This window comes from Pezoporus wallicus, unplaced genomic scaffold (assembly GCF_028554395.1).
Source record: "Pezoporus wallicus isolate ANWC-B61680 ecotype Strahan unplaced genomic scaffold, APGP_CSIRO_Pwel_v1 contig_2025, whole genome shotgun sequence".
Taxonomy (NCBI): Eukaryota; Metazoa; Chordata; class Aves; order Psittaciformes; family Psittacidae; genus Pezoporus; species Pezoporus wallicus.
Window position 1 is genome coordinate 2,845,168 of NW_026640253.1, and position 72,089 is coordinate 2,917,256.

Here is a 72,089-nt window from a genome sequence, read left to right on the forward strand (position 1 = left end):
ACCATTGGGATGGCGAAAAAGATCATAATCATTACACTAAAAAAATCAAGAATTTTAAGATAAAGTACCTGGAATTCAAGATCACCATCTACAATGAATATTTTTAAAAATTTTCTTGTAAAATATCAGCATTTTGTAAAATACTTCAAACTGCGTATTTCAGAGTGGAAGGAGTGAATGTTAATCCCTGCCGATAGCAGAACAGTAATTTTCACTGCGTGATATACTGGTAGCAAAAAGGGGTCCTAGAAGACAGACTTTCAATGTGCCTCCACATTTCACATATAAATAAACTTTTTTTTCTTTAAAATATTCAATAGAGCTAATTTCGATTTGTTGTGGAAATTCTGGGTTAGTTCCCAGTTCTTGAAAGCAACCTCAAATTACTCCTTGTTTTTAAACAAGAATTTAAGGATTCAGATTTAGGTATTTCTTATGTGAAACTAGATGATCATATGACTCCTGCTCAGTCGGATAAAAACAGAAGACTATCAAATACTGAAAAATACAAAAAATCATTAGTTTTCTATTTCATTATTCCCTCTGAAATCACTCGGGTCCCAATTCAACAAAACAGGTTCCACATCCTTATCTTTATTTATAAGGCTGTGTTTGCCTTATTGCTATTCAAAGTAGGTGTAAAATGCTACAAATTAGAACACTAATATTTTATAAGCACTTTGTAGTAGTATAAATAATGAGAAGTAGAAGAGAGCTTTTCTCTCCTTCAGAATTTTTTTTTTTTGAGCTTTTATACTTTTCCAGCTCCAAATTTGGATAAAAAGCACTTTCAAAATCTTGAAAATGTTTGGAACTGAAAATAAGAAGACTACTTGATTTGATAATTTTGATCAATTTTTTTTTTTTTTTTTCCACATTGGGACATTTCACTTCCATTTGACCATTTAATTTTAATTGTTTTTTTAATTTGTTTCTGAACCCAAAATCAGAAGATTTTGTGGCAAAATATGCAAATGTATGCACAAAATTTTCAATAGCTTGAAACAATTTAAGTAAAATAATTTGTAAAAATTATTCTACACACACCCCTTTCTCCCCCCGCACAGACAAAACACAAGCAACAGCCTGGACAAGCCACAAGAACTGGGAAAGCATACTAAGTCAGCTATAACAACAGGATATCATGAAAGGCAAATAATACTCAGGTTAGATTCCATGAAGCAATTTGGAAATAAATATCCAGGGTTTTTTTTAGTTTTGGGCCCCTCACCACAAGAGAGACATTGAGGGGCTGGAGCAGGTCCACAGAAAGGCAACGAAACTGATGAAGGGTCTGGAGAACAAGTCTGATGAGGAACAGCTGAGGGAACTGGGGTTATTTAGCCTGAAGAAGAGGAGGCTGGGGGGGAACGTTATCGTTCTCTACAACTACCTGAAAGGAGGTTGTAGTGAGTTGGGAGGCAGCCACTTCTCCCAGGTAGCAAATGATAGGACGAGGAAATGACCTCAAGTTGTACCAGGGGAGGTTTAGAAGGGATATCATGAAAAAAATTCTTTATCTGGGTTGTCAGGCACTGGAACAGGCTGCCCAGGGAAGTGGTTGAGTCAACATTCCTGGAGGTATTTAAAAGGTATGTTGACACCATACTTGAGACATGGTTTAGTGGTGGACTTGGCAGAGTTATGTTAACAGTTGGACTCAATGATCTTGAAGGTCTTTTCCAGCCCAAATTATGATATGATTCTATCCATGTGTTGAACTATGGGAAAAACTGGCAGGGCCACACCTTAAGCCATCCCACTGCCCGTGCTGCTTTGTCAAAAGGCAGAGACTTGCAGCTTTCTGCACCCTTGCCATTGCCTGCTGCTCTCTAGCTCTAACTGGGCTAGCCTGATTCTCTCTGGGCACCTCCATCCGGGGACTGTGAGTTCTCTGCCCTCTCTTAGTGTGCTTGTTCCAGCAATGTTGCACGAGGGAGCTACAACCAACAACTCCCGACTACTGGCACAAGAAGTCCTGAGAAGCTGGCTGGGAGTTGCCCATGCATCAGAGGGCTTCATGCAGTACTACGCTCTCTCCAGCACTCCCACACAAAGGATACCTGCTAGGGAAAGCAGGAGCTCCCAAATTGTACAGCAGGCTGTTGAGAACATCCTTCAAACCTACCTCTCCAAGACCCCTGAGGCCTACTGCACCAGTGCTGGGCAGCAGATAGACTCACTCCAGGTTCTCATCATCACTGGCAAGTCCATATATTAGTGAGAAGGACTAAGAAGTAAATACACATTTTCAATAATTCTCCAGTTATACAAAACCGCTATGTAAATCCATTTAAGGAGATGAGAAAGCCATGCTACAGCAACACCACAATCAGCTGGTAGACAGTCATGTAATAACCACAAAGAAATCCAACACAATATGATGCAGCTTCATCTTCCCCAAAGAGAAATAAATCCATCTTGGTGATGACCATGTTTAAACTCTGTTTGCAGCTAAGACAGCATCAAAACATTAACAATTTCTAAAATCTACAGGATTTGAAGCTCTGCTATATTGCTATGCTCAGTGCTTTCCCCCTTCTGATTATTAGCATCCCCATCATCACAATCTTTAAATGATTTGCTGACAGAAACATCCTTCTACTGAATCATAGAATAGTTAGGGTTGGAAAGGACCATCAAGTTCCACCCCCCTGCCGTGGGCAGGGACACCTCACACTAAACCATGTTACCCAAGGCTCTTTCCAACCCGGCCTGGAACACCTCCAGGGATGGAGCATTCACAGCTTCCTTAGGCAGCCTGTGCCTCATCACCCTCACAGTAAAGAACTTCTGCCTTGTATCCAATCTGAACTTCCCCTGTTTAAGTTTGAACAAAGAGATACTATTCTGCATAAATACAAATTGTGAGATGAAATAATGAGCCTCTTGCCATACAGGTCAGCTACATACAATTTATTAGAGACCTCAAAGTTTTTGCAGAACCAGAAAAAAGTTATATGAGAATTAAATCCTTAAGGTAAAAAGACTGTGTAAAATTGCAGCATGTACAATAAATGCACACATACACTTGTCCATACTGTGTGATTATGTTCATTCTTACACTTGATGGAAGATACTCAGAAGAAATGTTATACATATTCAACAGTATTTTCTACCACTTTGGACCACTTTTAATTGCATGTTCTTTATTGTAATGCAGAAATAGAAGCAAATATATGTTGACCCATGTAATCTTACATTGATATTTCTTCCCCTCTTCTCCCCTTTTTTTCTATATTAAAATTACATCCAGTTTTACCTCATAAAGTTCATTTCCTATTTGTATAGAGATAGTCCATCTCCCCCACGTATTTACGTTATGTAATCTGTGAACAAAGATTTAATTATCTGAGGGTTCTCAATAAAATCCATTACATGTCCCAAAAGTACATTAAAAAATTAGATTTGATTTTTTTAGCATCTACCTCTTCTTTCACATTTCTGTTTTAATTTCTGGCTGGCTATCTATTGAGAACCTGTTAAAACTAGTTGCCTACTACCTTTTAAGTAAGTGGCTTTCTGATTAATAAGGAGCTGTTCTCTAGTCTTGTCCATTACAACCAATGTTTTCCTTACTTACGCATATAATTTCTTATATTTACAATTCAAATGGTTTTGTCCTAAGAGACTAATGCAGTTTTAGCCTCAGCATCCTCTGACAAAGATGGCTGCTGTTTCCTATTGTGTCTAACTAAAATGGATTTCATTTAGATGAAAATGTAGAATATACTGTTGTCTCTTGTAGTATAATTTAAAAAAAAACTATTTGTTTAATCAGAAAATTTCTCAAGATGAGGGACATGTATTCTAGAAGAACTGGATTATGGGGCTTGTTATATACACGCTCAGCAACTCTTCCTTTTATCCTGGTAGGCATGGATGTGCAGTTAGTCACCACAGAGGTGCAGTTTTAGCTCAGCTGGGAGAAGTCAGAGCTGCAGTCCTGGCTGCGATCTTCTTTCGATGGCCCAAACAAGGGTCATTTCTCTTCCTGGTCATGGCTATACCTCATTCAATAAGGGCAAGTGCTTCTGAAAGAGATCTTATTTCTGAAGATGACAGCACCTAACCTAACAACGGAGAGAAAATCTAGAGATATAAAAAGTCAATGCCCCCCACTGCAGAGGCTACAGTAGGATAAAGAACAGCCTCTTAACCTACCCCTTCTACAGGTACCCAAGGTACTCTCATTTCAATTAGCCAAGTCCATGCACAACTGAGAAAGCTGGAGTGTTATTGCTATAATTACTTTATTCCTTTTCTTTCCATTTACCTGCCTTTCTCACCCCTGGACTCTTAAAAGAAAGACTTCCAGGAGATTCCATTCAAGTGGAGTGAAAACAGTGTCAGTGGGGGCTAACTTCTGCAGCACAGGTTGTTGTCACCGATGACCTATTCAACAGCAGCAGCACCAGCTTTGCTTTGTCTTCTGCTCCACTAAACAAACTGATGGCAGACTCAATCCTGCTGCAGAAATATTAAGAATTAAAGAAAACACAAAGGGAGCAGGCAGCAGGGTTGAAACATTTAGTGGGAATAAGGGAGCTGGTCAATAAAAGAGGATGGAGACTTGATCAAAAGGGGCTGACTTACAATGGGACTTAGGCTAAAAAGAGGTATGAACGATCCCACAGGTCAAAAATGGCACACATTGTGCTCCTGAAGCTGTCACCTTCTGCACAGTAGGGAGGGATCCAGGAACAAGAAGAAATGCAAAACTAGCAACTCAATGTATAAGCAATGTACAAAGGAAAAAAACTGAAAACAAAAAGGGTATAAGTCGGTGGTGTTTGCAAAGCAGATGAGACCACTGACCTCAACAAACTAAATGAAATAAATGTTTAGAGAAGGTATTGGAAACAAAAGAAACCTGAAGTGTGAAAAGGAAGAGTGAGATTTTGGTTAAGGCATTCATCTGGAGCTTGGGAGAGCTGGGTCCAGATCAAGACTCTGCCACACATTTCCTGTGGGACCAGAAGTGAGGCACTTAATCTCTCTGAAATTCAGTCCTCACCAGTGAATAAATTCTCACAAGGAGAGGATACTACACATATTTTATTTTTGGGGGGAAGGTGGAGGTGGTGTGGGGGTGTCCCTGCCCTCAGCTGTACTTCTCTCATGTCAAAGAGGAAGATGTGAAAAGTTCCAAATTTTGACTTTTTCTATTTTGTAGGCATTTAAATGGTCCATGTTTATTCTTAAATAAGTTTTCAAAGCATTACACTTCCAATCACACCTTTCTACCATTTTGTACTTTTGAGGCATTGAATACAAAAAAACAGCTGGTGCCCAGTGAATACAGATATCTGAATGCTAGCCAGAGATTTTTTCCCTTCTTTCTTTTTCTGTTTCCTATTTTACCTTTTGTGGTGTGTTCCAAAACACCTCTTCTGACAAGGTTAGAGGAGATGAGAAAGAGTCAAATCATAACACCTTGCACTATCCAAAACTGGAGGGAAAATAAGCTAAAATGTTAATGGTAGCTGAGAAAAGTAATTTCCTCACTTTAAACGGATTTGGCACATTTTCAGTTGAAAGGGAGATCTTTCTCATTCTTTCTTCTTTCATGTAATTTCATTTAATTTAACTATATTTCCCTCCTTAACTTTTTGCAGAAAGAAAGAAGCCCGGAAGAGTCAAACAGCTAGAGAAAACAGGATTTCTTCAGATACTAAAACATACTAAATCTGCATACATTTCAGTGACTTCTTTTTGATCCTTGAAAGTTTGAAATAAAACCCTGCCCGCATCCTGAGAAAATGTGTCTGACTAAACTCTGTTCTACACAACCATCCTTGGTAATAATAACAGAGGCTTCCAGATCTTGAAAAACAGGCCCCTACACCCATCATTAGGATGACTGCAGCTAGAGGAGAACACAGCTTGTCTACCTTGAGGTAATAAACCACTTTTCCCAGTCAAGGCAGAAATAAAGAAGGCAGGTTCTTATGCCCAGGCATGTAGCACCATTACATATCCTGGACAGTATGGAAGATCTGCCTGCATCCTTCAAACCTGCACACAGATGGTATGAACATCACTGTTGCAAGGATGAGCTGCTATTTGTCAGACAGAGCTGCCTAAGTGTGCCTAGCATATGCCTGAGCTGCCTAATCATCAGCTGCTCTTAACTATGGTAGTTCCACAGAAATCTATTCCCAGAGCTGTCCTCAGAGTTTAAATGCTGGCCACCTGGCTGATAGTATCGCAAGTAATAAAATAATTCAAAGAGGTCAAGTTACCAACTCAGAAACAGTGAGGGGTTTTTTTGCTTCCTGCCATGGAGAGGAAAATTTCCAGTCTCTGTTCAGAATTGGCCATCATTATTAAATGCACACATGGATGGGCTTTTTGGCTGTGAAATAAATGACTTAAAGCTGTGATTCAAATAGGTCTATAAAGTGCTTCTATGATGTTCCTCTCCCTTCTTTTTTCCTTCTTTTGAAACTGTCTGCTTCGCTGTTCTTTGTAGAGATAAGCCCTTGAAAATCACCCTTCTTAAGGTGTAAACTTGGTGACTATACATTATAGTTAAACATTTGATTTGTCACAGGCTAGAAAAATAGAGAACTTGAAATCTCTTCATGGTGTATTAAAGGTCACACAATTATAATAAAATCTTGCTCCAGCAGCTCCAGTCACAGACAAATCAGTCTCAAATTTCCAGCGAAAAATGACGGCCCCAACGAGTTTCAACTGCCCCAGGAAATCAGGGTATCTCAGGCAGTGTTGATTTTTAGGATGTCCTGAATGCCCATAGTAAAAAATGTGTTACTCAACGCAGTCACAGCTCTTGCAAGGTCCTTTGATTGAAAATAGGCTTTTTATTTTACAGCCATTTGGGGCATAACCTTTTTCTGGTTTCAGAAACTTAAAAAGCAGCCACCTCTACTCTGTTTGGTTGAGACATTACGAGTTTGATAGTCATTTTGTAGTATTCCACACATCAAAATAAAATAATAGTAATATAGAACATAAATCTACATCCTTACAATACAAACTAATCTTCTGGCTTCCCATCAAGCAAAACATATTGACAACTGACAATAGGCAATTAATAGATTAATGAGCATAGCCCTTATCTGTCTACATTATGAGTTTATCTGGTTGTAACAGGATGAACGCAACACGGGCCTGTGCTCACAGGAGTGCTGTCCCAATAGAAATGAGATCACTGCAGCAAGATATGAATGCGGTACTTTGATTACCAGGTATCACTCAATGGAACAGAGCAGCCCCCCCTTCCTGCCCTCCCCACACTTTATTCTATACATCTTTAAATTATTCAAGGGCAAAGAACAGAATATAATTTACTAGAGAGAGAATTAGAGGAAAAGGTTTTACGAAAGCAGAGAGATTAGGTTTTGATCCAGGGTTAAAAAGACTGCCTCTGGCATACACAGAATCTGTCAAGATAGGTGATGGAACGTAAAAAAACCTTTCCACTTAAAACTGAGCCTAAACATGGTGATGTTTGCAGTGCTAAATAATAAAATTAAAAATCCTTTGATAACCCAAATAAAAATATCAGACATACAAAGTAGCTTTTCAGTGGGTCTAACTCCGAAAAATGTATCTGACAGTGCTAAGCCCATTCACACCACAGATAAATTTGATCTGTGGAGGTACAGCAGTGCACTGGGGGATGCTGTGTTTCATATGAAATCTGCAGAAAGGCAGTCTTTCCAAATGACCAAAGCAGGAAGGCAAACAAGGCATGAATTTGGGGAGCCAGAGTACCATTATCTGGATAGTATCCTGATGTTTCTCCCCAGGCCCCTGGCGGTACACTTGTCAGTACATATCTCCCCAGCTCTGTGCTTATACGTTCCCTATTTCCACCACAGGAGGAAGTCAGCTTTGCTTTTCTTGTGCCCAGAGCCAAGTTCCGCTCGCATTTGCTCGCATGCGTAATCTAAGTTGCCTTGGTGCAGCTATTTGTACAGGTAAAATGAATTTGCCCTTGATAGCATTATAAAGTTTCAAAATAAATATTGTGATGTTTTGTGGGTTGGCAAACACAATCTGCAATTTGTTGTGTGGAGATTGTTGTTCTGCTCCAGAATTATGCAGGCTGTTATAATGACTAACGACATGAGACAAATGCAGCATGACAGTTGCATGTTGATCATTCTATACAATTTTGCTCATAGGATATTTATTGGCTTTTTTTTCAGATCCCAGTGTACCTAAAAGAAAACCACCAGTGGAATGAATTTGGATCAGGCTTGATGTTACTGTGTTGTAATATGCTACACAACAAGAACTGAGGGATTTATTCTGAGGTGGACTGAGCCTCTGTATGAAAACAGAGCCATAATCCTGCTGATGACAGTCTCCTGGGAATGTGGCAGTGGTGGTCCTGGGTACTGCTGTACCAGCTACTCACTACCAACCCTCACAGAGCACCATGTGCCTGTGCCTCCCCGGAGTCAGAAGTGCTGGGGGAGCGTTGCATGGATCACTCTCTGGCTGCTGGTAGTTAATTCCAGCAGTGAAGCAGGGGAACAGCTGTAGGCAGAAGCATTTAAACCATGGAAGCTAAAATCACCAGAGGACATCTGAAAGGTCCATAACCCTCTTTAGACCTGGCCCTCTGCTGTTTGAAACAGCTGACATGTTGAAAGTGTGGGAAGGGGCTTAAAGGCTACTTCTGCCTGTGTCTGTTTGAATGACAAAAGGGGCTATACAAGCCCAGAGAAATATGGTATTATTATATACTGCATTGAAAAGAAAATTCAGTTTGTGTCTCATTTTTAAGAGCTAATATTCTTTTATCTGATCAAATGGTAAACATCTTGGTAAATCAAGTTTTGATGGCATGTGTGTTTGCAAACAATGGTTGATATTCAACCTTTCCTAAGATGATCCCACAAATCTGTATTGATATCCTCTGCAGTAACATTGTTTAAGAGCCTGGAAAATAGAACAGCTTCTCCTGCACTGCTTTAAACCAGGTACATACACTTCTACATTTCCTAATTGAATGGGACCTTCTAGGCATGCAGTGAAAAGCAGCTTTGGAAAACTCAGTGTAGAGAGAGACAGAATGTTTTCCAAGTCCTGATTTTATTCTGTTCCTGGGTATTCTATTCCATAGGAAACCAAAATATAAACTTCCCCACTGAGAACTGCAATGTGTCATTCAAATGTATCCCTCAGCAAGGCACTCTGCCTCAGGGATGATGTGTTCATGGATGCCTCCCAGATCACTGCTACACTAAGCTGAAGCCTGTGGGCCCCCCAAGGGGAAAGGTACAGAGAGCATGGCACAAGGACTGAGTGATATGACAGTTATCTTAAATACACTCCTTTCTTGGGCATTGCCAGATATCTTTTTAGCTTGATGCCTCAGGACTAGTCTAGTATAATGGCCTTGTCACCTTCCTTAGTCACTTCTCAGGATTTGAGACACTAACATGCTGAAAGGCACAAAACCACCTGTACTGTCTCCTGGCAAAACTAACCCATGAGTGTTTAATGTAGCTTGGTACATTTGCTCCATATCTCCTTGGTAAAAGTGGAAGAGAAGTCCCACGCGTTCACCCCAGCATTTCTGGGTAAATTCTTAAGTTGGATGGATCTGGGATCTATTGCTTGTGGTTTCTGGGGAGACCTGCTGACAGAACTACCTAGAAACATCTCCTGCCCATTTTACTGGGTAATGCATCCCAGATTAGAGGATAGGAAACAAATTTGGGTACAGCAGTTGTGACTCAGTTGTTTCATTGATACTATGAAATGTAGCTTACCAAAAAGATCACCGATGAACTTTGGTGCTTATGGAGAATAACTGTAACACTGAGGAGAACAGCTCTTTGGTCACAGAAAATGACTTCAGCTCTTTAAGCAAGTGATGCCCACTTGTTAGATTTCTCACATGGAGAATTAAAAATCCTACCACACCTGTGTTTGAATGTATGTACTGAACCCACTACAACAGAGAACAAGTGGAAGAAAAGCAATGAATGAGAGCTGACATCGCTGAGAGGAGTAAAACTGTTAATAGACAACAGCTTCTGTTGACATAAAATGGTGCTACTCTATTGAAGAAGGAAACAGCAATGTTTGCTCTTATCTAAGAATATCTGAACACAGCTGTTTCTCACTTTCATATTACAATGAATACTTTAACATACTTAAACATTTTCCTGTGAAGTTAATGAAGCCATGCTTAGATCTGCGGACACATTTACAACCCTTTATTTAGGATATAGGGAAAAATAAAGCCCTTTAAGAAATCAGCTCCATGAAGCAGCATTTGGACTAAAACAGAGAGATTGCAAGGCATTTTAACCTGCAGTTGAACCAAACGGTTACCTTCAAAACTGGTAATGCAATACTGAAACAGGCTGGACAAAGGATTTCAAATACACTTAAGCATGAGCTGGGAGGGGAAAACGAACCCCGAAATAAAGGATGGGAGCAGACAAGTGTTGGCTCAAGGATGCTTTAGACCTAGTAACAAATACATTAACCATTGTAGAATCTTTCCTATGTTCAGGAAAGGCAAGGGAACCTTGTAAAGATCTTTGCAGATAAAAGGTATTGTATTACATCACAGGTAGAACCAAATTTGGTATTAATTCCTCCTTTCACTACTGATCTCTGTTGCTCCCCCAGCCTGGAAAACCAACTAGCAATTCAGCTCAAAAGAAGAGTACAATGCAAAAGAATCAAAAGCCAGCTGAAGAAAGCTACATGCACATTCTCCTCTCTCACCATCAAAGCACAGCTCTGTTCTCCCAACCTCTTTGGCCCTCTGTTTAGGTCTGTAAAATGGAAATAACACTGCAGAAGAGAGTGAGAGTCACAGATCGTGAGCCCACTTAGTGAACTCTGGAAGAAGGAGCTCCCTTTCTGGCCTTCAGCGTTTTTGTGTCTGCAGTACCTCCCATATGGCAAGTGCTACCTATGTGGGGAATAACTGTTTTAGTTCTATGCACAGAAACTATTTTTGCCTAAAATATTTGTGGAAAAACACCAGTTTCAGATGCATGACTGACAAACCTCAATTAAAATAGAGGAGATTTTAATACAAACATAAACCTCTTTACAAATCTCAGACTTTCTCACAAGACAACAGCTGTAAAAGTAAAACAGCACATAGATGTGTTTTGTTGTAACAGCAACAATTTAAAGATCAAAGTCTTTTCCTATCAGATTCCCCATACTGATTTCTGGGAATCTATTGAAGTACAAAGGATGTTTCCAAAGTTGAATGTTTGCATATGCTTTATTAATTAGTTTGTCATGTCCTCCATTATCAAAGCTGCATTCAATTTTTATTTTAGCTTGGGCAATCCAGCTCAGATTTTTCATTATTCATGTTCCTGCACTACTTGGGCTCTGTGTCATTTTAAAAATGTGTGTGTATATATATATATATATATATGTATATATACTGAGTTTGGAATTTGTCATTCTGCTGAGATTTCTATAAATGGCCTTCCAGAAAAACTTCCATTGAACTTGACTAGAATGGGAGAGGTGGTGCATACTTGTCTTTCTCTTGGAGTTCCTTCAAAGTCCTACTGTAATGCTGTCCTCTCAATCTTGGCATCACATTTCACACTCAGCACATGATGAACTGAATTTTCAGATTAAAAACTGATTGGAATATGCCAGCTTGTTTAAACAGAATGTTTTGGGCTTTGACAACCCAGACAGGGTTTTTTGCTCAACATAGACAGGGATGTCTTATAAAACCACTTCTGGAGCTCCTAAATCAGTATTCTTTGGCAAGGAGGCAATGGACTTCTTGGTTGCCTGGGACACCTCAAGAGCTGTTTTATCCTCTTTTGAACAGGAACAGGAATAAGAAACATTTTTCTGAAGCCAATGTTTCTGAATTTCTCTTTCATCTCCAATTCCCTTGCTTGTGTATCATCCCATACCCAAATATCCCAGCAACGATCTTCCAGCAACGTGGAACTGTTAAACACTACCTTCTGTGCTCTGGCTGTTCAAATGAGCAGAAGGGCGACAAGGAAGCAAACAGCAGCACTGAGAGAAGTGATGCAGAAGCAGGCTCTAAAGTCTCCACACAGATTTACCTAGCTGCTGAAGTACTGGACTGGCTTGATAGCTTTTTCCAGCTCAGCATTCACTTCAGGTTTTATTGCAGAAAAAAGCTATTCAGTGCCAGTCTCTTGCGGTTGGCAAGACTTAGCATTACCTAATAGTTCACAAGAGTACTCTAGAACACCCAAAAGAAAAAGACAGGAAAACCCATATAAATAAATATAATGAACTAAACTCCCAAAGCAAAAGGCATATCCTCATGCAGAGCCTGTCCTGCCTCTCCACCCATGATAACATGACATGCTAAAAAATCTTCGAACACTTTAGAGAACAAGGAAGTGCAAAAGGTAAGAGGGCTGGGGAACACTCTTCCTTGGTTTTACATATTTATTTTCACCTTCTCACAGACATAAGTATACATTCACATACCTTTGTGTGTCATTTCACTCTCTAGTAAAGATCAAATACTCATGAGGAGTTTTCGCAATTGGGAGGAATTTGCTCACAGTTTATGTGCTCCCTCTAGGAACACCAAATCATTTCAGTCAAGACAGAGGCAGGGTCTGGACAATAATCTGAAAAATAATACGGTCAGCCTCATAAAATGTATTGCTCCTACTGAAAACCAGGTACCCATTGGCCTCAGTGCTGCTGACAGTGCACTGCGTGCAGCCATGAAATAAAGACCCCACAGCATTTTACTGAGCATCGACCAGTCGCACTGGACAACATACCAGGACCAATGTGGGAGATGAGAATAAAGACCAAACAGCTCTGGAGATGTCCTAAAGAAGACCAGTAAACAGGCCTCCATAGAGAAAAGTGATAGAAAAATCAAATCACACTGAAATATATTGAAGCTTAAAGCTGCTTACAAAAATGGCTTAAGGTGAACGATTAATTTCAAACCAGGCTAAATTGAGGAAAAGAACTTTGATGCACACACTAATTTTGTTCCTCAAAGTCAAGAATTGCCTAATCAATAGTAGTGCTAAAAGGAGATGAGCGCTCTCAGGGGTACCATTACAAAGAATTGCACTGGGTTTTAGCCACCTGGCTCCCAATTGCTTTAATAGCTGTCACACGACTAAAGCCTGGTCTAAAGCTTTAAAACCTTACCCCTCAGTCTTCCTGAGCATCCACTGCTGTCAAGTGGCAAATGCAAAACAACAGGAGAGACTCTAAGATTTACTCCTGTATTGACCAGTACAAGAGCATGCCCAGGAATTTGCACTGCTGTTGCAAGTGTCAGTTACTGGGTGAAGAAAGGCAAAGCAGGAGAGGGTAAAAGGGGTGAGGGAAAGTGAAAGAAACTGCTCTTAACCCTTCCTCTGTTGATGTGTTGATAGCAGTCTGCATCAGGTACTCACATTGCTGGGCTAATCCAATCAGCCTTCCTCTTCCATTAGCTAAAAATAAACTACCACTTTTTATGTAATGCTCTGATGGCTCACCCCATTCCAAGTTGTGCTGAAAATCTTAATAGAAAACCTTCAAGGGGTTTAAGATTTTAAATCAAATAAAGAAGCAGACAGAAAGAGAAAAATCCAATCAGAGCAGAAAGGGTTGGTTTATACAGAACCTGATTTTCTTTCCATTTTCACCAGCATCAAACTCCACAGGAGAAGTAGCTGGAGAGACAGAAGGAAGCAGACAAAATGGGAGGGGAAGGAAGAGTTGCTTTTACACTCATATTATACATAATTTTATAAAAGGAGAGGTGCCATCCTGTCAACAAGATCTGGGCTTGACTTCGATCTTGGGCCTGCTAGTGGTCAGCTGCAGGATAGTGAGCACTCTGCTCCCTTTCTCAAGCAGCTTCTACAGTTCCAGAGCCCTCCAGGAAACAGAGAAAATAAGCAAATCAAGGAACTTAAAAGAAACAAACCAACAAAAAAAAACCAACCAACAAAACCCCACCAAAACAGAAAAACCTCCTGAATCCTGGAACAAAACCTGAACCTGCTACTTGGGGGGGGGGAGGGGGGGGGGAAGGGGAAAAAGGGGGAAAAAATAGAAAAAAGATAGTACTAAGCTTCTAAACTAAAGCTTAGAAGGGTGATGCTTAGGCAATGGTTGCAAGAGAAAAAAAGGGAGGAAAAATCTTCCCCAAAATAGTAGATAAGTAGTAGCTAATTGTAGGCAATAGTAGATAACTGTTGTGAGCATGCAAAAACTAAGGTTGTTTGTTTTGGGGTTTTTTTCCATATATCCTGACCATATTTCACAGTGTGGCCCCTTTCCATTGATACCTACATACATTGCATGCGCTTTAGAATAATATTTATTAAAAAAAAAAAAAAAATCCCCAAAACTTCAAAAATCCCAAACAGAATGCCCTGAGCCAAAGCAAAACTGTGCACTGTAAGAAACTGAGAGCGTTGAGATTTCTATTGAAATAAAGGACAGAAGGCTGATAAGAAGATGGTACTTGCAGGTCAGATCCAGATCCCATTAACCTGATAAGCTTTGAATCCAACTATGACTGCAGGCCTGGCTCACGAGCCACAGAGTACTTACAAGTGCTACTGTTATGCTGGCTTTTGCAGTATCTCCCTTCATAGACATTAGAGCCAAACCACATCAGTTCCTCTCAGTTGAGCTGGATTGGCACTTTGGAAATCCAAGTGCACAGGAAAGGTTTAAATTCTCACATTTGAGGAGTAAGAGCAACATAGAGCTCAGATACTGGCAAAACATGGCTCGAGAAAAATGAAGGTAGAACAATTGGCAGAAAAGAAGAAACAATGAGCAATAGAGAGGGAAATGAAATATCAAAAAGGTACATCAGGGAAAGGAGAACAGGAGAGAAGTACACTAAAACTCAAAGGAAAAGCAAGAGGCAAGAGATATACTGGAGGCAATAGAAGGAAATAGTGAGGTAATGAGAGAAAGAAAGAAAAGGGAGGGGAAAAGATGTGAGGAGCTAACAATGGCAAGACATAGGAGAGAAAATGGGAGAGACAGGAAAAGGGAGGTAAAGAGAAGGAATTATACAGGGAAAGGGCCAGAAAGAGGAGAACAATCCTAGGGAGCCTGCTGTGGTGGGTCACAGAGGAGTTCACAAGCCCATGCACTTCAACTACTTCTTTTTGATTCTGTGTCATTGTCAGGCTTCAGACTGCAGCTGCAAATTGTTTGTCTGGCAGTTCTGGTAGGTTTGATTCAATAACTCCTGTAAGAGGGCAGGCAGGATATCAATGCTGCTTTATTGCCTTTTTCTCTGCCTACAATAGCAAACCTCCAGTCATACAGTATTATAAAGTTCCATCACTGGGGGCTGTATCTCAGCATAGTCACATCTCATCTTCCTGGATAAGCTGGCAAAGGTAATGAGCTTCACAAATTAACAACATTGAGGCCTAAAGACTGGTGTCAGGGTTGAGCACTGGGCAAACAGCAGACCCTTGCTTACCAAGTACCACAGCAAAGGGTAGGTACCTCCTACAGCATCATCTCCACCAAAATATACTTGACACAATTACCAAGTCTCATTCCAGCCACTAGTGAACAAAGCATTAACACTCCAGAAAGCTGCACTGCTGGGGAATAGAAAAAATAACCCATGCAGTTCTGTCAGGTGGATAACTTTTCATGGCTCTCTCCAAATCTTTTGGATGCAGGCTCTTTAAAAATAATCACAGAGCGACATTTAACATAAGATTGGACTGACTGATGTGGACTTACCATTTTTCCTCCTGGAGGTTGGCTCCTTCAGACTGTGGGGGTGTCCCTCACCAGGCTGACACAGAGAAATTTCCCCAGCCTTGAGTGTGCATGATCTGCCAATAAAAAGAGGCTTTCAGTTACACAATGCTGTCACATAGCACCTTTTACAAGCACTACATTCAAGTTAAAAATGTCACAGCAAAACAGGAAAATCACCACAGAGAAAACTGACTATGAGGCATTTTATTGATGTGTCTTCTAAAAAAGAAAAATTCCTTGCACATTGTTCTGGTTAAAGCCGCACAAATCAGAACAGAACTTCTCATTCAGACCTGGTCAGTACAAATATCAAGAGTAGCTGAATACAGAGACCCGTTTTGTCCACTTAAACTCTGTTTCCCATATATACACACATATAGAAAAATCCCTGTTTCACTGTAAAAATCGCAAGTGGATGTCTTTAAGGCTGTGTTTAGAAATCATTGTGACTTTACACTGCAGTTTATTCCATGTATTTCCACTCTTTTGAGTCACACTCTTCAACCTCTTACTTCTTAATAGATTAATTTGCGATTGCTCCCTTGACATTTCAGCCTTTCATGATGAAGAGCAATTCCTCTCATTTCACTCATCAAGGCTCTATATAATAATGAAAGTTCCCACAGGTCACCTCTATTGCACCTTAACCCCTTTAGCTTTCCCCCCAGTGAGTGTTCTTAAACCTGGAGCCGTCTGGGTTAAGGCAAAAAAATATATTTCTCCCGCAAGATGATTGCAACCAAATCCATATTGCATTGGTTCTATAGGAAATGTGACTATACCCATGTGATTTCAATTCTCCAACACCCTTACATTGTCATAATATCTTATTTGTTGGGGTTTTTTTTGTTTTTTGGTTTTGGGTTTTTGCTCTTTTTCCAGCAGTCATACACACAGAACTGCTGGGATTTTTCTCTAATAACCTCAGGTCTTTTTTTCTTTGGTACATTGAATAATATGAACTCTGCTGTGGTTGACTAGCTATACACTTACTGTTATAGCCACTAAAAGATCCAAATCCTTCTTGGTTTGGTAAGCATTACTTCTTACTATTTGCTTAATCTTTACATTTAGCAGAATAATCAATGCCTGCTATTTTACTTGTTACAATCTTTCAGAATAAAATTGATAGGCAAGATTCTAAGCTGCTGTAAATTGGCATGTCCTCTAGCATCATTTCACTGCTCCGCCTTCACACATTAAGTAGATGCTTCAAAACAAACCTGGAGGGCAAACCACCAGTTTGAATTTTCCAGTTGTTACTTATGACCAATAGCTGTTTCCTAAGCTGTGGTCCTGCTTCGTGATTTACATTTATGCAGAGGAAAGTTCCGGCACAGCCTGCGGGCAGGTAGGCAGGCAGGCAGGCATGCTTGTGCACTGTGGAAAAGCTACAGCTCTGGGTGCAAGTGAGCAGTAGCTGAAGGCAACCAAAAGCAGCCCTCTTCTCCCAAGAAATCCACACTAAAAGACCAAATCATTGCATTTTTTCAAGGAACAGTTTTACATTGCATGGTATTCCAGGATCTCCCTTCTTCTGTGCAATCTGTCCATTCCACAGGAAGCAAAATATTTATTGCCAGTAATATAGTACTAAATAAAACAACCACCACACATTCATATACACAGCTCTGACAGTTGTGCTTCTTTAGAGGGAGGAGACAACAGTTAGTAAAAAATAATTCAGTGCTGACTGGGTTGGGGATAATTTTCTTGCAACTAAGGATGGGATTGAGACAAAAAAATGTTTCAAATAACTATGAAGGAGTCACAGAACAGCAACACCTTTCAGCCTCTAGAGACCTAGAAATGATTTAAACAGGTGTACCACTTAAACGGAGAAAAGCTATTATCCTATCACTAGTCTCTTGAGCCATTCAGTCCCATTTGAACCAATTTTTTCTTCAACAAGCTATTTTACATATTTTATTTAGTCACAGTCTTTATGGGAGAAGCTTATCACATGACTTGTGCAAAAACATAAGTACCTCTCCGCTCTGCATTTCTGTTTATTCTTGGGTTTGTCTCTAACATGACTGAACTATTAAATGTATACCTCCTTTTCTCTCCTTATGTAACCCTGCTTTTCTTGCTACCATTCACAAAATAAGACAGCTTCTTAGTAGCTTTCAGAAAAAGATCCAGCCTAGAAGCATGTGTTCTAGAGATACATACTTTTTCCAGATAAATGTAAATCTATTGCCCACAAATGTCACAGTAGTCATCAGTATGATAGGTCAATATCTCTGCAGCCCAAGAAGGGTCAAATCCAGGATTTCAGAGTAAGAACTGAAGCACATCATTGCTAAGGATTAAATTTGCAAAAGTAGTCTTCATTCTTAGGTGTACTGTCCATCAAATGGACAAAAAGGTGGATAGTTCCCACAATTATACAAAGAAGCTGTAATTAATAATTAAGAATGTCTTAGGCATTGGTGTGTGACACTGGACAAGCAAAAAATAAAGACATCCATATTGGAAAACCATTTATGAAAGTGGGCTGCAAATGTGGCCACTATGTCAGTGGTAGAACAAAGCTGAGAGCCAGGAGGGTCAGAGCTGAGGTTTGGTGATGGGGCCACACCAGCCTAGGAGGAGAATTTATTCTGGTGAGAAAGCAAACACACGGTCCTGCTCAAACCTCTTGACTACTCTCACTGGCTTTTCACTATTTAATGAGCTCAGAGGAGCCTGTTTTGTCTACCTTATGCTTTTTCTTCATTAAGCATTTCCCTATAGTTTCTCTCACCACTGAATTTACTCAGGTTCCTCCATCACTCCTGGAATTAGAATCCATCCCTTTGAAAAACTGGTGCTTTCTTCATTTCAAGCAGCTAATCCCCCTCCCGCTCACCCCACGGGTTACACTGCTGGAGCAACACTACTTTGATACTGTTCCTCTGGCAGCAATTAGAATCAAATCAGCACCAGCCTGTTTATAAAAAGGGATGTTGCTATAATGACACTATCAATTCTTCCAAATGTTGTAGCTATTTATCAAGTGATTAAAGTAGAGTAAGTTACTCCAGTTTTACTAGCCTATTTTCCATTGCAACTTAAAAGGTTTTACTGCCTCAAGTATGGCACTTGGACTGCTAATAATTTCAATTTTATTACATTATCATATTTTTTAGATTTATTTCTAGGTTTTGCATAAGATTCAAATTGTTACCCAGTTTATAAAATAAGATAAATTTATCTTGGTCAAAAATCACATTAAGATAATTATCTTGCCCTTTTGGCAGATAATTTTGTTTGTAATATATTGAAAATGCTTATTTTTTGTTTTTGTAACCACTCATTCTTGCAATAGTGGCAATTTTTTCTGACTCAGGCAACTCTTATCTCCCTCTCACTGTCAAGAGCTGTCATGTCGCCTCCCATTTTCCCATCTCTACTAGAGGAAACCCAAACAAAATGTGCCTGCTCTTGGCTTCCCAGCAAGCTACCATGGACACCTATATTTCTGGCGGGTATGGCCGCTGGTCATGCTATTCCGCGGTGTCAGGGACTCATGGGGAATGATTACTCAGCAGTCCCACACTATGATTATGGTAACACTTCGAGCGGGGCATTGGCAATATGCACACTAACAGACACTGTGACAGCCTCTTACCCAGCCAATGTGCTATGGTATGCACATTGTGTCCCCCTTGCGCTTCTCTCTGTTAGTGAAAATGTTAATTGCTGATAGCTGACAGAAAAGGCCCCTTCTTAAAGAATGAATGGAGGTCACTGGTTGATTCCTTCTTCCTTTTCCCTCTCTGTCAAGCCCTGTGTTGTGGTTTAAGCCCAGCTGTAATTCAGAACCACACAGCATCTCTCTCACTCCCTCCCCTTCCTCCCCCCAGGTCCCGGAGGGATGGGGAAGAGAATCGAAAGAATGTAACTCCCACGGGCTGAGCAGCACTCAAGGGTGGTGTGACTTTGCTCAGGCCACGATAGTCTACTGTTAGTCTCCACTCTCCATTAGACTTTAGCACTGGCCATATGGGGCTATTAAAGGGTGAGCGGGTCCTGCTGATCACCCCCTGACTCTCCAGTCTACAGATCAGCTGATGGATGGGAATCAGGGAGTCTCAGTTGGTGCGATATTGCCGCCGGTGCACTGGTGTGGTCGCAATCGGCACTTGTTGTTCTTCGACCTTCAGCAACCCCACAGCAGAGGGATCTTCTGAGAGACCAGGCAAGGTGGACAGCTGCTCAATTTCCTCAGTCTCCAAAGCAGCAATACCAAAAGCCCACCAGTACCCTTTTGGGTCTTTGAAGTACCCTCTCTTGAGGTAGTCTATGCCGAGGATGCATGGAGCCTCTGGACCAGTCACAATAGGGTGCTTTTGCCATTCCCTCCCAGTCAGGCTGATTTCAGCCTCCAGCACAGTCAACTCTTGGGATCGTCCTGTCACTCCAGAGATATAAATGGGCTCCATCCCTTGACAGCTTGATAACATCAGGGTACACTGTGCACTGGTATCTACTAGAGCCTTATGCTTCTGTGGGACTGATGTGCCAGGCCATCTGATCCACACAGTCCAGTAAATCCGATTGTCCCCTACCTCCACCTGGCTGGAGGCAGGGTCCCTCTAATAGTCATCACAATGTTGGACATTTAAGTCTTGTAGAAAGGGATTATACTTCTTTACCACAGGAGCTGGAGTAAAATCAACTATTCCACTCCATCTGGGAACCTACTCGCCAGAGACTGAAGCTGCAGCTTTCATGGGATGATCATCCTTGACCCTTGTTCTCCTCTTCAATTCACTCACCCGTTCCTCCAAAGCTGAAGTAGGTTTCCCATCCCACTTTGTCATGTCTTCTCCGTGATCCTGCAGGTAAAACCATAGGGTAGCCTGTGGCGTATACCTTCTATATATTCTCTCTCGAGCAGTAGGAGGCCTTTTGTTAATAGCTGAGACGTGTTGGTACACATGAGGAGCTGGATAGATCAGATAGATCATCCCTCAATTGTCTGAGCTCCTGGGACAGTTTTTCTACAGCTGAGATGATGGAGGGGGTGAGATTGTCTTCAGACTCTCGGAGTTTATGAACCATTTCATCCTCTGTTAGTGGTACTATGTCATTACAGGTTACTGTTGCCAATGAATGGGCATATGATGACGGTGCATTCCATGTAAGTTTTCGCCACATGGGTTGTGTACATTCGACTTCACCTGGATCTATGAGTGTATCCCCATTATTTGGCTTGATGTGATAGAGCATCTCTACGATGGCTGATTCCCTCAGAGACTGGATGCCTTTTTCTAGAGTAGTCCACTTGGCCAAAAAACTCATAACATCGTCCTGGTATGGAAACCTTTCATTCACAGCTGCCAAGAGCCGCCTGCAAAGGCTGAGGGACTGTTTCTCTGTTGCAATTGCTTTGTTAATCCCCCCTTCCCTAGCAAGCGATCCCAGCTGCTTGGCTTCTGTACCTTCTAGTTCATGACCATCGGCCCCATTTTCCCAGCATCGGAGCAACCAGCTGATGATGTGCTCCCCTGGTTGACAGGTAAAATCTTTTCGCATATTCTGTAGCTTTGTTGAGATCCAGGGTCAAGACGTCACCTCTTCTTCCTCTGATTCACATACTAATAACTCCTGGTCTGAAGCTGTCCTGGGTGATGAGTACATTGTTTCTTCATCTTGCTTCATCTTTCTTGCCTTTTTACTTTTCTCCTTGCGTACAAGGGCAACCAATATTGGCACAATTTGGTCCTCTGGTGTAGCTGCTGTACTTGGAGTTGGATTAGCTGCGCTGTCTGTTGTGGTCAAAGTTTGAGTAGCTGCTGTACTTGTTGCTGGGGCTGTTGTAGTTGCTGTGCTTGGAGCTGGAGTAGCTGCCCTGTCAGTTGTGGTCGGAGTTTGGGTAGCTGCTGTACTTGTCACTGGGGCTGGTGTAGCTGTTGTGCTTGGAGTTGCAGTAGCTGTGCTGTCTGTTGCTTTGCCATCAGATCCAGGGACTTTTTTTCCTTTTGAAGGTGCTGGATAGTGTTGAACAGGGCTCTGTAAGCAGAGGCCAAGCCCCAGCACGTTGCCATGATTTCTCCGTCTCTGGTATGGCCAGAATGACCACACACCTCATTTAAGTGTTTTACTAATTTTGTCTGATTTTGTACTTGTTCAGTGGTGAAATTCCAAAGCACTGGAGTGACCCACTGGCCTAGATACTTGCCCATACTATCGCACACACCCTGCCACTCATGACTGTCCAGCCTCGGGGAAAAACTCTTGGTCCTCTTATATCGTTATCTAACCCTAGACAAGCCCCAAACCCAACTCTGCTCAGCTCTTGAAATCAGATGAAATGGTTGTGGGTAAAACACACTCTGCATGCATGCCAACATGGTGATCCCCATCGCAATCAGCAGGCGGGTCTCAAGGGTACCTAAAGGCCATTCAAAACCTTCAGAACTCTCAAATGATGGTGTAAATGGTCTGGTGGGGGTGGGCCTGAGAGCATAAGGGAATGTCTCTTTCATGGGTTGACCACCCGAGGAGGGGAGAAAAGATGTGTAATTGTTAAACACTTCCATTATATACCTGCCAAAGTATAGAGGTGGTGACCACACTGGGTCAAGATCAGTTTCATGATCAATGATTCTATTGTATTACAAGTCATTACCATAAAGTACAATGAAGCAAGAACCTTAACCCAAGGCCCCCAGCTGATAAACACTAACACAGTAAATACTGGCTGTAAATAAGGTACAACATGCTGAAACTGTGAAATCAAGAGAACCAACTTTGAGAGCCAATAAATCAGCATTGTGACAAGTGATTATTAATCCAAAACAATGAATGCTCATCACAAATATGATTAGACACAGTCTGGTCAGATCTGTCGTTACCTCAACCCTTCATGCCCCCATTGGGCACCAAAAAGAACTGTCATGGTTTAAGCCCAGCCGGCAACCCAGAACCATGCAGCTGCTCTCTCACTGCCCCCCTTTCCTCCCCCCAGGTCCTGGAGGGATGGAGAGGAGAATCGAAAGGATGTAACTCCCACTGGTTGAGATAAGAACAGTCCAGTAACTAAGGTATAATACAAATCACTACTGCTACAACCAATAATAATAATGATAACGGAAATAACAAGGGAAGAGAATACAACCGCTCACCACCCGCTGACTGATACCCAGCCCAACCAAGCAGTGATCTAACCCTTTTGGGTAGCTGCCCCCAGTTTATATAGTGGGCATGACGTGCTGTGGTATGGAATACCTCTTTGTGTAGTTTGGGTCAGGTGTCCTGTCTCTGCTTCCTCCCGGCTTCCCCTCCTCCCTGGCAGAGCATGAGACTCAGAAAGTCCTTGGTCAGAGTAAACATTACTGAGCACCAACTAAAAACATGGGTGTTATCAGCACTGTTCCCAGGCCGAAAGTCAAAAACACAGCACTGCACCAGGTACTGAGAAGGAGAAAAATGACTGCTACTGCTGAACCCAGGACACCCTGGTATCCTTGAAACTGATGCACTCCCTCCCATCTAAGTCCACACTTCTCCCACATCCCAAAACCAGCAGCCTGCAGGTAGCACTGTAGCCTGCCTAGTCAATTAATTCAGAACCAATTTAGCCAGATAATAAGTGTCTACTAAAGTTCTCAAATTACCAGAAAGATAGTACTTATCAGGTATCAGAAGAAAGTTGCAGCAACTTGATCAGTTACTGAGGTGAGTAGCTCGAGAGAGGACGCCTTCAACACCGGAGCCGGGGGGGGAGATCAGCGTCCAGGAGCCTCAACTTAGAGCGACAAAAGCCACCGAGGGAGCCTCAAGTCCTCAACAGGACCTGCCCAGGAGCCGGAAGCTCAGCTGACGTGAGCGAGGAGCTCACTCACCGGGGAGGAAGCCTGAAGCAGCAGCACCAGCCCTGGGTGGTTAAAAACCTGCCCCAGGGAGCGCGAGCGACCAGGAGCGGGGGGAAGCAGTTTATGCGGGATGGTGGGAACTCGTCGTATGATCAGGGCCCGGTCTGGGAGCTCTGCTCTGGCTGCCCCGGCGGTGGCCAGACTATTACCCACTCCTGGTGATACATGTGGGTGCTAGGGATATATATAGTAGTAGCCTGGGGAACATAAAGAAGGACTACAGAGCCCTGGGGGAGGTGGTTAGGGGGTCTGGAGCTCAGGTGGTCTTTTCATCAATTCTCCAGGGTACAGGGGAGGACCTAAAAAAAGCTAGGAGGATTGGCCAGGTTAATAACTGGTTAAAAGGGTGATGTCATAGTCAGGGGTTTGGGTGTCTTGAACACGGGACCCAAGCTTGTAGGCCAGGTCTGCTGGGGGCTGGTGGAGCTGGTCTGATAAAGAAGGGAAAGAGCAGTTTTGGTAGGAGGCTTGCCAGACTGGTCAAGGAGGCTTTAAACTAGATGTGTTGGAGGAGGGGGGCATCATTCCATCCCAACACACCCAGTCAGTTGCCAGAACCTATAATAAATGCTCAGAGCAACGTAGAGATATCCCAGCCGCTCCAGCCAATGAGCCAGCTTCAGTTGGAGCTCGGCTCAGATGCCTCTATACAAATGCCCGTAGTATGGGGAACAAACAAGAGGAATTAGAGATGTGTGCACGTCTACGGGGGTGTGATATAACAAGCATCACAGAAACATGGTGGGATGGCTCCTATGACTGGAGTGTTGGAATGGAAGGTTACAGGCTCTTTAGGAAGGACAGGCCTGGCAGGCAGGGAGGGGGAGTTGCCCTTTATGTTAGGGATAGGATGGAGAGTATGCAACTCTGTCTGGGGACAGGTGAGCAGTCCAAAGGGAGTTTGTGGGTCAGGGTTAAAGGGAATATAGCTATGGGAGACATTACTGTGGGGATCTGTTACAGACCGCCTGATCAAGGAGAACCTGCGGATGAAGCACTCCGTAGACAGATAGGAAAGGCCTCACGCTCGCAGGCCATTGTTCTCATGGGTGACTTCAACCACCCTGGCATCTGTTGGAAGGACGGTATAGCCTGGCACAAGCAATCCAGGAGGTTCCTCGATTGTGTAGAAGACAACTTCCTTCTGCAAGTAATGGAGGAGCTGACAAGGAGAGGTGCCATGCTCGACCTCATGCTCACCAACAGGGAAGGGCTCGTTGGAAATGCGATGCTCCAGGGCAGCCTTGGATGCAGCGATCATGAGATGCTTGAATTTGAGATCCTGAGGACAGTGAGAAGAGCGTGCAGCAAGCTCACTGCCCTGGACTTCAAGAGAGCAGACTTTGGCCTCTTCAGGAGCCTGCTTTGGAAGGCTCCATGGGATACAGCCCTAGAGGGCAGGGGGCCCAAGACTCTTGGTTGATATTCAAGGATCACCTGCTACAAGCTCAGGAGTGTTGCATCCCAATTAGAAGGAAGTGCAGCAGGAGGGCCAGGAGACCTCCTTGGATGGATAAGGAGCTGCTGAGGAAACTTAGAGGGAAAAGGAGACTTATAAAAAGTGGAAGCAAGGACAGGTGGCATGGGAAGACTACAGGGATGTTGTCCGGGAAGCTAGGGACCAGGTTAGGAAAGCTAAGGCTCAGTTAGAATTAAACTTAGCTAGAGGTATTAAAGATATCAGGACGGGATTCTACAGGTACATAGCAAATAAAAAACAGACTAGGGAGAATGTAGGCCCCCTCAGGAAGCTCTCAGGAGAACTGGCTGCACAGGATTTGGAGAAGGCTGAGCTTCTGAATGACTTCTTTGCCTCAGTCTTCACTGGCAAAGGCTCTGATCACACCACCCAAGTGGTTGGAAGGCAGACACAGGGACTGTGAGAATGAAGACCTTGCGCACACTGTAGGAGAGGAACTGGTTCGAGACCATCTTAAAAATCTGAATGTGCACAAGTCCATTGGACCTGATGAGATCCATCCGTGGGTCCTGAAGGAGCTGGTGAATGAAGTTGCGAAGCCGTTGGCCATCGAATTTGAGAAATCGTGGCAGTCAGGTGAAGTTCCCGATGACTGAAAAAAGGGAAATATAACCCCCATTTTCAAGAAGGGGAATCACAGACCAGTCAGTCTCACCTCTGTGCCTGGCAAAATCTTGGAGCAGATTCTCCTGGAAGGCACGCTAAGGCACATGAAAATCAACAAGGTGCTTGGTGACAGCCAGCATGGCTTCACTAAGGGGAAATCCTGCCTGACCAATTTGGTGGCCTTCTATGATGGGGCTACAGAACTGATGGACAGGGGTAGAGCAGTTGATGTCATCTACCTGGACTTGTGCAAAGCATTCGACACTGTCCCACACGACATCCTTGTCTCTAAATAAGAGCAACATCAATTTGATGGATGGACCACTCGGTGGATAAAGAACTGGCTGGATGGACACACACAAAGAGTTGTGGTCAATGTCTCAATGTCCGGCTGGAGACCAGTAACGCGTGGTGTCCCTCGGGGATCGGTGTTGGGACCGTTCTTGTTCAACATCCTCCTCGCTGACATGGACAGTGGGATTGAGTGCGCCCTCAGCAAGTTTGCCGATGACACCAAGCTGTGTGGTTCGGTTGATACGCTGGAGGGAAGGAATGCCATCCAGAGGGACCTTGACACGCTTGTGAGGTGGGCTGATGCCAACCTCATGAAGTTTAACCATGCCAAGTGCAAGGTCCTACAGCTGGGTTGGAGCAATCCCAGGCACAGCTACAGGTTGGGCAGAGAAGAGATTCAGAGCAGCCCTGAGGAGAAGGACTTGGGGGTGTTGGTTGATGAGAAAATGAACATGAGCCAGCTTCAGTGTGTGCTCCCAGCCCAGAAAGCCAACCGTATCCTGGGCTGCATCAAAAGGAGCATGACCAGCAGGTCGAAGGAGGTGATCCTGCCCCTCTACTCTGCTCTTGTGAGACCTCATCTGGAGTATTGTGTGCAGTTCTGGTGTCATCAACATAAAAAGGACACGGAACTGTTGGAACAAGTCCAGAGAAGGGCCACGAGGATGATCAGGGGACTGGAGCACCTCCCATATGAAGACAGGCTGAGAAAGTTGGGGCTGTTCAGCCTGGAGAAGAGGAGGCTGTGTGGAGACCTCCTAGCAGCCTTCCAGTATCTGAAGGGGGGCTATAGGGATGCTGGGGAGGGACTCTTCATTAGAGACTGCAGTGACAGGACAAGGGGTAACGGGTTAAAACTTAAACAGGGGAAGTTTAGGTTGGATATAAGGAGGAAATTCTTTCCTGTTAGGGTGGTGAGGCACTGGAATAGGTTGCCCAGGGAGGTTGTGAATGCCCCATCCCTGCCAGTGTTCAAGGCCAGGTTGGACGAAGCCTTGGGTGATATGATTTACGTAAGGCAGGGGGGATTGGAACTAGATGATCTTAAGGTCCTTTCCAACCCTAACTATTCTATGATTCTATTCTATGATTCTAACTAACCCAGGATTAAGAAAATTATACCTGCCCTCCACCCTGCCCACAGAGTCTCTGGGGAAGGTTATTCATTTGAGTTTTATCTTCAAATAGCTGCATGTGGGTATTGAACAGCCTCAGTACCTTGGCCCTAGGATGTCTGAAAAGCCACCTACGATCTCCATCATTAGCACTTGGATTAACAGAAATTAGATTTTTCAATTTAAGGGAAATTTTGATACTTCTAAAACAGATTCACAGTTACATGAAACCTTGTTAAAAGCACTAAACAGTACTTCTCTAGGGGAGAAAAACTAGCTTCAGGAAACTTATTTAGAATGCATGAGGTTTCTTTTGTGCAAATACAGCATCATTATAAAATAATAATTTATACAGAAATGTTTTAACTTGATCTTAAAAAATTAGTTGAAATAAAATATCTCCTCCTGCTTTAAAAATTATAAATGGTATGTGCTGCTTAGTGCTGACAGAAATAACTCTGTCACACAATAAAGTAAGTAGCATTCTGCTGTAGGAAAGGATAGCAATATTCTGAGTTTTGAATAGGCTAAATGTGGATTTTTCAACTATTCTAATGCACCAGCATAAGCAGGACTCATGACAGAAATACCAACTGGTATTACCAGATATTACCCTACTGGGTAATATCCAAAAGGTTTTGAGGTATGATGTTGAAATATAAACTTTTCTTTTTGAGTGAAATTATTCGCATTTCTCAATATCTGATGTAGCCTAGGAGCTTTATAAAAACAATTCCCTCCCTGTATTTTCCCCTACTTCTTGCTCAAGGGCCCAGGAAAGTACAGGGTGCCTCCCACCTTTTTTCTGCTTTAAGGCAGGCAGAGAAAAAGAAGCAATTCAAAATCAGAGAAGACCTAACAGAAGTCCCAAAAGAGATCTAAAACTAATTTTCTTTAAAATATTCAGACTTCATTTCTATTTGGAATTAAAGCGAAGATCAGTTTACATATTTGTGCTGTTTCTGATGACAGTTCTATGGAATACATACAGACAGAAATTCACCTGTTTCTAGTGAGAAAACATCTACCTTTCTCCTTCATATGCTCAGAACCCAGGTAACATTAAACCTCTTTTGTGCCACCCTCCATTGTCACACAGCCAGCAGCTTGGGGACAACACACAAATGGCAGAAGCCAGGAAGGGAGCTAGGGCTCCCTGCAGTGAGAACGGGTTCAGTTCTGTGGATTTCTCTGTGTCACGGAAAAATCACACCAACAATTTCTATAAATCACAATCCAGATGGGTTGGCAACAAAAGTTGGACTGCTTTGCATACTCCATATCTCTGAACATTTTTTCTCTGGTAATGATATGGTGAAGAAACCGATGATCATAAATATGGAGTGTATCACTCTGTCCTTTAACTCCCTCCTTATTGCTTTTGCAACATAATACATGCATTTCAAATAAATTAAACATGTGACATATAAAATCAGTTCATGCTTTTGGGGAGTTGTCAAAATCCTGGGAAACCAAAACGTTGAAAATCACTTGTCAAAACGTTCCTGGCTGAAGTAGTTAAGCTGTCATCGACAGCTTAAACACTGTTTATTTGAATATGTAAAGCAACTTTTTGAAAAACCAAAAGTACAGACTCTGTTAATCAGAGTTCTTTCTCCAGACATCTTAATTCTACTTCCCTGATCTCCTGGGAAAGAAAACTTCACATGAAGTGCAAGGCCATATACACCCACAGTGAAGTAAGTACACTGCTCTACTAACACCACTGATTTGACAAAGTATGGCAATGGTATTACCATGGTACTACAGGACTATTACTCCACAGTGCCCATTATTTGAAATGGAGTTTCTCTGTGCTTACCACAAAACAGCAAGTAGCATTTTGCAGTAACACAATAAATAACCCATGTCATCTCTGTATCTACACCTTTTGCAGGAACAGATACAGAGCCAATCTAAAAACAAATCTAAAAGTGCTATAATAATGCTGAAATGACATGCCTCTTAAGCTGTTTACAGCTGACAGACTAAGTGAAATGGTATGACAAGGAAGAACACAGTATGTGTTGACAGCCCTGCTTAGTTCATATTTGAAAGACAAAATTAAAGTCGTACTTTCAGAAGGTGCAGAATTCTGCTCACCTGAAGGACATTCTCTAAAGCAAGGCATGGTATTAAGCCTCTGCCATCCTCCTTCTCCTGTCTCCCATTTTTATGTGTAGGCCACTAAGTGGCACACCTCAAAAACCAGTCCTGACTGCCTATCTCAGTAATTGCTTGTGAAAACGTATCATTTAGGAAACTATGAAGAAAGTAACAGTAAGAGCAGCCATAATTGTTCACCCTCCGTAATTTAAGGGAGCACAGCAGCATATGGGCAGCATTTAGCTTTTCTTACAGCAGGCAGCACTGTTAGGAAAGAGCAAACATCAAAGGCTGAGTACAAATCCCCTCTATCCATAGAGACACCTTTCACTTGATTACAGGATACGAGAGAAAAACATAAAAACCGCACTGAATCCTGAAAAAAGTAAATAAGAGCTAAGACAGGTCAGAGGAAAGGGCTGGAGACAGACGCTAGGAAAAAAAAAGACTGGTTTGGCAGTACTTGCACAGCTCTACGGCAAAGGGAGCAGGGAGGCCCAAAGGACAAATAGTGGCAAAAAGCTGGCCTCTCATTTTTAGCTTGTCCTTGCTAACCTATGGGCTGGCAGTAACAAGAGACTGTCAGCAGTGTGAGAGCAATTTGGTGGGCTCACTCCAGCTACTCTACCTCTAAAAAGAGGTTTCTTCACTGCAAAAGTTCATGCTAATACTTGGCCCCTCACTGTTAGAGGCCATGGGAAGCCATGAACATTCACCTTCCCTCCCACTCTGAGTGACTCTGTTACTGTACAGTAGATGCCCTGAAGAGAGAAAAGCCAACATCTGCTAGTCCTTTCCTGTGGATAAGCCCAGGGATTCAGCTGCTAGCAATGCCAGTCAGTCCAGCTCTTTAATGAGCCCTGTAATTGATGAAAATTACCCCAAAAGTTGCCAAATGAAGTCATCTTACTGAGAGGAACTACCAGGAAAGCATTAGGAATATTCTGCACTTGGAGGCATAGGATGCATTCACACTGGAGCGGCTCTACCAGCTCAGCTGACCAGGACCAAGAAGCTGCACTACCTGGGTTCAAGGGAAGCCTGGCTGCTGTTAGCCTTCCTTATGCATAAGTGGAGAGCTGGCTCCAACTGTAACTTTAGACCAGACTTAGTATGCAGCAGTTCCTGATGGTTTCTGTTGCTGCTCCATGCCTGGAGGCCACAGGCTGATCATGAGCAGGGGCTGTTCAAAACTTCTGGCTGAAGCTGCAGTTCAGGAACCAGAACAGTGCTGAGTGGAAGTGTTCTTTCAAATTAATGGAAGTTTTGCCTACATATTTCTTCTCACACATGAAGGTCATCAAATGTTTGTGTGCCAAATGTTAGAATTGATGCCATCCTAATGAACTCTGAAAACATTTTCCTGTCAAAGCAAATAGAACAAGTTGACATCACTGATCCCAGCATCGACCAAAGAGGAAAAACAAACAAACCATCAGTTAAAAAACTAGAGTGGTTTTTTTTTTTGTTCTCTAAGTTCAAGGATGTGAGTCCAGCAGTGCAGTGACAAAGGGGAGCACAGTGCAGATGACAAAAGGGTTATGCTCACTGCAAAGGAAGTCAGTCCTGAGGAAAAAAGATTATTTCAGCATCAAGGTCAGCAATACCTGGGCACTACCTCCTCCTAGCATTTGGAACACGTGAGATCCCTCAGTCTGAGCTGCACTGGGTTATTACCTGTGACGTGTGCCATAGGCACCTGAATGGAGAGTAAAACCTACCAGTAAAACTCGTCAGAAGCTGCAAACTGATTACATTCTTAAAAGCAACCAGCAACTCCCAACTTGTCTACCAAGAAACTTCTTCTTTCCTTTTGGAGCTGTCTGTCCTTGTGGCCTCCTCTTCCATCTCCCACTATCCAAGTATCTATCCATCCAAGGATCACCATGGAATGGGAACCCTGCTACAATTGGATGTAAATACGAAGGAGGTGCATTTTACAGATATGCTGCTAAATTGGGATTAGGGAGATCCAGATTAATTTCTTCCTTCTGACACATGATTCCTGTGTGTCCTTTGGCAAATCTGTAAAATGATTCCACATGGGAAATAACCATACCACCTCCTTTGCCTCTCCAGCTTGTTCAGAAATTTGGGACAGGGCTCATCTTGCTGTGCACAGTTTCTAGCCAAGAAGTGTCTGGTCACAGTCTCTCTGGTTTGTTCAGTGGTTCAGCATACAACTAATTAAAGCTAATTTCACTATTCACATGGTACAGAGGAAAAGATAGACACTCTGCAGAATACAGAGGGGGTCTGCAAGCCTGGTGAAAGCAGCTAGGGACCAAGCACTGCTGAAATCCCCAAGACAATGTTTCTCCTCAGCTGCTTTGGCCATTTTCTGAAGGAGATTTTTCACAGAAATTGCTACAGGGTGGAGGTCCTGTTGAAAAGTACAGGATTAAATTTGGGAATAATGACAGAGGAACTAGAGCAGAATTGAAAGAATGAAATGTACTTTGTCACTCCCTACATCAAACCCATTTCCATTTTATTTACTGTTTTAATTTCCAGTTCTCCCTCTGTCACCACCCATGTTTTTTTGAACTGAAAAGTACAGTCTCAGCTCCCATTTCTCCAAAAGTCAGTTGTAATCTCAGTCACTCTCCAGCCCTGCAGTTTCCCTTCTCCTTGACAAGCCTGACCACTTAAATTTCTATCAGCTCAGATGTTTACCCGCACCCCTTTCTGTTCCCATCTCATTTCTTCCCCTTCCAGTTTTTGTGATGCCATCATACATCTATGCCAGCACACAGAGTATGCAGCAATAGACATATAGATCCTGGCTGTGTTCAGGAAAGGGGAAAGGTTGAAGTGAATAACATCCTGCGTATGAATGATTCCCCTACTTGCTATACTACAGTGAGCTGTGCTTTCATATACTGTGATGGATGTGAGTTATGGGTCACTCCCTCACTTGTGAAAATAAATGTATAACACTTGGCAATTGTTATACTGTATATTCCAAAATTCTATCACTTAGGATTTATACACTTAGCAAACCAATCACGTAAACAATGCAGGTACAGCACAACAGCTCTACTACCAGGTTTTTTCTTGTTGAGACAGACAGATGCAAAAATCACTCTTAGGAATAAAGTGGTGCTATATTATCCAGAGGGGGACATTTTATGGACAAAATGTTTATCATATCCAGAGTTTGCCCTGGGTGCAGTGGACTTAGCATGTGTTAAGTAATGCTTAAGTGATTTGCTGAACTGGCCTAATAGCAAAAACTACTCCTGGCTTATTTGCTTATAAATACATTTCAAGGCACTGATTGAAGTCTGTAGTGCCCTAAATGGTCTGGGATCCAGTTACTTAAAAGATATCATCTCTCTTTATAAATCTTACATGGTAATTCAGAACCACCAGTTGTTCTTGCTTTCTTTTTCTGGGTGGACAGTGGCGTGTCTTTAATGGGAGATGCATGAACCTGGAACCTGTCCTCATCAGCTTTTGCACACAAAAGTGCTTCAGAGGACCATTTCAAGGAGAAATACAATGCTGGCCTCTTCAGTGTGACAAACATCAGTTAATCTCTTGAGTGATCGTATTAGCAGCTGGGGGCCTGGCTGTGACTGGCCATGTGTTCAGGAAAGCGATTCCAGAAACCATTGTCTCTTCCTGCTCTAACCACAGAACCAGTACAAGGGCTGAAAGATCACGCTCTTGCAAGCACCATCTGTCCACAAGGTCTGAGCTACCCTGGCATCCAGGTAATGTCACAGAGAGCCCTGGCTGATCACAGTTGCAGCAAGGCTCCCTTAAAATACTCACAGTGCCATCAGCACATCTTAGATAATGAGAATGGGTCCTGGCCATGCATATTGTATTTACAACCATTTCTTCCATTTCAGGTTTATTTTAACTGGCGTGAGCTGCTGAAGCAGTGGATGTCCTTATCAGCTTTCCTCAAGGGAAACAGATACATAAAGTACAGAAGATTGCAGGTTTTTAAGATTAAATGCTATAAACACAGATTAAATTATATGCTTTTTATCCCTTTAAGGACCTCTTGTTCATGATGTTCTGTTCCAACTTTCCAAAATTATTTCTACTTACATTCACATTTAGAAGCATTTAAAACACAGCAAAGAGGGAACGCATTTGCAGACATAACTAGCAACACAGAACTCGGGTCTGCCTCCAGCTCCTCCCAAATTACAGATGGCAACAGAGGAAACACCCAGGGCAGCTGAGACTACCGAAAGCAGGGTTCGCAGGCCCCTCCATGGGGCACCAACAGTGAGGAAAGGTGATCTTGGCACAACCTCTTCACAAAAAAACACTTGGGAAAAACAAGGAAAACATTGCCTTAATCTCTGTTTCCATGATGCCAGCAAAGACTGTTTGATCACTTTCTTGAGGGGAAGCTTGATTACTTGTCTTTGCAGTAAGGCTGCCCTGATGAAAAGGAACTGAGAGATAACAAATAGCCACCCACAGGGTAACAGCTTCACTAGGTTGTTTTGGGTTTGCTTTAGTTCACTGGCTTAAAAAGGTCAGCAACATTTCATCCTGAGAACCATATTAGAGAAGTAGCTTTGAGAAAAACATAACTAACCTTTGGAGTTCACTGTACCAGGATATATCATTGATGAAGTGTAAGAGAGAGGTTTAAATATTTTTTCAAAGGATTGTGTATAAGCAACTCTAAGGATGGAATCAAATACTATCAGTATTTTCACTATAGAGAATTCACTGGTATCAGCCAGTTAGCCCTGTGCTTCTGGGAATCAAGAATGAACAAAACCAGGGACTAATAAAAAATTCTTCACACACCAAACGGTAGGTGAATATGACAGGCAAAACCAGTAATACAAATCCAGACTGCTTAAAGACTTCAGAAATAGCCATCCACAGAGGCAGGAACAGGAGCTACAGTTGGTGAACGGATATTTGACTAACTTTCTAGCTCCCAGGTGATGGCCTTTCACAACCTTAGAAAGATTAACCAAAAGTACATAAACCCCAGCCTGACCACAAAGGCTTAACAGGGAAGCTGAAAGCAGCATACATATAGAGAAGATTTCAAATGGAAAGAATCAGTATCCAACTGAAAACATTTTTTTTTACCATGCAGGAGACTCAAATGGCTTCTGCTAAGAACCACCCAACTGACAAGCCTGTCTAAGAATCACATCCTTTAAGTGACTTCTGTCATATTCAGAAAAAAATGAAAAATCCCTGTGTTAGAGGGACAGGGCAGCAGACAGGAGATGTGAGACACTTGGAATGTGCTGACATTTGGAGTACTTTGAATCAGTAAGACTCCCAAGTCTCCTTCAAGACAGAAGGTTTGAAATGTGCAACTCATCTTGAACTTTCAAGGTTATGGCTGCGAGAGGGTGTGGTAAGGATCTGTGCAGACAGGATGCCACAAGTTCTCCCATTTTGTTACCATTAATGTCAAAAATAAGTAAGAAAACACACCTGTAGCACTACTGGGTGCATTTTTCAGCAAGGTAGAAATTGTGTATAAATCTATTTCTAGTGCTAGAAACTAACTACCTGGCATACACTGGACTCTATCCTCAGCAACATAACCTCATGTTCGTATCCTCAGCATCCTGGATCCTTCCTGCTCACCAATCTATTCCAGTTTTGAACAGGTAAGACTTCAGATTTGACCTGAAGGATCTTCACAAGATAAAAACAAAACCAAATCAAAGAAAAACCCATCTGTAATTTTGGCTTTAACACTTCTCTATACAAAGCCAAAATGTCGTCATAAGTAATGCTGTGGAAAAAAACCTCAACAAAATGCTAACAAAAGCCCCTGCAGCCTTGTGAAACACACAAAGGGAAACTATACTGTGAGCTCTGACAGTAATAGAAACATAACTGGATTGATTCTAGAGAATTTATTGAACAAAATTTAGTTAGGATCTTTTTGTTTTGTTTTGTTTTAACGATTGCACACCACTTAATTTTTATGAGCTCGATTATGCCTGTAAGGCACATTCCAGCAGAGGGCTGAGGTGAAAAAGCCTCTCCAGGGAGGATGCAGCAGAAGCAAAAGCCTCTGGGATGTGCAGGAGTTCATCTAATCCTTTCTAGGCATGTGTTTGGCATTACCTAGCAGCTCTCATACTTCCCAGTGTAAAGCAAATTTGTGGGCCCATGGCTAGGAAGTTTCTGCCTCCTTCAGCACACTGCACCCAGGTGTGATAGGAGGCTGATCCAAACCGTCCTTCAGGCATAACAGCTGCAGACTTCTTCATGAACAAGTTATTAAGCCTGGGGACCTGGTCCCTGCACCAAAACCTGGGCTTTCTCAGGAAGGACAGAGACCACTGTGCTTCACGTATCCTGATGTAGACAATGCTGTCAAGTTTGTTCTTAAAAACTTGAAGTTGCTCACTCTAGGCAATGTATCATGATTTAAAACATTAAACTCAGACCTAAAAATTAACTGCTCCTCTCATCTGCCCAACAGACCAAGCCATAACTGACACTAAAGGTCACGAACCCTTCTTCTCCCCCAGTGACAGAAAAAAGGGCTGGTATTTAATGGGCAGGGGGATTATTGAGCAATATTATACAACCCTATTACACTAACCTCCTTACCCCACTTAAGCTTCACTCTTTCCTGAAGCAGAGACCAGAGCTCTGCCTTTTCAGGAGGCAGTACGTAGCACTAAGCCCAAGGTGCTTCTCATTCCACTTCATTTGCCAGATGAGAGGACTGCACACTTCCCTAGCAGAACAAGCTTTTAGTGATGGGGAAAACACTAGAAATGGCATAAAACATTGTTCATAGTATTTGGGAACCTTGGAACAACTTCGAATTCCACCAGGTGTTAAAACTATTTCAGTTCCACAAATGCAGCTTCCTTCTCAGTGCTGTTGCATATTGAAATGTACACACATTTCCAGCAAACAGGTACGAGTCCTTGTTTTAATCCATTAATATGAAAGCATTTCCCTCATTCTCCCTTTTAGAAAGAATTCTGCAGTCTTAAATTGCAGTGTGCACCACATGGGCTTCCCAGACTCTACCGCTGTGGTCCCTGCAGCAACCAACCAACCAACCAATCCTGGGTCTATGCAGCAACTACCACCCCAGGCTTTCTGGGGAGAGGTGCCACAAGCCTGTGTCTGAAGTGGTCCAGGTACCAGGACAGCACCTCCAGAGCAGAGCCTGGCATCTCCCAGGACAGCACCCCTTGGCTGCCTGACCTCTCTAGTTCAGACACAGCTCTTTAACTTCTCTCCCTCCTTGACTCATCTTTTGGGGTGACCCAGTGAAGCCTACAGTGCAGGGGCAGCAGAGGGACAGACCTACTGCTTATGTTTCTGGACTGCTCCAGCTGAGCTGCCCCATTTCCTCCCCTGTGACTTGTCCCTGTACATAGAAGTTGTGCATGTTGGGCATTCATTCCGTTTTTCTCCCTTTTGCCCATACCTTCCCTCTGTTTCAGATCCCAGTCAAATAAGGAGTGTCTGGAAAATGTGGACTCTGGGCAGGTCAATCGGGAAATTCAAACTGAGTTTAGAAACAAAAAGTACTCCCCCACCCCAAGAACCATAATGAGTAAGAAATGCCCATATTTACAGTTAACTTTTACAAATCACACTATCAAATGGGTCACCAAAATGCTTGGGGTAGCTGTCAGTCTCACAGTTACTGTCCTGTCCATACTGAATTGGCAGCACCCTGCATCACTCCGCTCTCACGCAGGCCCTGGAGCAGAGCTGTGTGCCATCTCACAGCACTGTCACCCAGGAGGGCTCCTCCAAGGTGAGGGATAAAGGAACAGCAGGACTGATACTGTGTCTAATGTGGCACAAGGTTCCCTCGGCACAACGTGCCCCAGCTAATGAACAGCACTGCCCCAAGTGCAAACAAGCTGGGAAAGGTTCTGTTTTCAAAGCAAACGTATTGCACTTCAATGAAGATTTTTTCCCCCCTAAAAAGTTTTAATATACACACTAAATTAAGCTTGAGAAAAGGGGACATTTCATCTTTAATCTATTTACTTCTGAATATTTAACATACAATTCTGGCACCAATCACCAGATTTAACTGGAAAATTACTCACTAATCTGTTTGCTTATTTGGAATAATTGGGTAGGCTGCCAGGGAAGAGGATTTCCTACCCTGTTTAATATCTCAGTTAGTAGTCCAATTTCAGCTTGGCGGCATAATTACTCTGACAGAGCTGTAGCCACAGGGCCTGTGAGTGGGGCTGCTTTTTAAACCGTAAATTATGGAGGATTAGCATTTATGAATTTTAAATCAGGGCTGTGGTAGGAGACACTAAAGCTGCTTAGAGCTTACAAACCACTGCATTCAATCACCAGTCATTAACACATTCCTTCCCAGGACTTTCTGCAATCACATTTAATAAAAAGGTATTTCTAATTTACTCTAGAATATTGTGGCTCTGTGTCTCCAGCATAACACCAGGGATACGGAGATTCACTTTCCAGGAAAAAAGCATCACAGTTTAACCTGACTCTGATTTACCTCCCACATGAGATGTTAAAAGACCTATCTCCTCTGCTTGATTCCTACCATTTCTTTTTCCAGATGGAAAACATGTGGTTTGATCCCCACTATACTTAAATAATCACAAAAATTAAAAACTGCTGAAAATCAGAGCTGCAATGTGGCTGATCAGCAGAGATCTGAACTCTGCCATCCCCCTTGCTCAGGAGCTTTGGCTTGTGAGCTCTCCACTGTTGTGTTTGCCTGTCAGGCTCACGATGAATCATTATGGGGTAAATCCTTCCTTTGATGTAGGCATGTAACTTCTTTTAAGGCCAATGAGAGTTATGTACATGCACTGAGGGCAGAATATTTTATGCCCTGAAGAAGGAGTCTTAGAGATAAAAAAAACCTCTGCCAAAAATCACACCGCTTTGAACTCCGGAGTTGCTCCACTCGGGAGTCTAAAGAGCTCTGAAGCCCTAAGACATGCATCCAAATGCAAATGCTGAGCCCTTCCTCCTACTAAACATGTGCATCTCCCCCTCTGCTAGCCTGCAATTCAGCAAGGTATTGAAGTTAGTGCTTTACATGACTGTTTCAAAGACCAAAGACACACATAGAATACCTACAATTTTTACATTGAGAGTTTTCATATATTAAATTATATCTATATCTGTTAATAAAAATAAATAGATAGCCACCTACCATAAACTAGAACAAAGACATGCATGAAAGTTTGGGTTTTATACAGAGAAATAAGAAAAGCAAGAAAAAGGTGGCAAATTGGTCAGAGTAAAACTTGATACAGCACCTGCCATTAAAACTTGAAGAAAACACAGGCAATTTTAAAAGGAGCCTGACTGAACTCCCACAATATCCCTGTGTAATTATCCAGAAACTCAGAGTTCTGAGCTCTCAAAGCCACCTCCAGAAAGGGACAGGAAGAATTTCCCTGCCCTTGCACAGTGATGGGGATTTGTATACCCTCCTCAGAGTCTCTCAGCATTGACCTCTGACATAAGCAGGATACCAGCTGATGATGCATTACACTGCAATCAACAGCGCTATTCACTGGAGCAACCAGATGATTTAAGATTCCCAAACCTCATTGAAAGTCACTGGAAATTAGGCACTTTGAAATAGTCGACAGTTTTGAAAATGCCTTTTAATCTCCTAAATTACTCATGCTTTTGAAAACTTTGCTCATGCTAAGTACTTTGGGGGCCTCAGTCGGTGAAAGCTAAACTGAAAGACTCTAAGGAAGGACCATTTACACAGAACCTTGCTCAGCTCTTATCTCTCTTCTATCCTCCTAGCAACAATAGACAGAAGGAAGGAGCTCTTGGCAACACCAGCCGTGTGCCAAGAATTTATCTGACAGACTGGCAGGTCCCCAGACCATATTAAGGCTACTCAGACAGATGAATTTTCTTCCCTCCTGTGCCCAGAGCAGACTTTTTTCTAGCCGACCTCCTCCTTCTGAAGGCTGAGTGGTGCCACCACTTCTCCCTCAGAAAGATACAGTCCTTACTGCTGCAGGAGGAGCAGTTTGATCACTCCTTGAATAGTGCAAATTGTCCATGTCTCCAGCACCAGCTCCATGCATTGTTCCTCCTACCTCTTCTTTCCTGCACGCAGCTGAAAAACACTTCCTAACTCTACTTTTTGATTGCCCCACAGTATTCACACTGATGCTAACTGTACATGCATTCCACGGGTATGCATACAACAGAGGGACAAATGGTATAACAACCAGGCAGAAGAAATATCTCTTTGGCATTCAGAGGCTGAGAGGTGATTCTAAATGGTTTTTGTCCCTCTGAGGAACAGCTTCGGGCAAAGAATGGACACACACAGGTGACCAGAATGAAACGCGCACCAGAGTATATATTTGCAACTTTTTCAGTCTAGGACATGATTTGAGATTTGGGTAGGTGCCAAGACCTTAATGCAGAGCTATGTCTGAGCCTGGTGCATGTCAGGAAAGGACTCACCTACCCCCTAACAAACTAGAGCAGTGCCCAAATTCTAACACAAAGGGCTGTTCTTTGCAGGTAGAAACAGAGTGCAACAACTCTCTCACCTAAAACATTTCTTCAAATGCACTCATCCATATCATCTATCATACTGTGGGAGTGGAAAGAGGCATGATATAAGGAGCTAAAAAAAAACAAAAAAACCATTTTAGTAGCTGTACATTGTTTGGGAAAGTGTTTGGGAAAGCACCAAACAGCAGGACGTACCCCAAAGGGCTGTTTGGGTTGGCTTTGGGAGAGTTGCTGTGATCTCTGCAGAGACAACGTAAGGGCTACAACAGAGACCTAATTCAAAACTTTGACAATCAAAGTCTGAAAGGAAGAGAAACTAAACAATTTGGACTCAACACCTACATAGCATCTATAAGCAGCTTCAACTCCTTAGCATTTGGGCAAAGAGCTAGAGCACTTTCCTATTCCTCTAGTACTATGTAATTGTTAGCTGAAAATGTTAGCTGCAGCCAGAAGTTACGTATTAGTCCTCATAAATCAAAGAAAAATATCCTCTAAATTTAATGTCTATATTGTAATATTTCTAATTACATCCAAATCTTTCTTCATCCCACAGGGTTTCTCTCTATGGCTCTGAAAGTATCTCAAAATTTGCAAAAGAAGAAAACATTTCTTCCCCCAAGGCAAGTAGGAGGGGGGGAGTTTTCACTTTATATATAAGCGACTGATAAAACTTTGACTTGGAAATCTCTCTTCAGTAGGCCTAATATGCTTCCTGTGCCTGAGAAATGTATAATGTATAAAGCAATCCTGCCTGCCTCATCCTCAAAGCCACCTGAACAATCTCCTTTCATTGGCCATGGGGCTTTACAAGCAACATCTCTGTACAACCAGGTGGCTTGGCATATGGCCATGCTTTTCTGCCAGTGCAGCTAGAACCATTTTAGACTTATATAACTTTTCCTCTAAAAAGTTTGTTGCTGGCAAACAGAGTCACCACCATTTCTCTGACACAGGAGAGTAACCAGTATTGCTCTGGGTCCCTTCCAATGCTGTACTGAGATATTGAGTCCTTCTCACCTTACACTTTGTTTGGAAAAATGGTCAGGGAGATGCTATGGAGAGACCCTGAGATAAATCACTTAAGAGCTATGATCACAGGTGGTTATACTAAGCATGGCATCAGTAGCAAAACTGCAAGAATATGCCAGTATACATTGTTTAGCTGCGCAGGGAAAGATGGAAGGTAAATAATACAGTGATAGCTGCTAGAAACTAAATGTTCTTTTGCCTGAAGGAAAAATAAAAACCTTTGCAGATGCTGGTGCATGAAAACCGGTAGCATGAACTACATGGAGTTCAACACTTAGGAGGTTCGTAACCTGTATAATTCTATGTTCTGCAAACTGTAGCCTTTTGGCATTAGCAAGAAGGGAACAGAGATTTCAGGTTGCTCTAAGGGAGGAAGAATCAGTTTAACTCATCTCACCCATCCAGTGCAGAAGGCCTTGATGACTGTGGAAGACAGGTTATATATCTTTCTGCAGAAAACAGATCCAAACACAACCTTATTCAAATAATTTTGCTGCCACCAACTCTAAAGGCCACAGTGCATTCGCCTCCCAAGCTCTGCTTCATGATACTATGAAGTCAATTGGTTCACATTGGATTTTATCTTGGTTTTGGTCTTACAGCACATGGTGAAATTGCTGTCTCAAAATGATGCAGCATGTTGAATACTTTGCCATTACCTTTCATGTTCATGTGTGAATTTTCCTTTCTTCTACAGAGTCAAGTAGTTAACGAGTGATAGCTGAGACTATTTTCATAAGTGTTAAGGGGATAGCTAAAGAATTGAAGCTTGTGAATCATTTCTCCTGTATAGCTTGATATACCTATATATTGTGGAGAGCATAATGCCATAAACTTCAGGTTTAAAAATAATGCTCTCATTGGAAACCACGAGGGACTCATCAATGAAAAACATACTGGTCAAGACTGTAGATCTGTAGAAATTCTGAGAGACAGAAGATCAATGAGCATGCCACCTAATCACACCCCAGACAGCAAAAACCTCACCACTGTCCTAGGAGCACCGGAGTCACAGGAGGAGCTTTGCAAGTTTGTCCATGCCTGTTGCATGAAGGAAGAGGAAAGGCAAATGGGATGTGAATCCTGAGAGACAACCAAGCCAGGTTAGAAGAACACCATGCAGATACCACTGCAAAGGTCCAAAAACTGTTCAGGACACATCTGTCTTGCTACAAGAGGTTAAATGCCACCCTCTGCTTCCTGGTTTAACATGGGGGAAAAACTACTGAAGTAGGGAGGAGAAGGGGCATCAGCTCAATCTCATAGGAGGAGGTGCTGCAGTAGACGTCTTTGAGCTTCGTTTTCTATACAGGGCTTAGTGCATATATTTAGTACACTGGTCTCTGTGTGAAATTAGCAGGTTTTTACCAAGTTCAAATGGAAAAGCACTTCAGTTTCAAAGTTATCTTCCTCATATATCTCCTTGTGTATAACAAAGACAATTTCTTCCACAGACAAGCTGAGAGAACTATAAGGTCTTTTTTCCTTTGCCAATTTTTGCCAGATGGTACCAAGACAGATGCTCCTACTGGAAATACACTACTGAAGGAAACTGCCCTATGGAAAGGGAAGTGCAGTGTACTTAAATAGGGTCCTCTGTAGGGGTCCCACTCCAGTATCAGTATCACTCCACAGGCATCATGAGAGAGCAGGATGCTCTCTCTGCTCTTCCTGAAGCTTCTACTGTTAGTATGCACAATTCTTGTTTCTATATTGTGAAGCTCCAAAAAGCCTCCCTTCATCTTTCAGCTTGAAGGCTGAAAGTTTTAATACAGAAAGTTTTAATAATGAGACTCTTGGACTACAGATTACAACTGATCTAACACACCGAATGGATCCCAGGTCAGATCCTCAGCTAGCGTGACTGACTTCAACACAGCTATAGGCTGTTTTATTCTGCCTGGGGATCTGCTCCTCTACAGTTAGTGACATCTCAATTTCTTTTTTAATAAGCAACAGGCCCTGTTATAATGGGATATATGGAAGGAGAGATCTAAAAGCTTATAATGTGAAAATTGATTATCATGTACTTTAGACTATTTCCTGCTGTGCCCTTTGTTTTGGTATGCATGTTTCATTTCATTACTCTGAGCTGTTTCACCGTCTCTGAACTACACTATGAAATACATTAATTATCTCATTATCTTTGGGGCAAAACCTTCAGTCCTTCTTAAAAACAATATTTGCTGAAAACCTGTTTCAGGCTTCATTAGGGATTTCAAGTGTTATAAGAGAAGACAGGGCTGCAGCTACATCAGACCACACACCACTTAAAACTCCAGTTCTGTTTGTGCTTTTACAACTTAAAATACCAACAAAAATGAACACACACTCCCCCCAAAAAAACAAAAAAAAATTAAAAAAAAAAAAAAAAAAAAAACCAAAACAAACAAATAACCCAGCTCAATGTAGGTTTGCATTTCTTTTCTTTTTAATGTTCAAAATAAAATTGCTCTCAGGTTCCCAACTCATATGTCAAAGTGTGAACCCACAGGAACTTTTCAAGGCTTAGTCATAAACTTCCAAAATAGAGGAGAACAGAAACAACAGGTAACTTTACTTATAGCCCTTTCAGAAGGTGCCAAAGAAACATGGCAATGTCAGCATCCTGAATTAGCCTCTGTATCAGATAAAAATAATACTTCTATTTACATGAATAAATCTTAATTAAGATAATGTCTTCTCAAAGAATGAAGTAGAGGAAGGCAGAAAAAAAACCTGTCACACACTCTCCCACTTTAAATTTAGGATTGGGTTGGGGTCATTTTGTAAAGAAAATGATGTTCCAGGCCCATCACAATTTGTGAAAGTCAAGTTAAAGTAAAAGCAAAATTCCCCACTGTCCTCACAAGATTTCTTGCCCTGTTCTTTTGTGAATACAGTAGAATGGGTGATGGATGGGAGGCTGCCCCTTTCTAGAGTTCTTGCTGGGTTTTGTGATAACTCATTATATTTCTTTCTTTACAAATAGCCCCATTAACGCTCCAGAATTGAATGGAATCATAAGGCTTGAAACATCCCACTTCCATTCCGGTAAAGCTAGAGGTATTGTTTCATGAATTACAGAGCTGCCAAAACCTGATTTATCCAAGCAAAGCCTTCAAGGCCTGAGTCACAGATGTTTATTTATTTATTTATTTAGGATTGTAAAAGAAAATACATTTTACTGAGATAAGGATGATATAACCTAGCTACAGCTTTATTTAAATTGAATTATGCGTCTTTTATATTTCTTCAACAATATGGTTGATGGAAATGTTTTAGTCCTTGTTTTTTGGGGGGGCTGAACTAAAAACCTTATTAAACCTTTTATAGAAAATTTACAAAACAGAAGAGAGCCAAGCTTCTTCAAAGTCTCTGTGGCCTCAAAACCTTATATATTCTGAGATTAGATGTCACTCTTAGTCAGATGATTCTAAACAAGACTACTATAATCCTCTCTGTTATGGTGATATTTATTTTTGTCTGAAAAACTTCAAAGCAGGCCGTGACAGACAATCAAAATCAAAATTTGCATTCCAATGAGAGTTTCTTTTTAATAAAAAAGAATAATTGTCACAGCTCTCCTGTAAAGGAGAACTGAACTCGCTCACTTCCAGTTTTGGGATTCAGGGTGTGAGGTTTATTTTTTTTTTATCGCCTTTCAGTAAAGTTTTTGATACTTTGGGCACCAAATAAATACATCACTGAAACCAAACCATTTAATCTTTGTTCAGAATTTTCCCCAGAGTTAACAAAACAGGAATCACCATCAATACATAGTCCTACAACTGCCTTCCTGGGTGAATATTCCATGGAGACATAATGTTTTCCTCTGGGAACTGGAGCGAGTTTTCAGTGGCAGCTGAGACCACATGGGCAGTGAACGAATCTGCTTTTCCTAAATGTGCACTCTTTTTTGAACATTTTTTGCTTTTTGTGTTGGTGGTGGCAGCGGGGAGCTCTGCCTGTGGACCAGGACCTCAGCATGGCAAACCCTGCATCACGTCAAGACATCTGATGCTCTACAGGCATTTGTGACATCTCTTCAGGACCAGTCGAAGACACCCTGGGCTTCTGCTTCCCCTTACAGGCCTGTATGCACACAGCCAGGGCTGGCAGCTCACCCGGGGAAGAGCTGGAACAGTGGTTTTGTCCAACCTACCTCACTGCCTGTGATAAACTGCTTTTGGGAAGGAGAGTCATTTGGTAGGAAATGCGGCTCATCCCTGGGTGCCAAGACCACTGTTGGCCAGCTCTTTACAGTGGCTGTGCACAGATGAGGGAAGGTGCTTTTCCTTTTCCGAGTAAATCATCGGCCTGGCTAGTGTCCTTGATGTAGCACAGATCTCTTTGTCCTTTCCCAGGATTACTGTTTCTTTGCTTTCCATAATATTAATAAAAAATGAAATACCCAGAAATAATGCATTTAACTCTGTTCATAAAGCTATACTGGGGCTTCCAGACTCCCAGCTTTTACCAAAGTATTGATGCTGAAATGGCAGTATCATACCCCTGTCTGAAGCAGCACTACTTCAGGAATCCTCCTCTCCTCTCAGTGATACACACAGGTAAAAATGTCTGCACACCCCACAGGTGGGACTGCTGAGATTTTGTTTACCTGTTAATAGCTTACAGAAGTGGAGAGTTTGCAGACCCTGAATCATCAGTTTCTCCAGTAACTTATTTAAACTACAAGTTAGGAAACTCTTTGCAAAGAGTTGCTATATGGAAACTGAGTACAGCTGCAGGAGGAAGGCTGAAAAGCAGCACAGTTGTGAGGGTGGTCTAACAACTCCACAACACTTTTGCCAAGAGCTCTGGAAAGGGCTGAACAGAAACAGCTACAATAGAAATTGCCCTAGACTCCCACTTACTTTCATGATAGCTTTGTATGAGAGGAATCCACTTCATCCCCTAGGAAATGAAAGGCAGTGTAGGACAAGTCGCCAAGAAACTAGATTCTTTCTGGTGGGACATTCTGCAGAAGCAGGACAGTTACATTAGTTTGGTATAAGCCAAAGAGGCAGCAGCTATTGAAGAATATCAGCTCACCAGCCCTAACTGGTCACTAAAATCCCTCTGCCAGATATGGTGTTTGCTGGCAATTTTTGGCAGGGCTCAGCTGCAGATTTGTGTAGTCCGCTATATGCAAAGCTGATTTTGCACCTCCTTTGTTACGTAAACAAGACACTAAAACACATCTCTCATCCTTTAGGGCAAAAGGACTGCCTGTAAACTGCAAAATCTCACTTCCGTGAGGCAGGTTGGTCAGCTGGTACACCCAATCCCTTTCCAACTTGCTGGAATATATTTTTACATTTCCTTTCCAGGCAATATAGCCTGGCCCATGTTGATTCTCACTCACAGTTGCACAATTGCTTTGTTAGCACCTTTATTTTTTTCTTAATGGCTTTAACAGTGGTCTGTCCAAAACAGCATGGTGTAGAAACACGTATGAAGAAAAGCTTAAAAAAAACCCTTTGTGACTGCTCATTTCATGGGCTGCTTTGATATTCTGATCTCACCCCACTTAAGTACAGTTCTGGAAAGTGAAGGACAGTGGGGTAAGTCAATCTCAGTTAAATGCTGGCTTTGCTTATTTAACGATGCAATGGGCACACTTGGCTGTGTTCACTAAAATCTTGTTTGATACCAATTAAGCCTTAAAAAGAAAAAGCCCACTCCATTAATAGTCTGAATGCTTCTCAAACTCACTTTGCAGTTTATTTTAAAAAGACTCAAAGTTGGATGAAACTGCAGAAAATCGGCCAAAGATTCAATGAAAAGGGCTGATTTGGAACAAATGGTAGTTTTAATAATGACAAACCTCTGCATAACTTTAAAGTGGGCTCTAAATCTGTCTCTATCCTCTTTATACCTTTAACTTCATCTTGCATAAAGCACTAAGCACAATTTTCTTCTTGGAAACATCTCTTATAATTGAAACTTTCTTAAAGAGCTACTTAGCGAGAACAGTCTGATTTCAGAATATTAATTTGCTTTTCTCGGGCACACTGTCTCTATTTCAGACATTTCATCTGGGGCCTGCTCAGAGTCAGCCTTCAGTTTTGATAGGAATGTATAGCCAAAGTATTTGGAAGAGAAGCAAAAGAAAGAATATTTCCCTTACCGCCAATGCTATCATATTACTTCATTGATCAGCAAGCTTTTATTTCATGCCCTGCTGAAACATAATTTTTGAGGCCATTTACTCCATTGGTAAGAAGGGCTGCTTTCATTTTTGTCTTTTAAAACAAAACAAAAAGACTGCAGTAAGTAGCCCCACGCCTGAAGCCTGTCTTGGTTTATTTTATTTTAAGTTTTTTGGATTTTGATTCTGAAACTCCCACAGGTCCTAATTCCTGCTGAATAAGAGGATGCTTACAGCTCACTTGCAAAAGTACACCACAAGTCTGGCTTGAAAAAACATTGTACGTAAAAGCAGAGACAGCATTTTCGCTGAGGGCTGACAGAGCACACCCTTGGGACAGCAGGACCCTGGTGGATAACATGACAGACATCAAGCAGAAAAACAACCACTTTTGGGGAGCTGCCCTGACAAAGCTTCAAGTGGCACCAGGGTACCTATTATGACTGCTCCTCTATTTCTAAGCAAAATGATATCAAACACACAGAAAAGATAGCCAATAATGAGAAACTTGCAGCTGTTCTCGAAGAAAGACTTTTTTTTATTGTACCCCAATCCAAAATACTTTAAACCAGTTTTATCAATAGCGATAAATCAGTACGATGATATGATGTCGCTTTAATCTTTTCTAAAACAAAATTTTTTGAACTTTTGAGCATGGCCTTCCCAAATGGGTTAGGTCTTCTAAGACAGCATCAAACCTTCTTTTCCTTGCTTCCCATGTCAGCCCGAATCCCAATAGTTATGAAGCATAAAAAAAAGTTCAAAGTAAAATATAAATTACCATTCCCTTCAAACACAAGTAGAAGTCTTATTAAGTCTCTAGTGCTTGAATCACGTCCCATGTCTGTTCTTTAGACCTTTCTTCCTTTGTGAGGCATAAATGGACACATCTTATTGATTTTCTTTCAACCTGGATCACCTCGATTGCTGTGAATATGGCAGACAAATCCAACTCATTCTCCCGCAGGGAACGAGGAAGAATGCAGACGAGAAGCTGGGGAAAGTCTTCTCACAGTGGGATACCAGGAGTCATTACGCAAAACCCCAAGTCTAACTGCTTGTAATTCCAAGACCTTTTTCTTTTCAGCTCCTTCAAAAAAATTTTTTTCTAACACTGAGAGCTCTTTCTTAAATTTTTTATGAATATCATTTTGGCTACCATATGAATTTCTGAGGGTGTTTTTGTTTAAAAACAGAAGTATCAAATAGGCCAGCGATGGCTGCAAACCCTGATAAATACATACAGTTAAATGACGAGTGACTGTAAACAGGCATTGGTCAGAAAGAGAAAGTCAGAATCAGAGAAAGCATTATTTGAAGCTTGACAAAAAAGCTAGTTAAAACTTTTTCCTTCTAAGTTGGCTCCACTTTGTTGTTTTTTTTTTTATCATTTATAGACTTACTTTTCTAAGGACAATTGTATGAAATGAAAGGAAGTGTAAAAGTAGAAAGATTTTTGTGCCTTACACCAAACCACTTACTGTACATGAAAAAGGGATTTACTGAATCAATTTAGTTGTGTAGGGTTTTTTAAATCAAGTGAATGATTTCAGTGAAGTGGAAAAAGGTGGCAAGAATGTGCAGCAACCCAAGCTTTGCTCCTAAAAGCAATAGAAAAGGCACAATTGAAATGCAGTGGGACCTCTGTGGATGAATTAGACAGACTGTGTACAGACACTTTGCAGTGACAATCTGCTTCTGAAAGGGATATATTAAGTGCTAACTGCACTGACGAGGTAAATTGAAGACACGATATCCAAGGACTAATTTCAAAGCACTTCTCCTTGTTAAATGAATTGCTGAAAGAGCAGGGTTTAAAAGACTTTGTTTTGCATTAAAGGATTTGAACTACACCTATCAGCAGAATTCGCCAGCAAACTAATGCTAACATAATAAAACCACCACTGTCTTTTTACCATCCCCTGAGCTACACCATCACAGCTGTAATGAGCTGAATATCTCCAGTGGTTCTCAACACCCCAAGCAAAGTGCTTTGCCCTGGTATTCAGTCTCTACCACATAAAATTAACATCACTTTTATAGCATGAAGGGAAAGGTCTAGGTCATTAATAGTTTAACTACATGAAATTCCAGAAAATAAGATCATCATCAGCAAATTTTTAATGCTTCTTAATGACGTGTTTAGACACGAGTAACTATATGTTCAGTTATTTCAAAAGAGTTTTGAACAACATAAAATGGAATCTTGGAAGGTGCAGAAGATATTCTAACTTTCTTGATGTGCCAGTTTTATATTAGCCTCTAGTCGTTTCACAAAGTAATTCTGTATCAATATGGATAGGGCTTGGGGGATTTCTCAGAATAATTCTTCCCACAAATATCCATCCAAAGAAGTGATGCTGTTAGTCAGAATTTGCCCAGCAGGCTAGGACCAAGCCCTTCATTACCTATGTGCTCTCCATTTCTGTGAATACATACATTCTGTGAATATATACAATACAGTCATTGATCCAAATGTCCACAGGAATACCAAGGGAAGACAAAACACTGCAAACAGCACATGTAAATATGTCAATGACAGATATAATGCTGTTCATAGCGTAGTATTTGAATAAAGGAAGAAGGGATAGATATGAAGAATAGGAGAGGTGTAGTTAGGCATGAAGCCATGTCTCCTGAATGTGCAAAAGTATCAAAAGGAATGACCTGTTCTGTAACTGAGAAATATAGAAATTATGATTCCATAAAACCAATCAAATGACTGGTGACTGAGGTTAAAATACCATACTTTCCAGGAAGATGGCACCCTTTCCAACAGCCTAGTTGACAGAGCACAAGACAGACATGCTTAGAGACATATTCAGGCTTTCTCTCACCTCAGACTTTTTGTATAACCTTGAATAAACCTTTATCTCTTCAGTACATCATCTCCTCTAAGCACACATGAATATTGTAGGGCATTATTCAAATATCACAGTAGTGGGAATTATACAATAATCTAATGTAGTAATTTAAAGATTGGCTGTTCAGAAGAATTTAGGCATATTTTTCCCTGTTTTAATTTTTAATAGAGATAGTAAAAGCAATGCATACAACTTGTAAGATCCAGCTACATCACCTGGTAGAAGAATCCAGATGTTCCTCCTTCCAACAGCATCATTAAACATGAGGCTGATGTGAAATATTTATAATGAAGGTGAATCATAGCCCACAGAGGAGGAATCTAGGGCTGTATCTTCTACTAGCATCAAGCACAAAAATGCAAATACACTGAACAAATACCGCATTAACTTTCAAATCACATGTTCTACATCTCACAAAGTAACATACAATTGAGTTCTGATGTAGGTGACAGTAGCAAGAGACCATCAGTTTGGAACAGAGTGCAAAAAACAGATTTCTAAAGAAACACACCCAGTGACCCAAGATGTAGGAGCCTAGGACCGAAAGCGACCTCCTGGGCCAGGGAGAATGCTTCCCTCTTTCATAGTAAAAGGCACCATAGAATCTGTTTCTCAAATTTACCAACTGCATCTTAAAATTCCTTTGGTCACTTGTGCCAGTCACTCTCACAAAGGCTGTTCTGAGGATTAAAAATCTCCTTATTTACAGGCCATTTTTGTCCTGATTAATTCGAACACACTCATTCCTGTGCCAGCACTGACCCCTAACTTAGTCTGCTCTTACCAGCTCCCAGCTTTTGCCCTCAGTATTTTATAAAAAATACTATCTCCTCCAAGCTTTTGTTCTGCAGAGCTAACAATACAAGGCATGCAGTGTCCTCTTTCACTTTAAGTGCTCTTTGCATCTCTCCTATACACAATTAATCCTTAAACATGGGAGCCATATTGTTGCTCCATGCCTTACAAATCCCCTTTGGCATCTCTTGCAATATCTGTTTCTGGATCTTTTTGCATGTGTCTTTTTAGAGCTGTTAGTTGATTGTATTGGTACCTCTGATTCTTCTCCTTCCAGATCAAGTTCTAGATCCCATCTCACTTTTTATCTCCACTAATATTGTTTATTTTTGCTTGACCTGAACCATGTTCACTGAAACTGATGTAAAGACACCAGTTGGCTTCTGTTAGTACTGAATTGCACACCAGAAACCTGGTCTTTGATAGGAAACAGAATTACAGAACATTTGAGGTTGGAAGCCACCTCTAGATTTTGTCTAGTCAGCTGCTGCTCCACTCAAAGCCAAGCCAACTACAGCACATAACTCAGGGCTGGGTTTTGAATACCTCCAAGGATGGAGGCTCAGCAACCTGTCTGGGCAACCTCTGCCAGTCTTTTACCACCCTCACAGTGAAAAGGTTTTCTCTTATGTGAAAATGGATTTTCCTGTACTTCTATTTGTGCACACTGTTCTGGCACTACTGAGAAGAGTCTGTCTTTTTTTTACCTTCACATCAGGTATTTATACACATTTATAATATCCCCTTGAGCCTTCTCTTCTCTAGGCAATCCCAGCTCTTCCTCATGTCAAATGCTCCTACCCCTAACCCTAACCCTCTGCTGTGCAAACTGCTGCATCTGTTAGCTGCTAATCACTGTCTCTGCTTGAACTTAAAAATATTATAACACCATATGATTTATAATCAAACCTAACATTATATCACTACTTTGTTTAAATAGATCTAAATGCAAAAAGAGGGAGAACAACAGGGTGTTTGTCTCCCTTCACGTATCCATTAAGCTATCCTAGACTGGCTCACTGCGCTAATTTGGAAACTGAAAAATCTTACAAGTTGTCAACTGGCCCAGTCATTAAAAATTAACAATTATCACCCCACACAGCATTTCAAGCACCAGTCTTGTCCACAATAAGAAACTGCTTGTCTGTTTGGCACAACAGTGGTCCTGAAGCGCTGATGCACACTGAAACAAAACACACTTTGAGAGGAGAGATGCAGTAAACCAGACTCCAATTCCTTTCTTCCTGGCACTGATAAACATTCTGCTAGGCATTATTAGTTCCCACACCTTTGCACTGCCCCACACACTGATGGACAGTGAAGTTCTACAGCCCAAAATAGCAAATTACTTGTCGCCCAGCCTCCAGCCCTACAAAAATCCATTCTAGGAATCTGCTCCCACTGTCCAGGCAGTACTTAGTGCATCTATCCTGGGCTCAGCAGTAGCAGTCATGTTTCTCCTTCGTGGTAGCTGGTGCAGTGCTGTGCTTTTGACTTCCAGCCGGGGAACAGTGCTGGTGATACCGATGTTTTTGGTTGTTGCTAAGTGATGTTTACCCTGACCAACGACTTTGTGAGGCTCATGCTCTGCCAGGGAGGAGGGGAAGCTGTGAGGAAGCAGAGATGGGGTGCCTGACCCAGGCTAGCCAAAGAGGTATTCCATACCACAGCGCGTCATGCCCGGGGTGGGGGGTAACGGAGTTACCCGGAAGGACACAGGCTTCTGGGTGGGACTCGTTTCTTGGCCAGTGGTATTGTATTCTCTTCCCTTGTTATTTTCTCTTATCATTGTTGTCAGTGGTGGTAGCGGTGGTGATTTGTGTTGAACATTGGTTGCTGGACTGTTCTTGTCTCAACCCATGGGAGCTGCACTCTTTCGATCCTCCTACCCATCCCTCACAAGAGCAGGGAAGGGGAGAGCCCTGGTGGGGGGGCCTCGATTGCTCTCAGCCCGGCACCACTCACTGGGAGTGAGTGAACAAGCTGTCTGGCTAGGGTATAAACCACGGCAGCATCTCACTGACATGAGACACCAGTGAGTTCTTACCACTCCAAATAAGAAACTTACAGCTCATTTCAGAGAGGTACTGTCAGAATTCACCTAACCTTACTCGGAGAACCTGGATAAGTTTATTAATGTAAGAGCAGCTCATGCAGGACTCTTTCAGCATAAACAGAGATATGATGTCTTGCTTATATACTCTTGCAAACCTCAGACTATCATCGCCTAGCTAAACATCTGTGATGTAGGTGCTTATGAGGAAGACAGAAAAAATGGCTGGTTTCAGTGATTAACTGAATTGCCGTGGCATGAACTGAACACTGCATTCTGTGCTCTCTCATGAGAGAGAGAGAGCAAATAAGAACTGGCTGGAAAATATTAATAAAAAATGATCTGAATTTTCTGATTTATCAACACAGTACTATTTCACAAAATGGCACAATTTCAGCAAACTTCTGGCTTCCACTTTTTCTTCCCCAGCAGGCAACCAAGCCTTTGGGATACAAAGCACTGCACGTGTGTATGAAAACCTTGCAGGTGCTGTTTGATATGGATTTTTTTAAGGGGTGCCTTTGCTGCTCATGTCTATCAGGCAGACAACTAAGGAGCCAGGAAAGCATTTTGTTTCAGAAGTGCCATTCTCCCATTTTTCCAAAAGGAATCAGGGCAACCCAATCCTTCCACCCAGGGTTTGTTTGTTTGTTTGATTGTTTGTTTTTTGGGGGGAGAGGTTATGTTTGGCTTGCTTTCTCCTGAATCAGCATAAAAAAGTGTTTCTGGAAAATGGAAGAACTCTTGCAGAAGTTAAGAGCATACTTAGTGGCTAGCTGCACTGCAAGTGCAGTTAACACAATCAATACATCACTGCAAAGCAGAATACAGATGATTGTAATTCTGTATAGATAAGCACATAGCAAAGCAGGTGAAGTAGGTATAGCTAGCCCTTTTCTTTCTGTATCTTAAAAAAAAAAAAAAATAGCATCCTTACTCTTGATTTTGAGATTTTTTTAGTTTACTACTATTTCTCCTCATCTTTAGATCCTCCCCAAACAGATACTTTTCAAAATCTACTCTTTATCATATTGCCCATTCCCCAAAATTACGACATCACATGGCTCTTTACTGCTTGGATAAGAGCAGTGTCTAATTACTGGCCCCTTGACCCAAACGGAAGGCATGATATTTTGTCATAATGTTCAGTAAAGACCAGGCTTTTCATCTACAGAATGCCACAACCACTTTGGGTTCTGAAAGGCAGAAAAAGGTATCTAGCAGAACTTTTCAGGCAAGGAACTTGCCTCATTTGAAGCATTCTCTCACTTTCCTCTGGCCTCCTGTTATCGCAAATCCCCTTGATTCCATAATGCAACCAAGCTATTTTATCTGTAAGGACTCCTTCCTGAAGAATTACATTATCAAACTACTGGGTAACAGAAGTCCACTTCCCTTCTTTTCCAGTCAATCTTCAGTGAAATTAAGCAGCTCCCCATCGCAGCTGGAACTGAACAATGTACTTCAGGTCTCTACAGTTACTTGCATGCACTCTCCTGCCCACGGATGGTGTTACATTGAAGAGAGCAGTTCTCATTAACTTCCTTTTTATTTTGGATGTCACAGACTGAAAATACTTGGCTAGGGTTTATGCTTGTGTATGGACGGTTCTTAACTCTTCAGAGTTTAGAAGTTTGTATTACCCACCTCAATATTAATTAGGTGCTCTGTGCATTGATAGACTAGGAAAGGCAAGTAAGCTTTCCAGCTCCTTGTATTTCACTAGAAGGTGAAGGCAGACAGAATATAAAGGAGTAGGCAGTTAATTTCAATCTCAGCGTTCATTTAATGTCACGTCTGTTCTTACCTATATCAAAGCAAACCCACTTTTTTTATAAAATGTGTAAAGTTTTAGACCGTAAAATATGTTCTGAACCTAAACAATAGGTTGAAAATAGTAAAAAAAAAATAAAGCTAACTTGCAAATAAATGATAAAAATGTTTTCTACAGAATTTGAAAGAATGAACTGTATAAATTATTTGTGTGAAAACAGCTGCATTTCCAAATGTAAGACTTAGAGCCCTGTTAAAAATTCTAAAAATTAAACAAAAGAGGACATTTTTTAAAGGAGATAGGGCTCAGTGGGATTTATTAATGCACATCTTTCAGAGATATTCTTACTTGTACAATGAAAGCAGTAGGTTAGCATGGACTTCCAAATTATATTTAATTGGACAATTATTCAAAGTGAAAAACCCAACACAGTAAACTAAGGAGGTCTTTAATAAACACCTTGTCTCTTCAAGAAAAAACAGGGAAGTCATTTACTGACCCAAGAGGCACAATTTTGTCTTTGGTAAATTTATTTTAAAGTAAGTGCCAACTCCAGGAATAACAATTTTTTTAAAGAGGAACACGGCACTCTCAGGCAGAATAATAAATTGATCTGTGCCCTGTATGATGGCCTAATCACATTAGAAAGATGTACATGTAGTTGTCTGAGGCAAATAGAGGATGTCTATCACCTGGTCTATGAAGCCTCTAAGACTCATATTAATGACATACAGCTTTTCTCCTCTCTCCAGATCATGACTGAGTATTAGAAGGGAAAAGACAAATGATAATTAACACATGGGTTTTTTAGTTCTGCCCTACTGTCCCTAGTTACAAGCCTGACAGAAGCGTTTCCATGCAGAGGTCTTCTGCAGTCTCCAGAAGTTTTTCATTTATCTGCCCTTTACCAGCCAGTACTCATCACCAAGAATGAGTTCCATGTTAATAGCATCACCTTTAAAAAGCCCTAACTTCCTCATAAAACCCAAGCTACAAATCCCACTGTGATTAATAGCAAATTAAAAGTACAAATCAATATTTAAAATGTTAATGTTGCTTCACCTTAGCTGGAGAAGAACTCTGCTAGGACTACCACTCTGCCTTCTATTTGGCAGGATGTGCTTTTCAGATATTGGTACCAGACAACAGTGCTCGATAACAAGGTTTTAAAGGCTTGGACACATAAATGTTAAGGAGAGACCGTACTTCTCTGAGTAGTTTGCATGCCTTCAGTACTGGCACAGAAATAGCCCCAATGAAATAGCTCCAAGAATAATTCCTGAACTCCACAAGTGAGTGTAATACTTTCCTGCATGCCTTATTTTGCCAGGAAATTTCCAACTCCAAAGTCTTCTCTCCTTGTCAAGGTCATCCTGGGCATTGGGAAAGCAACGCTATATAAGCACGCCTCAGTGAATTTCCCCATGTTTCAGACTAAAAAGCTGGGACTCATGCAGCGCAGACTGAGATAAAAGATTTATTTGTGGGGAGTTGAAGATGGTGTCTTTAGAGAAGTTAATAAGTTGTTTTCATTTTAGATGCTTTCATTACAAGCACTGATAAATCTTAAGGCTAAGAGAGTACCTAAGAGTAATGAGTTGAAGGGCTCCTCAGCTCTTTGGTGATTATCTCTCTTTTAAGTGCATTACCATGGGACATATGGCTTCCAAATTTGTGTCTCTCCTCTGCAGATCTGAGGACCAGCCTACCAATTGTACATTCGCATAGGTTGTAATAAATCAACAGCAGCCAAACTCTGACAAGGTGATGGCTGTTGACAGATAAAAACGATATGCATTGTCATGCTGTTTTCCAAAACCAAACACATACTGTTATCAGATTTTTTCTTTAAATCAAAAAATTGCCTCTTTCAACATAGAGTCACCTAATTTCACAGAGGACTTGCACTATACAATGTTCCCCTATCTAAACCTGAGTTGCATGTAAAGCCAGGTTCTCAAACAGGCCCTGAATTCACCTCCCACTGCAGTTGAGGAAAAAACTGTTGCTCTGATCCTGAGTCAGTCCAAGCCCACAGATCATTAACCTTTTACTCTGAGAAGCATGTTCTGTGCAGAACGTAGAACTGAACAAAAAGGGTCCAAGAATATAGAAGACTTGGATTTATTCATGATCCAAGCTGAGCCTGGGTAATGTATTTCCTTCAATAAAGGATAGATATAGTAAGGATCTATCCAGCATTACTCTGGGGTGAGTGCTGCCCAGTCCTCATCCCACAGGTCTTAGAGGAATCAGCTGACATTGTTGGATTCTTCTTGCCTAACTCCAGCCCTTTGAAATTTAAGTGTCTAATCTAAGCGCATTTTCTAAATAGCACCAGAGGTAATTAATCTCAAAAACAGTACTTATAAGGCAATGCAAATTCTGCTCTCAAAGTGCCTTGGGCTGTGCAATGATGACAGGGGACCTCATGTAGTTTACTTCCACAAACACCTCAAATTCAGTGGGAAGAATTCCACTGCCATTGGTAAAATTGATCACCCTCTCTGCAAATCCAGAACAAAGTAGTTGCACTGTTCCAATCTGAAAATGCTATCAGGTGATATCACAAAATGTGAATTAAGTGATAATCAAAATACTTGTAAACTACATGAAGTATCACAAGGATTTGATCAGCCAAAACAAATACGGGAAGCAAGGGGCTGTACTAATCCTACTGGAATACCTCTTAGCAATTCTCAGTCAGGGAATAGGGTTTTATTCCAAAGCTTCTTAACACATGGTGGTAATTTATCCACTGTTTTATCCTCCCTTGAAGAGACTAGGACTATTTTCACACCAAATGATGTGAAATACCTTAATCTCCAGAAAAGTCAAAGACTGAGAGACCATCCAATTCTGCCAGTCTCTGTGTTAATGAGAAGAATGCAGCATAATCTAGTTCACTGCAAGTATTTTAGCATTTTCAGAATTTCTTGTACATCATGGAAAACAGCATCTCTCAGATGTCTCTACAGGACTTTGAATCAAATATAGCCTTTTCTAGTGAACTGACTGGACAGAAAGATAGCATGCTACCCTCTAGCTCAGTTTTATTCTTTGACAATGTTACCTACAAGAAAGAGCTCATCAGACATATGTTTTGAACCTTTTCTTATTGATTTCATCTTTTTCTATCTTTTTACCTTCCTTTTCCATTCCATTCCCACTAGTTAGCATGCTGCTTTGACCCTAGAACTGGCAAGTCCCACAACAATAAAATAGGGATATGCAAACTTACACGTTAAGCATCTATTACTTTCTGTCAAAGGAGTACAATTCCCTTCACAGACACACGTCCTATTCTCATCCATAATGTTGAAGAAACTATTAATTGCAGACAAGCCAGACAAAATTAGTTTGCTTTATGATAAATGCCATTCACCTTTTCTTGACCAATTTACAGAATCAGGCCCTGAAACTTCAAAGCTTTCTGTATCCTTTGACACAACTTTTTTGTCTTCTCTCATTTTAAAGTTCAGTCCTATGGAAATTACAGCTGTTGTATAATCTGCAGCTGTTATGTAAACCAGTGTGACCAACTTGTTAATACTCAGGCTTACTTATCTAAAAACTATAAAACCTAATACAAGTATGAGTTTTGTTTATAAATGACTATGTAAATATTCTTGTAATTAATATGATGCCAGGAACTTACTTATTGCAGATTTTTAGCTACAAAACCACATGCAGTAGTATGAATAATATTAGAATAACAATATTAGATTTTCAAACAAGTCCAAGGAAATGATTCATCCAACTCACACTGTAATTCAATGAGAATTAGGTAATAAATTCCCCCAGGAATTATCAAATTTTAAGAAATGTAAACTGAAAACCAGATTACAGCTGAATTCATATAGGTGGGGTACAGAAGGTCTCTGTGAGGAACTGTATTATCAGTAAGCACTTGGGCTGCCTTCACTAACTTTGGTACAGAATTTAGTACTCCTTATGTGAAAACTAAAGCAGAATATGAGACAAAACTGACTGGCTCATTCAGTTGCTTTTGGTAAATTGGAGAACCTCATAAGGGAGAAGTTTGCTTGAAAATCCCTAAATTGACATTAAAATTCAAGATCATTATTCAATCCACAGAAAGAGATACTAGAAAATAAAACGTGTTGGAATACTATGGATTCCTTCAATTAAGCTAAAACTGCTTATGACACCAGAATGCAGAAATGAATTGCTTCTCCTGGGAGACTGCACTTGGGTTCCAGGAGCAGCAGCAAACTCATATAATCGCTTTGTAACATTCAGAACTGGGTCACTGTTTGCTGCGACATCTTGGGAAAACATAATCTTTGGGTAAGATATTGAAGAAACCTCTAAAGGCTAAGTGGTCTTCTAATTTGGGTGCACATTTACTCACAGCCACTGCTATTACTAGTTACTTTTCCTCTTCCTTGATTTTAGTCACTAAAATCTTTATGGGTTTTATTTGTTAAGCTAAATAAATAATTTTCCATTATTTCTTCCACTAAGAAACTTCTTCCATTCTCCTAATCAAAATCAGGTTCCTCTTTGAATCTCTGCTTTCTGTTTTAATCACAAATACTCGGAATTATACACCTGGGATTTGTACAATTAAACTTACACGTTCTTGTCATCAGTAGAAATGTTTCATCTGAAACATCTTAAAATCACGTTTGCCTTTTGCATGGCCATTTCACGATGTGTCCTGTGAAATACCTATGCATTTCTTTTTTCTTCGGCATTGCCAATCAATAAGCATATAGAAAAAAAATTAAATGTCACTTGACTTTGTGTATTTCATACAAATATAATCCCATTTCTAATTTTCCTGTCCCAAAGATGGTCCAGCTCTTCCTGTAGGATATCCCAGATTTTCTGTGTGTGAATGATACTTCTCAAACATACAGCCTCAGCATGTTTTACACACAAACCTTTTGTGCCTGTCAAACATATCCCAATGCCCATTCAAGCCTCCTTAACCTCTCAGTCTGGAAGAGCAGTATCTCCCACAAGAAACTGTACTAAATGAAAAGGCAATTCAATACTACTCTCCAGGATAAGGTCTGACCACAAATAACATCCCCTTTCTCCTCTTGGCTAGTTCACATAAAAGCATTCCTTTTCCTACAGCACAACTGAAGAGGTATGGGAACATCCACATGATACTAAATTGGAAAGACATCAATTTGATGGATGGACCACTCGGTGGATAAAGAACTGGCTGGATGGACACACACAAAGAGTTGTGGTCAATGTCTCAATGTCCAGCTGGAGACCAGTAACGAGTGGTGTCCCTCAGGGATCGGTGTTGGGACCAATCTTGTTCAACATCTTTGTTGCTGACATGGACAGTGGGATTGAGTGCGCCCTCAGCAAATTTGCCGATGACACCCAGCTGTGTGGTTCGGTTGATACGCTGGAGGGAAGGAATGCCATCCAGAGGGACCTTGACAGGCTTGTGAGGTGGGCTGATGCCAACCTTATGATGTTTAACCATGCCAAGTGCAAGGTCCTACAGCTGGGTTGGAGCAATCCCAGGCACAGCTACAGGTTGGGAGGAGAAGAGATTCAGAGCAGCCCTGAGGAGAAGGACTTGGGGGTGTTGGTTGATGAGAAAATGAACATGAGCCAGCTTCAGTGTGTGCTCCCAGCCCAGAAAGCCAACCGTATCCTGGGCTGCATCAAAAGGAGCATGACCAGCAGGTCGAAGGAGGTGATCCTGCCCCTCTACTCTGCTCTTGTGAGACCTCACCTGGAGTATTGTGTGCAGTTCTGGTGTCATCAACATAAAAAGGACATGGAACTGTTGGAACAAGTCCAGAGAAGGGCCACGAGGATGATCAGGGGACTGGAGCACCTCCCATATGAAGACAGGCTGAGAAAGTTGGGGCTGTTCAGCCTGGAGAAGAGAAGGCTGCGTGGAGACCTCATAGCAGCCTTCCAGTATCTGAAGGGGGCCTACAAGGATGCTGGGGAGGGACTCTTCATTAGGGACTGTAGCGATAGGACAAGGAATAAAAGGGGTTAAAACTTAAACAGGGGAAGTTTAGATTGGATATAAGGAGGAAATTCTTTCTTGTTAGGGTGGTGAGGCACTGGAATGGGTTGCCCAGGGAGGTTGTGAACGCTCCACCCCTGGCAGTGTTCAAGGCCAGGTTGGACGAGGCCTTGGGTGATATGGTTTAGTGTGAGGTGTCCCTGCCCATGGCAGGGGGGTTAGAACTTGATGATCTTAAGGTCCTTTCCAACCCTAACTATTCTATGATTCTATGATACATCTCATCCTCACATGGTGAACCAGGCAATGACCAGACATGAATTGCCCACTTGGATCTACACAGTGGCATATAGCATTAAAAGCTCCTGAATGCACATGAACATTAGTAACACTACAGCACTATTTTTAAGAGTGGGATGTGAATCTCGCCATCCTGACTGTCTTCCTGACGGTGAATACATTTCCCCTGGCCACTACTTTTCTTGTACTCCTAGGGAATTATTAGTGTTCTTCATTTCTTGTCCTAGATCACTCTTTGTAAAAATACTTTCAGAGCATTCAGGATGTAGGACTCAGTATAAGTATATAACAACCACTAATGTGTCAGCAATTAATTAACACCAACAGAAAGGATGACACTGAGGAATACTGTGAATGCTCTGGTAATGTTATCTTCTAGTTGCAAAGGAAAAAAAGTAAAGATACCCATAACAGTCACCATGAACTCTTTGCTATTATCTGTAATCACTCTTTCTGTGGTTTCTCAAAAAAAAAAAAAAATCTAAGAAAGAAAAACCTTCTAAAAAAAATATAATGCTCAAAAAGCCTATGAAATATTGAACGCATTCAGCAATATTTCCAGCCCATGGATTAAAAGAAAGACCACCTTGAGTATCAGCTACAAAAGGCAAATATCAAGAATCCAAGTGTAGGATAAAACTTTTACAGCTACATAAAGAATCCACAATCTCACCTACAAAATAATTTAGGCACTACACCCATGTATATGTGGTGCTAGGCAGAACTCCAGTACCAAGAAAGTACACTTGTTTTGTGCTAGCTTGGATGTCCGTACACAGCAGATAAATGCAGCACAGAAACCACAGAGAGCAGAAAGATATTTACTGTAAAAACCTTCAATTCAGGATCACATAGATGGACCAAGAAAATGCTACTGTTTGATTCTAGATAAGTAAAGAGGATTAGAACAAACCTGCAGGAGCTCAGATGCTGAGATTCTTACTTGAAACACTAAGTGAATGACATAAAGAGTGGCTACATTTTGAGGCAGTTCAGAAAAATGCTTTTTAAAAATTAACCGAAGAACATAGAGGAAAGAGAAAGTAGATGAGACCTGAAAAGAGATAAAACAAGTTAATGACATCAGTTAGGACAAAAAACTCAGTACTACCAGAGCTGGTAAGGAAGGAAGAGGGAAAAAGTAAGAATCTAAGGATTAGGGAGGCATTGAAGAATTGGAAGAAATGAGGTGAGAAAGCTAAAACTGCAAACGGGAGGAGCTGACAAAACCCCAAAGATCAAAGACAACTATGGATCTAGATTTTCATTATGTGCTCAGGAGTCCAGAGAGAGATTCACAAGACAGAGGAGATTGTACTACAGCTTTAGGACAGTGATGAATTACATATGGAATGCAACAGTGCAGGAAGAGCTTTAAAGAAACTAAGGCAACAGAACAGGCTTAGTAAGATTAAGGCTATTATATTTGGCTCTTCCAAGAACTTGATCAACTTCTTGCTCTGTCCCAGATCTCACCACTTCATCACATCCATTTTCCATTTGCAAAACGGAAGAAACATTTTCCTCTCTCTCTCTTATTTGAAGGGCAAATGCTTCTCAAAGCAAGACTCTGTCCCTAATTATGTGTGTGTACAGCTCCCAAAACAATGGGGTGCTTGTCTCAGAAACAAGCAATGAAGTAAATTTGCCAAAAAAGAAATATTGTGGCAAAAAAATATTTCCTTAGGGACAAGTAGCTATTTAGATGGTATGCTATATATGACTCAGTCAGGGACATAATGGTAGTGGTCAAAAGTAAGTAGAAGCTCATTCTCTGTCAAGTACAACCTGTTATAATGTCATGTACAGGAGGGGAAAGTCAATGACATGAGTCATGCCTTGCTTTGGCTGCTATGCTATCAAAGGTTATGTTACACTCAGTGTGAAGGATGGTAGGAATTCCTTCGACCTACAGTCAAATGGAACAACTCTGGCTCCTGTTGCGAGCTCTGAAGTCTCCTCTGTAGGTGTCACTCTAGCTGCTGATGGCCATAGATAATAACAAGTTAGGATACAGACTAACCAGGAAATGATACCACCTGCTACCCAACATAAATTACCAACCCCTCTGGGTATAATTATTCTTTTCAACATGTCACATGGCTATTATATTCACCCTTATGCAGAAATGCAGAGCAGCAGCAGATTCTGCAGAAATAATGGAGTTTGTGGCATTTCTATGTATTCACTGGAAAAAATGATGCATTTCCTGAGCTGCAAAAGAACTGGGAAAATCCTGTAACACAGAGAGCAGAATTAGTCCCTCTGCTACCTGTCTTAGCAACTGCATAACTAGTCAAAGAGGGAAAACACAGTGAAACAAAGGGCACCCTCCAGCAGGTTTCTTTCCAAGCTTCCCCAAGGCACAGGTCTTCTCATTTCCAAAGATCAGGGGCTCCCAAGCTGCAATTCCTAAGTGACAGTAACATGAACACTGTTACTTGATACTGTACTATTACACTGAAAATCAGGAGACTTCTGCTCAGTCTACAGCAGAAGTGACTTCCACCGCATTTTAGACACCTGTTTGTGAAACAAGCAGCTGTATCAGAAAGAGATAAAGCCTGAAAGTTCAGTGTTATTGCTGAAACAGCTCAGGTGTCTCTGAACTACCCCATGTCATCTCTAGACTAACGCTACACTTCTTGAGCAAGACTGCATGCTATGCTGTCAGCAATTCAGTCACTGCCATTCTACTGTAAGTGCTTTAAAACAGAGTCTGACCCTTAAGACACTCAGAAGGACTCAAATAGTGAAGAAACTGAGCAAGCCTTTTCACATGCTTCTGCTTAACTGCCTATGGCTGAGCAAACTGCCCACTTGGATATGATACCTTTCTGGGCACACCGACTGAGAAACTACCAGATTTTCTCCAAGTCCTAAGACTGCATAAGGCTGACAATTGTTTGCTCTGGTGAGAAGAGTCTGATTTCTTCAGTCAGCCTTCAGTAGGGGCTGCATCGGAACCATTAGGCCATTTACCCAACAGGCCTGTATCAGCAACCAGAACAGCCTGTGATTTTATGAAAATGCATATATAAAAAAATGAGATAATTTGCCTTGATTTGATTCATGTTATTTCTGTGCAGAGCAATGTATAAGGCCTAGAAACCATACCCAAAACAGAATAAAGGCTATTTACTGAATATGAACAGTACAATATGCCAACCACCTACCAAGGGTCTTTCTTGATGATTGCTTGTGATTATAAAGGTAAATTATTTGCTTATGTAAAATAATAATTAAGAAAAGCAAAGGCCATCCATCCAGATATAAACCTGGCTGCAAAAAAACATCAGTTAACAGGCATATTCATTGCTTTATGAACAGCAGTCCAGGATAACACTATATAGTTTGCAATCTGTATTTGTTCTATGTGAATCATAGCTTTGCATAATTTTATCACATTCCTGCCAGGCAAAAGCAAACATTAAAAGAAATATTAGAAGCCAGCCAGTTAAATATCCTAGAAGAATAAAAAACCCTGCAACTATCTCCATTCTAATGACTGATGATCATTATTTTATCTGTGTGATTCGGTCGCTTGTGTGTATTTTTTGCAGTATCACTTGAAAATAATTTCTAATATGTGATTAGTTTATTTTGATTGGTCTAATATTCCTACAGCACGGATACAACTGCTTCTACTTTTTACATATGACATGATTGATTAGGTGCAGATAAGAAAATACTACTTCAGGAGACCTGACCTTCAGTGAATCATCTGATATGAAGAGAATTTAAATGCTGCATTACTTGTGCTCAGCACCAGAAAATGCTATAGAAAAAAAAAAAAGAAAAAATACTTACTGAAAATTTCTGCTATGAATAAGAACATTTTCCAGTAAGATTCTTCCTCTCTATTTCCCCTAGTGGAAACATTCCTCACCCCTGAACTCCCCTGCAAGAGCAAATAGGGGCTACAAAAGCCATACAACACTTCACCAGACCTGCAGAGAAAGATCTTCTACACCTTTATGTCTCTCCTACAATACATGATAGCTGATAGCTCTTTCCCAGAAATTTAGGACTTGCAGCTCCTGGAAAGGATCTTTCCTCTGTCCCACAGCCCCAGCAGTGAACACTCAGAACAGGCAGAGCGAACAAAGCCCTGGCCTTTGGCACCTGCCACAGGTTGGTACAGGATCCACTCTGGTCACCCTACAGTCTCTGTTGCAATGACCACATAGGCCAGTGAAGGAGTAGGAATGACCACAGGCCATCTTACTATATGACACAGGCAGTGCGTGAGAAACCACCGTCACCTGGGACAATGTCATTGAATCTGGGATGTTGAAAAGTTGGCTTAAATCAATGTTCCTCCTCTACAGACCCATACCACACCTTGTGTGCTGTCCTTCCTCCCTCACACACAAGACACACACTGCTGGTCCCTCTCTCATGTCTCTCCCACTCCTCGACCAGTCTGTCATGTAACCTGACTGATCCCCGCTGCTTCCTGCTGCTCTACCCCTGCCCTGCACCTGCCTCTTGCTGGGTGGGGCCCATGGTGCCCAGCCCCTGTGGTGCCTCACCTGGCAGGGAGCTTCATATTCAAAGGAAACGCTCTTACAAGGTCTACCACAGCCAAGCACTGGCATTTCTTCCTTGTTGTACAGCCTGTAAAGCTTATCTCCCCGTCTCACTGCCCAAAAGACAACACAAGAGAAGAAGTTAAGGAGATGCAATCATGTAGTTTGCCCAGCTCTGCAGATTGTTTTGCCACTAGCTGTCTCCCACCTACTAAAAAATCCCAAACTCACACTCAAGCCTCTATAATACCCATGAGAGAGAAACTGGGCAAAGAGATGGGAGCACGGAGCTTAGACATTTCCTCACACCCACTCCTTTGCTCTAAATACACATGAATTTAAGCCTGTCCCCAGTAAAAAAAAATTCATCCTAGAAAGGAGCTACTCAATTCTCACCCAATTTAATACCTGTTATATTTTCCTTTTAAAAGAAAAAGGGGGAGGAAAGGAACTACATAGAGCTAACCATTTGGCAAAAGTAGTTTGCTACTCTGAAGAATTTTTCTCTGAACTATTTATCTTAAAGCATGTCAGAGCAGGCATCAAAGGCAGCCATGGCATCAGCAGAGTGCACACTGTGCACACTGTCACTTACTGTGATTGAAAGGACAGTATGTTTTCAAACAACTATACTTGTGTGAAGTGTCATCAGATCTGACTTCTTAATCCCGATTAAAAAAAAAAAAAAAAAGAAAAAAAGACTGCTCCTGTTCCATTCAGAGGTGAGACTACATCGATGACATTGTCCAGGAGTAATTTGATAGAGATGGCGGATAATCACAGCAGCCACAAGCAACTAGATTAGTGACAGGGTGCATCTCGGAGTCATCATCATATTGAACATACAGTACGTGATGCAGCTATCAGGCAAGGGTGAAAAGCAAGGAAAGATGGTTCAGAAGTTGCATCTAGCAACCAGCAAGATTTGCCAGGAGAATCTGTACTTTGCAGATTGCCTTCCACATCCTTTCTACAGGATGCTACAAAAATTTGAGATTCAGCATTGTCAGAGGAGCCTGTATCAAAAAAAAATGGAGTTCTACAAAGCAGCTTTAAAAATTGCACTTGTCCTTCAGGAGCATCCTGCTGAATCCCACTAAAAAAAAGTAAACTTAAAAGGAAAAAGCATGAAGTCCTGGAAGCTGTTGCTTAGAAAATTTAAATTGATACAAGAAAACAGAATATACCCATCAAGGAATAATTTAGGGTTGGCAGGAAGGTAAATTAAATATTACATGACCCATTTTTCTGTTTATGATTTAAATCTAAGGCTCTTACTACTTTTACTAATTAGGGCTGAAGTACTGATCACTGCACAGTCACTTAAAAGTAACATCGGACTCTTAGTAACACCATGAAAAGAGCATTCTGCCTATGTATGATAAGAAGGCATTTAAATTTGCTCATTTACAGAAGTTCATCTGTTTGGGACCTCACCAGGAAACATACAGCATCTTGATAATTCATCACGTTAAGGAGAGTGCGACTCCAGCAGACTTTGTTCTATTCCTCTGCATGTTATCTCCCTGCGCATTCCCAGGGCTACGCTAGAAAAGATTGCAAGGTGACAGAATATGTTCAAACAGCCTCTAAGTGCTACTTTGCAGGGTGCATTGTAGTGTGTTACCCTGAGGCACAAAAGTATTTAATGAGGTTGCTGTATGTCATTAGTTAGTATTCTCTAAGTGGATCTTATAGGAAGGAGAGTATTCTAAATTATAAATTGAGAAGTTAACTAAATATTAGTGAAGAGAAAGCATTAAGAGATAGAGGTTGTTTTTGCAGGAATCTATACAGGAAGATAAGAGTTTCAAAGTCTGCCAGAACCCCTCATGCCTGCAACCAAGCCTGTAATGCCTAAAATGAGCAAGTCCTGCCTCTGCCCAACCCAGATTGACAAGACTGGAAGAGTATCTTGTCTGCTGGTGTTTGCCTTCTGCTCTTACCTGTAGCCATATACAAATGGACAAAAGAAAGCTTGCCTGTTGTGTTGGGGTTTTTTAATCATTTGTGTTCCAGGGCTTCATATAAGCAAGATATCACACATCTATTCAGTTAACACTATTCAGTTAACCAGCATTTTTATTAAGTATCTGTTAACTTATATCAATGCCAACTTGTCTAATGGTCACAGTAATTTCCTTGGTTCCTTCCAGCTATTATTTGTAAAACACTTCTCTGCATGTGCATGTGTGTGTTAGGAAGAGAGTCAGAGAGAGAGAAAAGAGATGGGGGAAACAGAAAGGAGGAAAGCTGGGAAGTGGGGGTCACAGAATAAAAGGGGAAATGGAGCTTCAGAATTACAGGCACAGCTCACAGTGACACCTACAGTCAATCCTGCCTAATACTTCCCCACTGTAAATCCTTTCTCTGTCTCTCCCTTCCCTGTTCTCTAAAAATTTTGTTATAGCTGCAACTGATGTTTCCGTTCTCCAATTCTACCTGTGGCTTAATTTAAAAAGCAAAACCAAACAAAAAATCTCAACAAAATAAAACACAAACCAGAAGACATCCCACTTCAGCAAAAATGTCACAGCTGTTTTCAGTAAGGCCAGAAAAATCTGCAGAGATTGCCAGCACAAACTTCTTTTTTAAAACAATATTGAACATTTGGAAGATCTGGAGAAGCAGCATGGGAATTCAGCTCAGAGATAAGCCTGAAACAGACAGACACTTATTAAATTCCTCTTAATTTAGACATACATGAAGTTTCTTAAAAGTGCCACCTCCATGTGCTAAATAGGAGTCCTTGGGTGTCCGGTTGCTTAAGTCCAAAGGCCTCCATTGTGCTCTGAGTAAGCTTGGGCACTCATGGGTCTGAGCTCTGAACAACACACAGTGGATCCAATGCCCAGAGGACACCCCATGTCCTCACATCTGCCCTTCTTACTACCGGTAATTCCTACCAGAGATACCTACAAAAGTGACTTATGTGGATAAACTTGATTCTGCTATTTCCTGTCTTCAAAGTTCAGCTTGCAAACTAACCAATCCTTAAATATTTTTACGTAGAAGTACATGATGCCAAATCCTTGCGTGGCAGCAAGAAACCCAAAAATAAAGCTGTTGGAAATATTCTTGATTGTGACTGATGAAAAAAATGGAAACACTGATGTTCAAGTTATTATTCAGAAAAAGAATACAATAAAATATAAATGTGAGCGACAGTAAGTAATTTAATCAACTCTTCTGACCACTGAGACATTATTCAGGCCTTAGCGTCTAAGAAAGGCAGTGTCTTTTGTCCCTTTGACTTTGAATGTCTGATTAAGTGAAAGAAATTCATCTAATTAAGATATCCAGAGGATCATATTCAGCTTTTTGTGATTTATTGCAGAATTTTTAAAGTTAACTTGGTTTTACTGGGACTTTTATATATTAAAATTCAGGACCATCTGCACAGACTTTACCCATGCATATTTCAAACTCTGGAAGAGCTCAAGTTTGAATTAGTGCTGATGTGTGGACATTGTTCATCATTAACACACCATACGTGTGCCCAGAAGAAAGGTCAAGGGATCCTCAAATATAAAAACTCCCAACTGACACCTGCTACAGAATAATGATATTGTGCCAAGCTAGGTTTCAGTACCTGTTTGTGAAATGGGGAGCTAGTAGAAAGGGGAAGAGCATGAGAGGAATGCACTCCCCACCCCGTGGTTGGTTAGATATGTGAAAGCTATACTAAGCAGCATGGTTATAAATTCAGAAGGACCAAGCACTGGGCACAGACCTGAAAAATAAAGAAATAAAGGAATATCCAGCACCTGCTACTGTGTAACCCTTCAGATTTTTCATGAACAGTCTGAACAAGGAGTAAAGGAGAGGGACTATAAATATGAGTAGAAAAGTAATTGAGTGGCCAGTTCCTGTGGTACATACTCAAAAAACAATGTCTGTTACTGCTTTTGGTATGAGCAATGACTAAGAGTCTTCAGTATTTATAATTTCTAGCATAACCATCTTCCCCTGATTACCTGGATGATTCTCCTCTTCTTGGGTGTTTGGGGTTTTTTTAATTGTTTTTTCAGAAAGGGAAGCAGACGGTTCCTCTGTGAACACAAGTGATTTTAAAAGCAGGCATTTACATATGATCAGTGTTACCAATAACCAGCTCAAATCAGTTCTGTGACGGAAACAGTTTAAAAATTCCTGCATCCTCCCTGCCTAGCCAAGTCCAAAGGTATTGAACTATCAATCTCTGGCCAGATAAACAGTGACAGTGTCCTTTTTACTTGCACATGACATTAAGGCCCACAGAGAACGCTGTTACCAGTTGTGACACAGCTCCAAAATGCGGGTTTGATTCAGGAAAAGAAAAAAAACCCTAATAAATGTAGAAATGAATAGAGATTTTTTGTCCCCATTGAAATTCAATTTATATAGCCATTATACATAGTTCCCACAGCAATACAGCATTTTCCTTACTATGAGCTGTACACTATGTGTGTTGACACAAATACTGTACCAACTGAAATGAAGGCAGGCCAACACCATACTGTGAAATGGGACATTTGGTGAAACAGCAGTACACAGCCAACTGCCACAAAGTTTCAGCTCTCAGTTCTCCTGCCAATTCACTATTTACTGATCACACACACCATAACTTAGACACTGTGGCCCCAGACAGCACAGCCTTGATTACAATATCACCACCGACAAAAATCTCCTACTGCATTCCCTCTCAGTAGATAGGATCAGTAAAAGCAGCAGGAAGGTGGGGCAAAACTCAGTGTTCATTTAAACCTCAGCATGACTTGATGACTGCCTTTTGCTCACTCTAGACTAGCTGTGGCACTGCCACTGCTCAAGGGAGTAAGCATGGAAAAAAAAGAGAGCAAGGAGGAGAGAGTTGGGAACCCCTGTCTTCAGCTACACCAACTTCACTTTGCCCGTGTATACCAGCACAGGTATGCTTCTGTTTTAACAGATGTGACTTACACAAACTGTCCAAAGTAATTAGGTAGTAATCCTTCTGGCAGTAACAAACCTTAATTTTCCATTCAGATTCATACTAACACTATTTTCAGTCTTCTTTCGAACACTTCCTACCTTCCATACTTGAGTATTTCCCTCAAAAATCTCAACATAAAAAGACATATATATTAAAAAGAAAATAAAATCAAAGGAAGTACTCAGGGACCACTTCCTATGGAGGTGTGTGCAGCAAAGAAAATAACTGGTCATGAAATGTTGAGGGTCATGTAGATCCTGCCACTAGAGTTTGAAATATCTGTATGCTTACCATATTGTATTCCATGACAAAGCCCTACCGGACACTCTGACAGCATTCACATGGGCTCAGTGAGGATCTGAGTACTTGGGTTGATGTTACAGACTACGACAAGGTACAAATTTATCTTCTCTTCTTGTAGTATAGCCTCTAGTATGTATACAAGTAGATCTCTAAAACTCTTCCATATAAACATCACATTCACAACTTTGGAACACTTAGGGTTAATATTTTTATTCTGGGAAGCTCACTGAAACATCTTTCCCATTTTTGTGCAACAGTGAAATGTCAGGAAAGGTGGAGCATCAAACAATATCTCCCAATCTCTGACCCTGTTATAAGGGTGTACAGTTCAACTGGACATCCTTTGATTTTTGACCAATTAAATTGGAAGACTGCAGGAATTCAAAATGTGTGCAACTGCCAGACATGGGATCCAGGGAGAGCATGCTGTTCAGGTGAACACTCTGACCACAGGTTTACTACTTTCACTTTGAAGTGGGCTGTCATCCATTTGGCTAGAAAATGAAGTGTGAAATATAGAGGCTTTACAACGTGTAATGACTGCGACCATTTAGTTAAAGCTGATTTTTCAGAAGCCAAGAGCTGAGTTTTGAATTAAATTCCTTATCAGCGGCCACCATGACAGAGTGTATATTTAGGAAATTATTTATTCCAACATGATATAATTAATTGTAATATGTTCCTTAAATTCTGTGTGGCACCCTGGGTACTGGACAAATAACATATAGCTGGAATTCAAACTGCACGGAAGCCTACTATGCATGTATGTTGTTCTGGGTGTTCACTTAGCAGGTTCCCAATAAGAGAAAACAAACTAGACTTGATCAAATATTTTGGATTTTCTGATTTTTGGTAACAAATTCATTTATTGCTCTTTGACTAGTTTAGAGAATGATAGAAACAGTCTGTTTCCACCCAAAATAAAACTATATTATTGTAATAACCAGTTCTCCTCCTTTGTTGCAGCTCATTATGCTGGCTTTCTGATATCCTTGCTAAAGGTTCATGGTCTTGTGTCGTGGTTTAAACCCAGTCAGGTAACTCGTTTGCTCACTTACCCCCCCTTTCTTGCCCTCCCCCTGCTCTCGGAGGGATGGAGAGGAGAATTGAAAAGAATGCAACTCCCACGGGTTGAGATAAGAACAGTTTAGTAACTAAGGTATAACACAAATCACTACTGCTACCACCAATGATAATAATGATAAAGGAAATAACAAGGGAAGAGAATACAACACCTCAGCACCAGCCGACCGATCACTCGCCCCCCAAGCCCGACCAAACTCCGACCGATACCTCCTCCAACCCTGCAGTCTCCCAGCCCTTCCGGCTAACTCCCAGTTACATCCTGGGCATGACGTGCTGTGGTATGGAATACCTCTTTGGTCAGTTTGGGTCAGGTGTCCTGTCTCTGCTTCCTCCTGGCTTCCCCTCCTCCCTGGCAGAGCATGAGGCTCACAAAGTCCTTGGCCAAACCAAAACATCACTATCAGCTCTGTTCCCGAGCTGAAAGTCAAAACACTGCACTGCACCAGCTACCAAGAAGGAGAAAAATGACTGCTACTGCTGAACCCAGGACATCTTGCTAAAGAAATAATAAATTATATGCTCGTGTCTCTACATATACACCTTAATACTGTCCTCTGATATCCGCCCAGAGAGACAAAACTTGCAAGAATTTAC